The sequence below is a fragment of the Medicago sativa genome, chromosome 4 (genome assembly GCF_051527215.1).
Source record: "Medicago sativa cultivar Bolivia chromosome 4, Bolivia_mono, whole genome shotgun sequence".
Classification (NCBI taxonomy): Eukaryota; Viridiplantae; Streptophyta; class Magnoliopsida; order Fabales; family Fabaceae; genus Medicago; species Medicago sativa.
Window position 1 is genome coordinate 50,167,510 of NC_140752.1, and position 69,621 is coordinate 50,237,130.

Sequence of the window (69,621 nt, forward strand, 5' to 3'; positions counted from 1 at the left end):
AAAGCACCTAGTCAGACTGATGAAGATGTGAATAATGGAAAACCTTGGTATTATAACATCAAACAGTTCTTGCAGAATCATGAATATCCACCTGGTGCTCCCAATAGGGATAAAAAGACCATGAGGAGATGGGCTAGTAGATTCCTTCTGGATGGAGAAATCCTATACATGAGGAACTACGATATGGTCTTGTTGAGATGTGTCGATGAACAAGAAGCTGAGAAATTGATGCATGATGTACATGACAGTACTTTTGGGACCCATGCTACGGGTCACACTATGTCAAGAAAACTGTTAAGAGCCGGCTATTACTGGTTGACTATGGAGCGTGACTGCTACAAACATGCCAAGAGATGCCACAAATGTCAAATCTATGCTGACAAGATTAATGTGCCTCCACATGCCCTCAATGTTATCTCTTCCCCATGGCCTTTCTCTATGTGGGGCATCGACATGATCGGAAGAATTGAACCAAAAGCTTCCAATGGTCATCGCTTCATTTTAGTGGTAATTGACTACTTCACCAAATGGGTTGAAGCTGCTTCCTATGCTAATGTGACCAAGCAAGTGGTAGTGAAGTTTATCAAGAATAACATCATCTGCCAATACGGTGTTCCCAGCAAGATTATCACTGACAATGGTTCCAATCTGAACAATATTATGATGCAAGCCTTATGTGAAGAATTCAAGATTGAACATCACAACTCTTCTCCTTATAGACCTCAGATGAATGGTGCAGTTGAGGCCGCTAACAAGAACATCAAGAAGATTGTTCAGAAGATGGTCACTACTTACAAAGACTGGCATGAGATGCTACCTTTTGCATTGCATGGTTACCGTACTACAGTGCGCAGTTCAACCGGGGCAACTCCTTTTTCTCTTGTATATGGTATGGAAGCAGTTCTCCCTCTGGAAGTGAAGATTCCGTCTCTTCGAGTGATCATGGAAGCAAAATTAACTGAGGATGAATGGTGTCAAAGTCGGTATGATCAGTTGAATTTGATTGAAGAGAAACGCATGGATGCTATGGCTCATGGACAGTTGTATCAAGTGCGAATGAAGAATGCTTTTGACAAGAAAGTCCGGCCTTATGAATTCAAGGAAGGCGAACTTGTATTGAAAAGAAGGATAAGTCAGCAACCCGACCCAAGGGGCAAGTGGACACCTAATTATGAAGGTCCTTATGTTGTCAAGAAGGCTTTCTCTGGTGGTGCTTTGATCCTTACACACATGGATGGTGTTGAACTTCCGAATCCTGTAAATGCCGATATAGTCAAGAAATACTTTGTCTAAAAATATGAAAAGAACAGCGTGGTAGGTCGAAAACCTGAAAGGGCGGCCTAGGCAAAAATGCGCTTCCCGGTGGTTCGAAAACCCGAAAGGGCGATCCAGGCAAAAGTTAGGGACAAAAAAAACGAATATGAAAAAGCTCGCTGAGATTGTACGCAACTAAGGCAAAAATGAGCGTCTCGATGAGCCGAAAACCCGAAAGGGCGGTTCATGCAAAAATGAGATTGATATGAAAGACAAGTAACTATATCTGGCAAATCACCACCACCCCTTGGGGCATCTGCAACTGTCAATGATCGTCTTCATCAGAAGCTTCTATACTTGTGAATTCAAAATTTCTATGAAATGTAGTGGTCATCGTGTTCAATGTAACACCAACCAATAAAATTACCATTTTCCAAGCTTTGTAAATCCGTGGAGTTATGCCTTTGGCTGACTCTCACTCTTCTACGTCAATTTGAGCCTGTGCTTTTGTTTGAAACTCTATTTTCTTTCTATTTTCAACGCTATATACAAGATATTTTCTTTCTATTTGATAATGTCAATGTCTGAAACAAACATATTTGAAAATTGAAAAGTCCTTTTTCTGTCTATTTTGAAAACAAACCTGAGCAATAGGGTACATTCTATTGAAACATGCATGAATAAATGTGTATCAATGACCATTTCAATACATGTTACAAGCAGGTTGTTCCCCAGGATGATCTGTGGTCAATGGCAAGAATGAAAAAACAGAATGGAAATGAAAAAATTGAAAAATGCAAATGAAAAGCTCGCTAAGTTGAAAACCTGAAAGGGCGGCTTAGGCAAAAATGAGCACCCCGCTGATTGACAACCTATGAAGGCAATTCAGGCAAAAATGGGGGCAATGAAAAGAATTTATTCCCGGTGAATCGAAAACCCGAAAGGGCGGTTCAGGCAAAAATGGGATTGAAAAATGAAAGAATGAAAAATAAAAGAATGAAAAGCATTGACCACAAATGCGAACATCCAATGTTTACCCAGCACTTACACGCCTAGCAATGGCGACCTGTATCAAGGAATCTTCCAAGGTTCCCTCTTCTGCAAGTTTTGTATATGTAATGTGATATATTGCCCTCAGTCATGGTTCCGATACGTCTCTCAACGACGGTCTCTCCAAAGAGGATTCCTGTATGTATATGTTATAGCACGAGCCACCACGTGCCCAATCTTCCAATGTTTTGTCTGTTTCTGTGAAACTTTCCTGCCAAACTGTAAACCAGTCATGCATTTCAAGCATTCATACATGCATAATCATGCATTCTACGTGCTTATGCATTTGTAAGATTGTTATGCCGTACATACATGTTGCATTTTCTATCTCAACTTTCAATTCAATTCAATGCCTATGTCTCTTTCAATCTCAATTTTCAACTCAATGTCTCTGATAATGCCTCTGTTAATGCCTCTGTTAATGTCTCTGTTAAAGTCTCTGTTTATGTCTGTGAAAACTCCTGTGAAATTTCTGTGAGCCAACGTTACTTGGCCATGTTTCTATCTGCAAATTTGATGTCTGTGTTAAAATCCCTGTGAAAGTTCCTTCTAGGCCAACGATAATGGTCATCTCAATCTTCAAATCAAGTCAATGTCAGTTTACTCTCAATTTGTATCTTGCTAAATCAAGCTCCCCATGTATCTTGCTATATGCTTCGTTATTGGTCAAGTGGCTAGTTCGATCCAAAGAGCAGCTTGTACCTGCTTATATGCATGTGTTTCCGGTCAAACGACAAGTTCGATCCAAAGAACAGTTTGTACCCTGCTTATGTTTTGTTATCGGTCAAACAACAAGTTCGATCCAAAGAACAGTTTGTACCTGCCTGCATGTTATGATATTGATCAAGTAGCAAGTTCGATCCAAAGAACATCTTGTATCTGCCTATATGTCTATGTTTCCGGTCAAGTAGCAAGTTCGATCTGAAGAACAGCTTGTACCTGTCTTGTGCTTCTATCCCCAGTCAAGTAGCAAGTTGGATCCGAAGAACAGCTTGTACCCATCTTTTGTTTGTATTACTTGGACAAGTGGCTAGTTCGCTCCAAAGAACAACTTGTACCTACCTTTTGTCCCCTGGTTTGTCTACCTTGTTAATGTCTACCTAGATCCCCAGTGACATGACATGCTCTGCAGACACCAGTTGTTTGTCTTGCATTCATAATCAAAATGTTGCATGGCATTCATGTTTTTGAAAATGTGAGAGCGTATTTTTATGTCCAAAAACATTGCAAATGTTAATATTTAAGTATCTTCGTCCCGTCAAATCAAAGACTTCGTCTCTTGACCCTCCGGACAAAGAAACTTAAATAGGGGCAGCTGTCATACCCTAATTTTAGACCTAAAAATACTTGCTCAAAATGTTTTCCATCTCTGATATGTGTCTATTACTATTGAGAGATTGCTAATTTGCTATTGTTTTGCCCTGATATTTTACCATGCTTTATATGCATATTCTACTGTCTTTGTTTTGAAAATATTTTCAACTGTGTATTTGTCTGTGTTTTCTTGCATTTAAGGCCATCCAAAAGGGTTTTCTTGCACTCCAAGTCATTTGAAGTTGTCTCTGATCAATTGCATATTTCTCTGCATTTTATTTCAATGTTATTTGCAAAAATTCATGAAAAAGGGTATTTTAGTAATTTCCTGCATTCAAACTCATTTTAATCCCTGAAAATTGTCTCTGAGTCATTTCAATTTGTTTGTATAAATCCTTGTTTCAATTCCATGTTAAAATCCATTTCAAAAATTGCATTTGAGTCATTTTGAGTCAGTTTAGTCCCAGGGGCATTTTGGTCATTTCACATGAAATTTTGACAGAGAGAGGTTACTTTAAAGTACCTCATTTTGTAGTTGGTTCATTTTAGTCCTTTTTGTGTTTTTTAATTGTTTCACTTTACGTTTTTTCCATTTAACCAATTTTTATTCCAATTTTATTATTATTTTCATTTTAGTCCTTCAAAATTTTAAAAATTGCATTTTAGTCCTTCAAAATTTTAAAGTTACATTTTAGTCCAGTTTGTCAAATTGCAGTCCAGTCCTTTGTTGTTTTAAAAGTTTGTTTTTGAGTCCTTTTACTGAATTGCAGATTAGTCCCTTTAGTTTCAATAATTGCAGAAAGGTCCCAAGTCAGAATTTTAAGCCAAGGCCGAGTCATTTAGTCCAAGTACAGGTGTCAAGTTTTTACAGGTCCAGAAGCTACACATGTCAGCTATAAATAAATGCACAGTACCAGATACCATTCACTTCACGCCACATCACACAAACACTATTCCACATTCTCTCTCCAGGATCAGAGATCAAACCCAGAAAAACCTCAAGAACATGATGAAGTTCGTGAAGAACTTCATCACCAAACCATAAACCCTAACTCTCCAGAATCCAATTCCACGCCAATTCATCACAAATTCACACCAGTTACATCACAAATAAGCTCAATTCAACAACTATTTCACTAAACCAGTTCGGATTCGTAGAGATTCTCAGAGATTCTATGAAGAATCTTCATCATTGAATCGATCACCTTCGCAATTCCAGCGTAGATCCATCACAAATTATGACGAATCCAACACGATCACGAAGGATTTGGTGAGGCAGAGAAGAAGGGGGATTGAATTCGAATTGAACCAGAGAAAAAAGAGGAACGTGTTCACCGATTTATTTTCGGTTTGAAACAACAACGAAGCATTCACCAGAAGATCAAAAAAGGATTCAAGAAGTTTCTTTCGTCTTCTCTTTCAAATCTCCAAATTAAACCACAGGTAAACACGTAAACCTTCTCAGTTTCTCTTCAAAAACATCAACGAAGATAGATCGAAGTAGATCGGTGGTTTCTGGAAAACATATGTGAAAAAGACTCAAAACCTAAAAGTTCTTGAAAAAACCGTAAGTTTAAACCCCGATCTACTCCGTTTTAATCACAATTTCACAAAAGTAACCTCAAAACCATAAAGAGGAGAAGAAGACAAGAAGAATCGTGTAAATTTTTTGAAAAAAAGAGTTCAGAAAGACTCCGGCATGGTGGCGCCACCGGCGAACCACCGTACCGGAGCCTCTTCCGGTCATCTTCTTTGACCTTCTCCGACGGTGAGTTTTAGAGAGAGGTGAGAGCACATCTCACTAGATTTGTGATAGAGAGGGAAAGAAGAAGTGGAAATGAACTGGACCGGCGCCTATAGGCTTATATAGGCGCCTGAACCGGTCCAGTTCACTCCTGGTTCAACTCTCCTCCATCCTAGGCCATCAGATCTAGGGTTGATCCATCTGGATCAATCCTGTGGCTCTGGTTCAACGCGTTTTGGGCCTGGACTTTGTCTGTTTCTCTTTCCTTCATTTCTTTGCTATGCACACCACTGGATCCTGTTTTTTACACCCTCTGCATGTCAAAATTTTGTGCAAAAATTCCTAATAAATTTCTATGAATTCTTGATAATTTTCTTGATGTTTTGTGATATTTTTGCATGATGAAATTTGATAAAAAATAATATATGTGATGTCTCTTGTGATTTGTTTGATTTCTTTGTTAAATTCTTGTGAATTCTCTCTAGGTTTTGCTATGATATTTTGTCAACTTGATATTGGTACTTGATATACAATTTTGTGATGTGTTTTATCCCTGATTGGATGCTATTTTTAGTGTTTGTGATTGCATTTTTGTTAGTGTCTTGTGTTACAAGTTATGTAAATATTGTTTATGAAAATAAGTGCAAGATATGCTTCAAAATGTGTCATAATTCTTGGCTTGATACTTTCTCCTAATTCTCATGATTATGATTGAAATAAAACCTTTGAAAAAATTATCATGATGTAAGGACTAGAAGGCATGTATTGGCTTTGCTTTTGTGGTCAAATTTTAGGTATATTTTACCTTTATTTTTGGTGTATTTTGAACTTTTTTGTGATGTTTACTTTCTTATATGTTTCACCATATTACACTTTGTGCTACTAACCTTCTACTTCTTGTTTCATACATTCCATAAGCATCTCATCCTCCATCTTATATTCTTAGCTTTTATTTCTTGCACTTTAAATTTTGCCAAGACTTAGCATGTATAACCTAGGTTTTTTTACTTTATTTTATGCAATTTAAATTCTTGCAAGACCATAGCATGTAAACTAGGGCCTATGTAATGGACAATGGACTCTAATGATGTACACCGACACAAGCACCGACACATGCACACACATCACATGGATACTTTAGATGTATGCTTAGGGAATATATGCTTTAGATGTATGCTTAGGGATCACGATACTTAGAAAATTCTCTTTTCCAAAAAATGTGAACAACTTCACTCAAATAATTTTCCAAAGAAACCTTGGGATCAAAATCCCATTGAATTTTCCCTTTATTTTCTTAAACAAAAACCTTAATGAATTTTAATCATACTTAGACGTTTTTTTGCAAAATAACTAATTCCACCTCACATTTTCCAAATCTTATGCCCTTGACGCCTCTCTCACTTATTCTTCAAAATTCCGTTTTCAAAATTAAAATCAACCAACAAAAACAAAACATTTTTTGGAAGAGAACTACATGGAGTTTGATCCCTTAAAAGGGTATGTAGGAAAGAAGTCAAAACTTCTCCAAGTCCAATAAAACAAAAATTCAAACACTTTCTTCTCCCTCCAATTCTTAACCTAGCAAACCCTTAGGTGTAAATAACACTTTCAAATAGCATTTAAAAAATAAAGCGCGTGCGTAGAAAGTAAAGACGGTTCCGATAGGATACTATAGTCGTTATGGGTGCCTAACACCTTCCCATGACGAAAACAACTCCCGAACCTCAATTCTCAAGGGTTTTTCTTATTTTTCCCTTCCCAAGAAAAAATGAGATATCAAATGTTAAAAAGGTTCAAACTTAATCAATGTTTGACACCCGAAAAACCAAGATAAAACATGTGTGTATTTTGGTTGGGAATTGTAGAATTCGGTGTTAGAAGGGTATTTTAGTCATTTTGGACTTAGGGGCATTTTGGTCATTTTTGAGAGTATGGGTAATTTTGTAATTTGGTTGAGGATTAGTTTGGTGTTTAGTGAGAGTTGTTATTTTATTAAGTGCTAGGGAGTTGTAGTAATTTATTTTATTTACCGGTAGGTGACCGTTAGTATTAATTTTTAGCGTTAAGTGAGTAGTAACATTTTGGAGTTGGAATAGAAATGGGTTAGGCCCATTAAGGTGTTGTGGATTAAGCCCAATTACATAGGACCTATATATACTCTTGTTAGTAGAGAAAATAGGTTTTCACCAACATTTACAATTGATAGAGATAGAGATAGAGAGGAGAAAAGGGTTTGAAGAGAAAGAACAAGAGAAAGGGGTTGGAGGCTAGAGCTAGAAGATGAATTCATCATCTAGGAGCTAAATTGAAGCTTCGGTTAGAGATTCTTGGTGCTAGAGGTAAGAGGGTAAGGCTTCACTCATAATTTCATAATTTTTCCTTTTTACCCATTTTGTGAAATTGATGAATTGAACCTAAATGTTGTAAATTCGTTCATGTTTGTTGTTGCTATGTTTGAGAACATGATTTGTATGATAATTGTATGTTAGTATGTGAATTAACATGATGAAATGAATGAATATGGGTATATTGTGTTCGTGAGCAAATTTGATGAGAAATGGAGTCATGATGTTGAATTGTGCATGAATTTGTGTTCATTAATTGTTGTTGATGATTATTGAGCTATTGGGATCAAATTGGTGTAACTGGACTGGTTGCTTGTGAATTTGTGAGGAGATTTGTGGTTGTGTTGGTGTTTTGAGAAAATTTCATGATTTTGGTGAAATGAGTTGAATTGTTGGTTCTAATGCTTGATTCATGTTTTCTTAAGTGTATTGAACCTACTAGAACCTATAAACACTTTCTGGAATTTGTTTTGGTGAATTGGGGATTTGAAATGGGGATTTTGGGGTGAAAATGGTGTGAAACCCGTAAATTGCTGAAGAAACTCGACAGGAACTCGCTAATAGCGAAGTTGTCTGGAGTTTTTTCGCTGATAGCGAAAATCTCGCTAATAGTGAAAATGCTCAGAGACAGCTTTTTCTGTTTCGCGTTCTTGTGTCTTTTTCCCTCGTTTTTGTTTTGATCTAGCTTTTGGTGTAAACATGTAAGTTGTAGATATTTGAGTTGGTTTTCCAATGCCGTTGGTTTGACATGAAAATGATTTTTGGTTTTTGAGTTATGAGGAAAATACTCTTAAGAGGTCTTAGTGAATTTTTACGGATATCCGCATAACTATTTCTAAGTCGACCCAAACCTCATGAATTGTTTCTTAACTTTAAATTTATGTTCTATGAGTTCAATTAAGGTGTTTAAACTATGATATGATGGATTTAACTTGTCTTGCTTTCAAAATGGTATTCATTTGGAAAAGTGATAAAGAGAGACGAACTTTGTGATTTTCATGAATCCGTCATATTTGGCCAATGAAATGCTATGTAACCTCTACTGCACGTATATGTGACTTGTGAGAATACATGGCATAGGCAATTAAGCTTGTTTACTTGGCTTTGACTTAAATGCTCAATTATTTTCAATGTTGTGATTTTTGGAGACGAACTTGGTAGAAAATGACTTTTGAGAGCCAATTGATTATGAACCCTTTATGAATAGATTAATGTGATTATGAAATGATGTATGAACGGTTGTTGAGTGATGAATATGATGTTTGTGATCATATGTGATATTTGTTCCTTCATTTGGATTGTAAGGAATTATGTGGAAATGTGACAACTATATGTTGCTTGAATTGTGGATGTCGTTGGTGATTATATATATGTTAAGTGGTGGTGAATTGTTGTTGATTGCATATATACAAGTATTGGTGTTGTTGAGGTGATTAGTTTGTGTGAACATATGCATTGTAGTTGAGTCACATGTTCATGCATTCATGACTGATGGTGGTGGATTTTATATCCAATTGAGGTGATTACGATGTTTTTGTTGCATCGAAGGTGACGACCTTGAGGTGATATGGTACCGCATGCATCTAGATGTGTCTAGTGCCATTGCATACATTGTTGGTGGATTGAAATGCATTTGAGTTGTGCATGATGATTGAATTTGTTAATTGTTAATTAATATGGTTGGAATTGTGATACGTGTATGACACAGTTGTTGATATGAACTTGGAATGATGATATTGAATGATATGAGTATTGCGAATACTTGTGAATATATGTATGAATTGTCCTTGAATATATCTTCTATTTCCAATGTTCTTGATTTAATCTTATATGGATTATGATGATGTAATGCTAACCCTTAGTGGTTTACCACCTGCCTTTCCATATGGACAGGTAGATGGAGTGCAGGGTGCTTAGATTGTGTGCTTGATGTTGCCGAGGAGCGGAGTTCCTCCTTTTTATGTGCAATTGTCTAGATTAGGGCTCTGATCTAGGGTAGTACGTGCATGTTGGATTTTGTTTTGATTATGTAGTTAGAGTTGAGACATTGATTGTATATGAGATATGTATTTATTGTCATGAGATTTGGAGATGTTATTCACATGATTATATATGTTCCGTTGCAATGTTTTTGAGACTTGACAATTTAAACATGTATGTCTTGCTTTTGTTTGATGACGTAGCATCTATTTCTAGAATATATTTGTATATTCGCGTGTTTTATTGCTTATTAGAAGTAGGGTGTTACAAGTTGGTGTCAGAGCCGTGGTGAATCCATGTCCGAACTAGTATTGTTGATTTTTCCTGTTAGTATGCGAATGGTAATGAGTTATCTTCGGTACTTGTTTGTTGTGCTGTTGTTCTTATCTGTCAGTTGGTTTTGTGTAGTCTTGAGATGGCTGGTGGTAGAGACGATGCAGCGATTGCGCAGGCTTTGGCTTCGATGGCCCAGGTGTTGGCTCAGGCTAACGAGCAGGCGGCGGTTGGTCATCGTGATCCTGGTGAGGCTGAAGAGCGGAGGCTTGATCGTTTCTTGAGAGACAGACCGCCGACGTTCAAGGGTAGGTATGACCCGGATGGAGCTCAGACATGGATGCAGGCCATGGAGAGGATCTTTCATGCTATGGTGACTAGTGAGGATCAGAAGGTCAGGATGGCTACTCATATGCTTGTTGAGGAGGCTGAGTATTGGTGGACCAATGCTAAGGGAAGGCTTGAGGCTGGTGGAACTGTGACTTGGGCTAGGTTCAAGACTGAGTTTTTGAGGAAGTACTTTCCTGAGGATTTGAGGACTAAGAAGGAAGTGGAATTCTTGAACTTGAAGCAAGAGAGCCGTTCGGTGGCTGAGTATGCTGCAAAGTTTGAAGAGCTTTCGAGGTTTTGTCCGTACATCAATGCGGAGGATGCTATGGTTTCCAAGTGTGTGAAGTTTGAGAGCAGTTTGAGGCCCGACATCTATCAGTACATGTGTGTTCTGGAGATCCGTGACTTTGACACTTTGGTGCATAAGTGTCGTATGTTTGATGACGCCGGAAGGGCTAAAGCTAATCACTACAAGGCTCAGAATGAGAAGAAGGGAAAGGGTCATGGATTTGGGAAGCCGTATATCAAGGATAAAGGAAAGAAGAAAGAATCTGGTGGAGGCTCTAAGTCTAATGTTGCAGAGGTGAGGTGCTACAAGTGTGGAACTTTGGGTCATTACTCTAAAGATTGCAAGAAAGGAGAGAGTTGCTACAAGTGCGGGGAAGCAGGTCACAAGACTTTTGAGTGCAAGAAGGAGATTACTTGCTACAATTGTGGTGAGAAGGGGCATATCAGTACTAAGTGTACCAAGTCGAAGAAGGCGGCGGGGAAGGTGTTTGCATTGAATGTGGAAAAGGTTGAGCATCCGGATAGTCTCATCCGAGGTATGTGTTTTATCAATAGTACTCCTTTGATTGCAATTATTGATAATGGTGCTACTCATTCTTTTATCGTGGTTAGTTGTGTTGAGCGTTTGGGTTTGGTTGTGACTCCGTTGTCTCGAGGGATGGTTATCGACACCCCAGATAGTGGTTCGGTGACTACTTCCTTAGTGTGTGCTAAGTGTCCTGTTAGTGTTGGTAACGTTGATTTTGAGTTGGATCTTGTGTGTCTTCCGTTGAAGCATATGGACGTTATTTTTGGTATGGATTGGATGTTGACTTTTGGTGTTAAGATCAATTGTTTGACCAAGAGTGTAACGTTTTCTAAGCCGGTAGCTGAGGAAGGTGGGAAGTTCTTGACCGTGGAGCAAGTGAAGAAGTCTTTGGATGGTGAAGCTAGTGTGTTCATGATGTTTCCTTCTTTGAAGGAAAGTGGAGAGAAAGGAGTTGGTGATTTGCCGGTAGTGCAAGAGTTTCCAGAAGTTTTTCCGGACGACATTACCGAATTACCGCCGGAGAGAGAAGTTGAGTTTGCAATTGATTTGGTACCAGGAACGAATCCTATTTCGATTGCGCCGTATCGAATGTCTGCATCAGAGTTGGGTGAGTTGAAGAGTCAGTTTGAAGAGTTGCTCGAGAAGTAGTTTATCAGACCGAATGTTTCTCCGTGGGGAGCTCCAATGTTGTTAGTTAAGAAGAAAGACGGAAGCATGAGGTTGTGTGTGGATTATCGGCAGTTGAATAAGGTGACGATTAAGAATCGGTATCCGCTTCCGAGGATTGATGATTTGATGGATCAGTTAGTTGGTGCAGAACTGTTCAGCAAGATTGATTTGAGATTAGGATATCATCAGATTAGAGTCAAGGCAGAAGATATATCCAAAACTGCGTTCCAAACGAGGTATGGACACTATGAGTATTCTGTGATGCCATTTGGAGTATCTAATGCGCCAGGTGTTTTCATGGAATATATGAATAGAATATTTCATCCTTTTCTGGACTATTTTGTGGTGGTGTTTATAAATGATATTTTGGTGTATTCGAAGTCGGAAGAAGAGCATGCCGAGCACTTGAGGATTGTGTTGGGAGTCTTGAAGGAGAAGAAGTTGTTTGCTAAGTTGTCGAAGTGTGAGATTTGGTTGCGAGAAGTGAGTTTCCTTGGTCATATGATTTCTAAAGGTGGTATTGTTGTGGATCCATCGAAGGTTGATTCTGTGTTGCAGTGGCAATCACCTAAGTCTGTTTTTGAGGTTAGAAGCTTTCTTGGTTTGGCAGGATATTATCGGAGGTTCATTGAGGGATTCTCTAAGTTGGCGTTGTCATTGACGCAGTTGACTCGGAAAGGACAAGCTTATGTTTGGGATGCTAAGTGTGAGAATGGTTTCCAAGAGTTGAAGAAGAGGTTGACTTCAGCTCCAGTGTTGATTTTTCCGAATCTGAAGGAATCGTTTGTTGTGTATTGTGATGCTTCTAAGATGGGTCTTGGTGGCGTGCTTATGCAGAATCGTCAGGTTGTGGCTTATGCATCGAGGCAGTAGAAAATGCATGAGAAGAATTATCCGACTCATGATCTGGAATTGGCGGTCGTTGTGTATGTGTTGAAAATTTGGAGGCATTATTTGTATGGTTCTAAGTTTGAAGTGTTCAGTGATCACAAGAGTTTGAAGTATCTGTTTGACCAGAAGGAGTTGAATATGAGGCAAAGAAGATGGTTGTAATATCTTAAGGATTTTGATTTTCAGTTGAGTTATCACCCTGGGAAGGCGAATGTTGTTGCTGATGCCTTGAGTAGGAAGTTGTTGCATATGTCTGCTTTGATGGTTAAAGAGTTGGAGTTGATTGATCAGTTCCGAGATTTGAGTTTGGTTAGCGAATTGATGCCGGATGGTGTGAGGTTGGGAATGTTGAAGTTGACAAGTAATATTTTGGAAGAGATTAAGAATGGTCAGAAGGAAGATTTGGAACTTGTAGATCGAGTGGTGTTGGTTAATCAAGGTAAGGGTGGAGACTTCAGGTTGGGTGAGAACGGTGTTTTGATGTTTCGTGATCGTGTTTGTGTACCAGATGTTCATGAGCTTAAGAGAAGGATTTTGGAAGAAGGTCACAGAAGTAGTTTGAGTATTCATCCAGGAGCGACTAAGATGTATCAGGATTTGAGGAGGTTGTTTAGGTGGCCTGGAATGAAGAAAGAGATCGCAGAGTTTGTGTATGCTTGTTTGGTTTGTTAGAAGTCTAAGATTGAACATCAGAAATCGTCCGGTTTGATGCAACCGTTGTTTGTGCCAGAGTGGAAGTGGGATAGTATCTCTATGGATTTTATCGGAGTGTTGCCAAAGATTGTAAAGGGTTTTGATTCGATTTGGGTAATTGTTGATCGGTTGACGAAGTCGGCACATTTTGTTCCTATCAAGACTGGTATGTCTGTGGCGAAGTTGGCTGAGATCTACATTGAGCAGATTGTTAGATTGCATGGTATTCCTTCTAGTATTGTGTCGGATCGGGATCCGAGGTTTACTTCTAAGTTTTGGGAGAGTTTGCAGGTTGCTTTGGGAACTAAGTTGATGTTGAGTTCTGCTTATCATCCCCAGCCCGATGGTCAGACGTGGAGAACTATTCAGAGTTTGGAAGATTTGTTGAGAGCTTGTGTGTTGGAGCAAGGTGTCAGTTGGGTCGAATGTTTACCGTTGATTGAGTTTACTTATAACAACAGTTTTCATTCTAGTATTGGAATGGCACCGTTTGAGGCTTTGTATGGTCGGAGTGTTTTATCTTGGTTTTCGGGTGTCAAACATTGATTACATTTGAACCTTTTTAACCGTTGATATCTCATTTTTTCTTGGGAAGGGAAAAAGTAAGCAAAACCCTTGAGAATCGAGGTCCGGGAGTTGTTTTCGCTACGGGAAGGTGTTAGGCACCCATAACGACTATAGTATCCTATAGGAACCGTCTTTAATTCCTACGCGCGCGCTTTACTTTTAAGTGCTATTTTGAAATGATATTTACACCTAAAGTTTGCTAAGTGAAGAATTGGAGGGAGAAGAATGTTTGAATTTTTATTTTATTTGAATTGAAGGAATTTTGTTCCTTGCCTACGTACCCGTTTAAGGGATCAAATCCGTCGTAGTTCTCTTCCAAAAATGTTTTTGTTTTTGTTGGTTGATTTTAAGTTTGAAAATTGGATTTTGAAGAATAAGAGAGAGGCCTCAAGGGCATGAGGTTTAGAAATGGTGAGGTGGAATTAGTTATTTTGGAAAAAAGTCAAGTATGATTACAATTCATTGAAATTTGATTAAGAAAATGAAAAAGGAAAATACAATGGGATTTTGATCCCAAGGTTTATTTTGAAAATGGTTTGAGTGAAGCTTGTTCATATTTTTTTGGAAAATGATTTTTCTAAGTATAGGGCCTAAACATTCATCTAAATATACAATCCTAAACATACATCTAAACATGCACATTCTAGCTATATACCTAAAGTGAAGTGTGTGTATGTGTCGGTGCTTGTGTCGGTGTACATCATTAGAGTCCATTGTCCTTATTACATCATTGGCCTAGATACATTCTATGGTCTTGCAAGAAATTTGAAATGGCATGAAAGTAAAGTACAAAAAGTCCTAAGTATTACATTCTAATTCTTTGCATGAAAATTTAAATGGTAAGGAAAATAAAGCTAAAACACAAGATGGAAATAAAGGGGTTAGTAAAAAAAAAATGCATGAAATGATGGGAATATGGCATAAAAGAAATGGTAGAAAAAAGCATAGGAACATAGAGTTTTTTGGAGAGTTTTTTGGAGAGTTTTTATAATCACATAGAGTTTTTTGGAGAGTTTTTATAAGCACTTGAAATGGTAAAAAGCATAGGAACATAGAACATACAAGAGGCAAATTCACATAGAAATATAGAAGAAGAAAAATTGCATCAAGCACATATTTGGAGTATTTTTGAAGGCAAGAAAATTAATACACAAAAGATCAAGAAGCATTAAACACATAAAGTTTCATATATACCTAAAATCCATTAGAACACTAAAACAAGAGAGGGAAGAAACGAAAACCGAGTGCAAGAAACGACCCATATCTTTTGAAAGGAACTTAACAAGCACATTCATTCCAAAAGTTGAGCCTCAAGTACCCAAAATTAGCTAAGAAAAAGTTCACAAGAAAACTTAGAAGTCTTAACAAAATTTGCACAAGAATTAAACCACATTGAATCACCAAAACACAAAGTATTTCTCACACAATTTTATCAAGATTAATATGCAAAAAATACATCAACATTCATCAAGAAAACAAGAAGATAAGTGCACGAATTTTTTGGGATTTTATTATGAATTTTGAGTCAAACAGGGGGTATGGTAAGCATGCAGATGGGGTGTATTCAGCAAAACTGCAAAGAAACAACAGAAAAAGAAGAACATATGGGCCTGGAGCGGGTATGATTGGTGAAAACGGGTTGGATCAGGGTAAAAAACAATGGATCGGTCAGATCCATGGGTTGGGGTTAGTTAAAGAACAAACACGTACTCCTTCTTCATCCCTTTTGAACAATACCTCTTCTTCATCCTAACACAGCAACATGCTTCTTTCCCTTTCAGCAAATACCACCGCCCCCAGCCTTCCTCCGACGCGGTGGCAGGTGAGCCACAAGGGTGGTGCCGCCGCATCGGAGTGTCACACATCTCCATTTCAAAAGGTTTTCGTTGTTTCATTCATCCATCTTCATACTGAATTCGATAACAGCCTCTCGGATCTCAAAGAAAATTAACGCAGGAAAGGGAGTCTGAAACTAAAGACAACAAGAAACGAAAAACAAGCAATTACCTATTGAGCACGCGTTCAGCCTCGAGTTCCTTCTTCTTTGTTTCGTCGCCGTCCGAATCTGGTTCAAAACGCTGCCATGTCGTTGTTGTTCCCATGTTCAAGCTTCTGTCACCGTTATTCTCCATCAAACTCGTCAGACTCTCATCAGATTCGAAGGCTTTCTGCAATCCCTTGTTATTATCATTGGTGTTATTGCTGTTCCAATCAGCGCCATTTTCTTTTTCTTTCCTTGCTGCGATTTGATTGTTGAAAAGAAACGAAACGAATCCGCTTCAGAATCATTTGGCTTCGGATCAGTGACCTTGAGTGTTGAAGATATGAAACGTTGAATATTGTTGTGAATTTGAAGGATATTGACAGTTTTAATGTTGATTTACGATTGCGTTGTTGATCGGAGACGGTGACGGCGCAAGCACCAGCTTGTTCGGTGATTCTGGCTTGGTGGAGGTTGGTGATGAATGCGATGATTCGGAGTGTGAGATCGTAATGGTTGGTTTGGTGAAGATTGGTGGAAGATTTGAGGGGTTTTGCAATGATTGGAGTTCTTTGTGTGGTGGTTATGGTGGTTGAAGTGAGGTTGAAGATGAAGATGGAGGTGGTTAGAGTTTGTTAGGGTGATGATGGAGGTGGTTAGAGTTTGTTGTGGTGGAGGAAGTGGTGGTGGAAAGTTAGTTAGAAGGGAGGGAAAAATGAGAGAAAATAAATATGAATTTTGATGATTTTTGTGGAGTTTTTGTGAAAATGATTAATTGTGAAATTTTGACTATGGGTTTGACTTATATAGGTGATGTGGTAAGCTTTGGGCCAATTGGAATGAGACATGTGGCACTAGACTTGTAACAAACTCTTAAGGACCAATAGCATTTGGACACATGGCATTCGGACTCTAACAAACTTAAAAGGGATTAAAACGTAAATAACAGAAGTGCGAGGACTAAAATGAAAATTAAAACTAAAATTGAATTGAAAAAGTAAATTGAAAATTAACGTAAAACGAGACGATTAAAAACAACAAAGCAGATTAAAACGAATCAGAAATATTATGTGAAATGACCAAAACGCCCCTAGGGACTAAAATGACTCGAAACGACTCAAATGCCATTTTAAAATGATTTTTTTTTAACAAGAGATTAAAGCAAGAGTTTATACAAGCGAATTAAAAGACTCAGAGACAATTTTTAGAATTTAAACAGGGTTTTAACACATGAAAAGACTAAAATGCCCCTAGGGGCAAAACTGACTCAAAATGACTTCAAACGCAATTTTTAAAATGGATTTTGACATGGAATTGCAATAGAAACTTATCCAGACTTTTTGAAAGGACTCAAACAAATTTTCAAAGATTGAAAGAAATTTTAACATGGGAAATGACTAAAATGCCCTTTTTCATGAATTTTGCAAATAACATTGAAATAAAATGCAGAGAAAGATGTAATTGATCAGAGATAGTTCAAATGGCTTGAAATGCAAAGAAAGGAAGAGTTGAATAAGTATTTTTAGGTCGAAAATTAGGGTATAACACGGAGGTGTAGGACGTCGTTGTGTTTGTATGAGTCAGGTGAAAGTGCTTTGTTAGGACCAGAAGTTGTGCAAGAGACGACCGAAAAGGTTAAGATGATCCAAGAGGAGATGAAATCGTCTCAAAGTAGGCAAAAAAGTTATCATGACAAGAGGAGGAAGGACATTGAGTTTCAGGTTGGTGATCATGTGTTTTTGAGAGTAAATCCTGTAACTGGTGTTGGTCGTGCTTTGAAGTGTCGGAAGTTAACTCCTCATTTTGTTGGACCGTTTGAGATCATTGAGAACGTTGGGGTTGTAGCGTATCGGATTGCGTTACCACCATCTTTGTCGAATCTTCATGATGTGTTTCATGTGTCTCAGTTGCGGAAGTATGTGTATGATGCATCTCATGTGATACAAGTGGATGATTTGGAAGTAAGAGATAATCTGACCGTTGAGACTTGGCCAGTAAGGATTGAGGATCGCGAAGTGAAGCATCTGCATGGCAAGGAGATCGTTTTGGTTAAAGTGATTTGGGTAGGACCAACTGGAGAGAGTGCCATTTGGGAATCGAAGAGTAGGATGAAGGTTGCATATCCAGAGTTGTTTCCTTCAGGTAATTTTCGAGGGCGAAAATTCTTTTTAGTGGGGGAGAGTTGTAACAGCCTGATTTTCGCTAGATTTATTTTATTATTTATTTTGTGTGTGTTATGTGTGCTCTTATGTGATTATTTGCCTCTGTGTGTATTTTGGTTGGGAATTGTAGAATTCGGTGTTAGAAGGGTATTTTAGTCATTTTGAACTTAGGGGCATTTTGGTCATTTTTGAGAGTAGGGGTAATTTTGTAATTTGGTTGAGGATTAGTTTGGTGCTTAGTAAGAGTTGTAACTTTACTAAGTGCTAGGGAGTTGTAGTAATTTATTTTATTTACCGGTAGGTGACTGTTAGTCTTACTTTTTACCGTTAAGTGAGTAGTAACATTTTGGGGTTGGAATAGAAATGGGTTAGGCCCATTAAGGTGTTGTGGGTTAAGCCCAATTACATAGGACTTATATATACTCATGTTAGTAGAGAAAATAGGTTTTCACCAACATTTGCAATTGATAGAGATAGAGATAAGGAGGAGAAAAGGGTTTGAAGAGAAAGAACAAGAGAAAGGGGTTGGAGGCTAGAGCTAGAAGAGGAATTCATCATCTAGGAGCTAAATTGAAGCTTGGGTTTGAGATTCTTGGTGCTAGAGGTAAGAGGGTTAGGCTTCGCTCATAAATTCATAATTTTTCCTTTTTACCCATTTTGTGAAATTGATGAATTGAACCTATATGTTGTAAATTCGTGCATGTTTGTTGTTGCTATGTTTGAGAACATGATTTGTATGATAATCGTATGTTAGTATGTGAATTAACATGATAAAATGAATGAATATGGGTATATTGTGTTCTTGAGCAAATTTGATGAGAAATGGAGTTATGATGTTGAATTGTGCATGAATTTGTGTTCATTAATTGTTGTTGATGATTATTGAGCTATTGGGATCGAATTGGTGTAACTGGACTTGTTGCTTGTGAATTTATGAGGAGATTTGTGATTGTGTTGGTGTTTTGAGAAAATTTCATGATTTTGGTGAAATGAGTTGAATTGTTGGTTCTAATGCTTGATTCATGTTTGCTTAAGAGTATTAAACCTATTAGAACCTATAAACACTTTCTGGAATTTGTTTTGGTGAATTGGGGATTTGAAATGGGGATTTTGGGGTGAAAATGGTGTGAAACCCGTAAATTGCAGAAGAAACTCGCCAGGAACTCTAATAGCGAAGTTGTCTGGAGTTTTTTCGCTGATAGCGAAAATCTCGCTAATTACGAAAATTCTCAGAGACAGCTTTTTCTGTTTCGCATTCTTGTGTCTTTTTCCCTCGTTTCTGTTTTAATCTGGCATTTGGTGTAAACATGTAAGTCGTAGATATTTGCGTTGGCTTTCCAATGCCGTTGGTTTGACATGAAAATGATTTTTGGTTTTTGAGTTATGAGGAAAATACTCTTAAGAGGTCTTAGTGAATTTTTACGAAAATCCGCATAACTATTTCTAAGTCGACCAAAACCTCATGAATTGTTTCTTAAGTTTAAATTTATGTTTTATGAGTTCAATTAAGGTTTTTAAACTATGATGTGATAGATTTAACTTGTCATGCTTTCAAAATGGTATTCATTTGGAAAAGTGATAAAGAGAGATGGACTTTGTGATTTTCATGAATCCGTCATATTTGGCCAATGAAATGCTTATGTAACCTCTACTGCACGTATATGTGACTTATGAGAATACATGGCATAGGCAATTAAGTTTGTTTACTTGGCTTTGACTTAAATGCTCAATTATTTTCAATGTTGTGATTTTTGGAGACGAACTTGGTAGAAAATAACTTTTGAGAGCCAATTGATTATGAACCCTTTATGAATAGATTAATGTGATTACGAAATGATGTATGAACGGTTGTTGAGTGATGAATATGATGTTTGTGATCATATGTGATATTTGTTCCTTCATTTGGATTGTAAGGAATTATGTGGAAATGTGACAACTATATGTTGATTTATGTGGAGATGATTGGTGGTGTATATATGTGACAACTATATGTTGCTTGAATTGTGGATGTCGTTGGTGATTATATATATGTTAAGTGGTGGTGAATTGTTGTTGATTGCATATATACAAGTATTGGTGTTGTTGAGGTGATTAGTTTGTGTGAACATATGCATTGTAGTTGAGTCATATGTTCATGCATTCATGACTGATGGTGGTGGATTTTATATCCAATTGAGGTGATTACGATGTTTTTGTTGCATCGAAGGTGACGACCTTGAGGTGATATGGTACCGCATGCATTTAGATGAGTCTAGTGCCATTGCATACATTGTTGGTGGATTGAAAGGTGACGACCTTGTTGATATGAACTTGGAATGATGATATTGAATGATATGAGTATTGCGAATACTTGTGAATATATGTATGAATTGTCCTTGAATATATCTTTTATTTCCAATGTTCTTGATTTAATCTTATATGGATTATGAAGATGTAATTCTAACCCTCAGTGGTTTACCATCTGCCTTTCCGTATGGACGGGTAGATGGAGTGCAGGGTTCTTAGATTGTGTGCTTGATGTTGCCGAGGAGCGGAGTTCCTCCTTTTTATGTGCAAGTTTCTAGATTAGGGCTCTGATCTAGGGTAGTACTTGCATGTTGGATTTTGTTTTGATTATCTAGTTGGAGTTGAGACATTGATTGTATCTGAGAGATGTATTTATTGTCATGAGATTTGGAGATGTTATTCACATGATTATATATGTTCCGCTGCAATGTTTTTGAGACTTGACAATTTATACATGTATGTCTTGCTTTTGTTTGATGATGTAACATCTATTTCTAGAATATATTTGTATATTCGCGCGTTTTACCGCTTATTAGAAGTAGGGTGTTACAGTACGTCCAGCTGGTACTAGAGAAAATGAACGAATTCGAAACTGTCGAGGTGACTCATGTTCACCGCGAACAGAACACCAGGGCAGATATTCTTTCAAAACTCGCCAGCACACGGACTGCCAGCAGAAATAAAACGGTCATACAAGAAGTTCTCGATGAACCAAGCGTCCAGAGGTGGGACGCTCAACTCCTCGAAGTCAACACGATTATTGGGATGGAGGATTGTAGGGGACCCATTTCTCGTTACATAAAGAACGGGGAACTTCCGTCCGATCCACATGAGAGGACAAGGCTGAAACGAAGGGCCTGCTCATTCACTTTAGTGGAGGGAACCTTGTACAAAAGGGGTTTCATCACACCACTTATCAAGTGTTTGGGACCTAATGAGACCCAAGAGGTCCTCGCTGACGTCTACGATGGCATCTGCGGACAACACCTTGGTACTAAAGATCTTGCAAAAAAGATTTTACGAGCAGGATATTATTGGCCTTTCATGCTGAAAGACGCTCAAGATTACGTAAACATGTGTGACAAATGCCAGCGACACGGGGACATGCACCTCGCACCCCCTCTGAGTTAACGTCACTGGTTTCCCCTCGGCCCTTCTCATGGTTGGACATTGACCTTCTGGTACCATTCTCTAAAGCCATTGGACAACTCAAATATCTCGTCGTGGCCATCGTCTACTCGGCAAAGTGGATCGAGCCTGAACCATCAGCAAAGATCACAGCCAAAAAAGTACTTCGTTTCTTCAAAAGAAACATCCTAGCAAGATTCGGAGTACCGACCCTTATGATATTCGACAATGGGACTCAGTTTACAGACGAAAGGTTCTGGGACTACTTAAGGAAGATTGGGATCAAACAAAGTTTTACCTCAGTCGAGCACCCTCAAGCTAACGGCCTCGCCGAAGCAGCAAACAGGGTCATACTACGAGGAATACAAAGGATACTGGACATGGCCAAAACTAAGTGGGCTGAAGAGTTGCATACAGTCTACAGAACTACTCCCTACTCCACTACTGGTGAGTCGACCTTTCGACTCACGTATGGGACAGAGGCAGTTATACCCATTGAGCTAACTGAACTCACATGGCGAACTGACGCTAACACTGACTTCCCATCCAACACGGAAAATCTACGTGATGAAAAAAGGTGGTAAAGGTGGAAAAAAAAATAGCCGCTGCCACAACAAAAAGGTGGTAAAGAGAGAATTCGAAGAAGACGACCTCGTCCTCCGGCGAAACCATAAGGACTCTCAAGAAGGGAAGCTCGCCGCCAACTGGGAGGGACCTTTAAGAGTCTGAATGAAAACTGGAACAGGGGCTTACGGACTCGAAGATCTCCACAGAGGCACAATTTCAAGAACCTGGAACGCCGAAAAACTCAAAAAGTATTCACTTAGATGGCAAACAACGCCAAACTACTCTAAGGTACATACTCAGTTCAACACAATGAACTTCTCACTCTCCAAACGAGCAATTAAATGGAAGAGGAAAGTCGTGCCACTCCGAATCCAAAAAATTAAAGGATAAGAAGGATCTGCACAACAGGTTCTCTTACTCCTCAGTATGTACGCTTACCGCTACGACATCACTGCTCGGCATGTTAGGTAGAATCCCAGCTCGCGATGGGGATTCACGCCTAAGTGCGTTGAACTTAGATTGATTTCTTCGTTCATCCGCTGTTCTACGTCCCAAAACACAACTTTGGACACACATTCAAATAAACGATCTCTTGGATGTGAAATGCTTCTGACAAATACTCTGCGTAACAGTCAGAACCCTCGTGCCCGAACTCTACCTTGCAAAACAACTCAAAGGGTAAAATGTTCCAAACAGAGCAACTAATGCCTGGGAAGAGAAAGGCAAAACTTGATTCAAAACTACGAGTCAAACTAACAAGGTCGCTGGCGGGCATGCAAATCTCTCCAGTCATTAAGTCACTCCGTCGAAACAATTACTGTCGGGGGTAGGTCATCCCATCTCAGCGGACTTATATCACTTCTAGCCTCGTTTCCCAAAAAGCAAGCAATAAGAGCATACGAATTGTTACATTTTGTAAAACATGTAAGACGAACAATTCACACTCATCAAATACTTCAAATAGTATAAATAAGCCTCACACAACGAGCATTCAGATTCAAAACATTATACTTGAAAATAAATCATACATTTTCAGACAAGTGTAACTGAGAATAAACTAATTATATTGCAAAGGTGCTAAAACCACGAAGGGCGCACAATGTCATTACAAGCATGGTTGTTGAAGAAGATATTAATTACAAAGCCTCATTGGCCTAGGTGTCATCAATATGCCCTTCATCTTCCTCCAATTCTGGGGGAGGCTCAATCACTCCATCTCTTACATCACTAAGATGGTGTGTTCCCTCGACAATTAGGTCGACGTCAGGATTCACCACCTTCAGATGAGCCAATGCACGATCAAAGCCAAGCTTGACGGCGTCCAACAAGCTTCCTTCAAGCTCCCCAATCCTGTCCAAAAGACCAGCACGCCTCAAGGCAGTCGTATCTTCCGCCTCATCCTCTCCAGGAAGGTCCGCCTTCTAGAGAGCTTCCTCCAAAGACACATTCTCCTCGGTTAGCCTCCAGGACGAGTCGGCCGCTTGCTCAAGGGTAGTCCGAGCTTCAGCCAATTGCTTCTCCATAACATCAAATTGGCGATCACGCTCCTCAGCAACTGACCTCTTGCTCCTTGCCTCCTCTTCAAGAGCAGCAACCTTAGCAGTCAGAGCACCCCTCTCCTGCGCCAATGCGTCGACCCGGATTTCATTTTCCAGCGAAGCATTATTCAGGGCCGTAGCGACCTCCAAAACCTTCATAGTAACAATAACCCCATCAGTTATCGCTCTACTCCGGCCAGCTGGACCTAAGTCCTAAATAATCTTCAGCTCGGGCTCGTCCAATAAAAGGGTCGACTGAGGGCCGCACAGATCCGGTTCAGACCATACTTTCGGAAGCTGAAGGAAGTCTCCCTTCTCATAGTGAATGGGAACTGCCCTGGGAGGCTTGACCGGCTCCTTGGAAGACGTTCCCACCTTCTTCCTCTTCGCAGACTCCCGGACCAGCTCTTCAGGAAGATCCTCACCTTCTAAGTCCACCACAGAACTAGAGGTTGAACCGGTACCAGAACCAGCTATGAGGTGCTCCAAGGATTTGACGTTCTTGTGCCGCTTCTTAGCAGAGATCTTCTTGTTCACTGCGTTCACAAGGGATCCTAGGTCTTTCATTTTACCTGCAAAACATAGAAAAGAAAGAAAAACTTGTTGGACATGGAGAACAAGACACAAAAACAAGTTGATTAAGAGTGAAAAGAAGCTACAAACTACCAAGACAGCCCTCAAAATCCTCTGACGTCAACAACTCGTGGGTGATGAGGCAGGGATTTATTACCGGTATCCCATCCGCGTTCATCAATGGGTTCCCCTGTTTGTCAGTTTTGACCCTCCGTGGGAGAGACTGAACAAACACCCAAAGTTGTTGGCGCACATCTATCTCCTCCTCCTTGAGACTTGCAAGGGTTCGACTGAAATCCCTCGGCTCATAGCCAAAGTGGTCTTGGGACCAACACAGATGAGAAAGAGGGCAGCGTTCCTGAACACCTTCCTTCACTGCCTCCAAAAGGGTATCCAAAGCCGCCTCACTCCTCGGTCTTACCAAGAAGGAGAGCTCTTTGAAACTCCGCACTTTTCATGCAAAAATCTCAAACAACTTCTGGGTCTGACGGAAGGATACCCAGTCCACACCCCGTTGTACGGTAAAAAAGGAAAAGAAGACGTTCATGGAGGCAGGGATTTTGAGATAATCACACGCCAATTCGAATGCCCTCATAAAGGCGTAAGAATTTGGGTGGATCTGGGAAGGCGACAGTTTGGTCCAGCGGAGCATCTCCCGTTGGAAATTTGAGAAAGGGACCCGGAAACCCATGTCTTTGAAAACCACTTCATACATGGGAAAAGTATAATTTTCATATTCAGAGCACACTCAGTTCGACGTGCTCGGAAGTACTAACTCCCAGTCTTCCACTTCACCAATGGAGCCAAAGGGGATCTCTCCCACTCCGTTTGTAGCAAATGCTGACTCTGTTTCTAATGGCTCCTCCCCCAACCAAGAAAAGGCAGGCGCGGAAGCTTCCTCGTTTGCCATAGAAGACCTGAAAAAGCAAAGGAAAAAGTGGATCCAACATTCAGATCCACCTTCCTTCACCCATCAGGTCAACCACGGCGAGGAAGGGGTCAAACACCACCGCTAAAAGTCAGGAGATAAAATAAAATGACAGATCTACTCCACCCACCAGGGAATCTGTTATGAGGCGAACAGGGCTGAAACTTATTGATTAAACTAAAGCCTGCCGGCAATGTTTTTCTAATGAATACAGAAAACTGATAGCAAATCCTAAGAACTCCTCACACACGATGGAAACCATCGTAACAAACGGCGGAAACCACCAAGTCAGAGTAATTTCTACGCTAAACATGCATTTCTATGGTTTCTAAAACAGGAACCAAGAAAATCAAAGCACAGAAACGAAGGAAAAAAAAAGGAATCGTATGAGCATTACCTGTTACGATGGATAAACTGGACTTGAAGTGGGAAGTTGAAGGTTCGAAAATGCTTCGCCTTTGAAGGAACACTTGGAAAAAACTTTATAAGTTTCTGAGAAATGGAAACGCAGTGATGTTCCAAACAACGTTTAAACTATAAATACTCGTTTCATAAAACCTCTCAAAGGTTGCGAGGTCCCAATCCGGTGCAGTCCTTCACATACAACTCTCCACTCAAGTAACATGCCTACGGTCTTGATCAAACCAAATCATCCATCCAAGGGCTCTGATCACTCGCAGCAGTTTTTTAAACGTCGGGATTGAATCAATGGTACTGATGACATCTTGGAAACACAAACCAAGAACACTATGCAAACTATAGGTACTCAAGTACTACAATAGTCTTTACATGTGTCACTCAGAAACCAAAGGTCATGTCTTCTCAGTTTCTTCCTCGAGACTTGGGCATTAAATGCAGAATGACATTCGACCAAACTTCCTGGCGAGGGAACCTTTTCCTTCTGATCTTGCTCGGCCGAGCACTCTGATAGACGTTTGGCAAGTGTACCAAAAACTATCGAAGTAGTAAAAATATCGATCCCACGAGGACTGTTTTTAATCTCAATAATTTAATTATGTTGGAATTTAAGATGTATAAAAGTTATTTTTAGTTGCCACTAGGCAGTAGTTTTGGTTTGATTGCATAAAAGTAACGACATAAAATTAAATTGGTTTTAAAGAATGGAGAGAGATGAGTTTAGGTTTTTCGAATCATCTATGTTCCCCTAATTGTTATGCTGCACCTATTCTTATGAATGATTTTCTAGTCCCACGATAGTTAACAAAATAGTCCTCGTCAATCCCTTGAGTTAGGACCCTCTTCTCAAACTACAGCCCCTAATTCCTTAGGTGGTCTAATAATCTTTGAAGGTTTAAGCACGTTAACCTAATATCACTAACAAACGATTATCTATTCCTAGACTAACCATGTTTATTAGAACAATTCAATAGGTCTAAGTCAAAAGCTATGGTCAGTAGTCATTCGTTATCACAAAATCATGTTTATATTTGATCAGGATATAAAAAGCATTAAGAACAATTGAATAAAGACTAAATAATCATTCACAATAAATAGAGTTTCACGGTATCATGTATCAATTAGGGTTACAAAGAATCATCTCAGACCTAACCTCTAATGCATTTAGCTACTCATAATGGTGTTTACAAATAACATAATCATTAGAGGAATTAAAACATACACAAAGTGATGGAAGGATGAAGAAATCGTCCTCCTTAGTCGTCTAGTAGTCTCAAAATCGCACTTTGCTCTCTTCAATTCGTAACCCTTGTTTTTGGAATAGACTTCAGCTTAAATAGGCACAGAATATCGCCCAAATCGTGTCATGTTTTAAGTAAATCGTGACATGTTTTCACCTTATAGAGCAAGAAACTGAATTAGGGTTTCTCCAAATCGTGTCACGTTTTTCCAATCGTGACACGTTTCCTGAATGTCGAACCCATGTTTCTGGTCTTCACCAAATCGTGTCACGTTTTTACCAAATCGTGACACGTTTTCCTTTTTGCATTTTCTTCAGTTTTTCTGCTATTTTTGCTGCATAAGTCTCCTTGTGAACTCCATTTTATGATCAAAATACATAAAAAAAATTACGTAATGACAAGATGTCATCACACTCCAAGGCCAAACATAACTCATCTCACTCTCGAACAAGAGAGTGCATAGAAGCGAACCTCCTTCCTATGACCAACCACGAGCAATCAAAACACCCGCACTTAAGTCATCACACTTTATCAAGAGCAACGACTTGGAGGGCTACTGTTTTGGACCGGCCAAAAGGACCTTTGGCCCATTTACTTAGGCCCAATACAATCCTAAGCCCAAGCACCACGTTTGGCAACGTTACTTGAGACACACCTCTTCCCCACGAGGGGGGTGCACGGAGCAAGCGAGACCGGTTCAAGCAAGCCACAACGTCTCTTTGCACGTTCCCGCAATAAACTCTTCGGCTGTTACACTTCCCACAATTTCGTAACCGCTAGAGCTAGGTGTGCTACTACAACGGCTCTGCAGACCTCCACTTCTATAAATAGGGGACTCACTGCAGTCCCCAAGGTAGAATCTATCTCTTTCTCTAAACCCTCACTCTCTGATCTCTACTAACTTGAGCGTCAGAGTGCCTGCAGGCACACACCCCCCATCTGCTCCAGGAAGCATTCTAACGTATTCCACCACTGTCTAAACCACTGCATTCAAAGCACCGGCAGTCACCTTCTGATCAGGTACGATCACCTTATTTTTCTCTGACAGTATTTTGTACACTTATTTAATACGTTTAAAATGCATCACACCAATTTCATTCCTATCCGGTTGCCTTTTTTTCTCTGACAGTATTTTGTACACTTATTTAATATGTTTACAAACAGAATACCCTAATTTCCATGCAAACTCGGCTACCCTAATTTCCATGCAAACTTGACAATATCATTATCCTGATCCTTATTTATTAATTTTATTAGGTCTGCAGCAACTTAACCTAATAATTTCCCTATAAAATGTTGCATTAGGTTAGCAGCAATTTAACCTAACAAATTCCATCTAAAATGCAGCGCACCAATTTAACCTAACAAATTCCCTCTAAAATGCAGCAATCCCTAATATTTCTTGTCACTGATGAGCTTTTCATTCCTATTCTGTTGTGTCATCGTTTGTATATATCTATTGTTTCTGTAGATTTTTTTTTTTTTGCAAGTTCTTGTACACTTATTTAATATGTTTACAAACAGAATATCCTAGTTTCCATGCAAACTCGGCTACCCTAATTTTCATGCAAACTTTGCTATATATATCAAACCCTAAATCGTGTTTCTCTAAAAAAAAACCCTAAACCATTGTAAATTACACATACAGCAGAAGAATCATATATTTTGATATTTTGATTTTTGCAAATGGAAGGACGTGACCTTACAACCTTCCTCTCATACCATTGCTTTACTGGGATTCTAATTTAACATGCATTTTATCGATATGCATATTTTTTTTGAGAAATGGAATATCCTTTTTGCGTTTTTTGTGTTTAGTTTGAGATGTTTACACCAATTTTGGCAGTCTTCCTTTTACAACAAAATAACAATGCCCATTATTTAAGAGACTCAACAACAAAATTGGAATGAAGGTAGTCAATGGATTCTATATTATGTATCTTTTTTGTTAATTTTTTTGTTGAAAAATTTAATCGCATTCTAATTGATAACTAAATAAAACTAATTCCCTTAAATGCTAACTCTTGGAGCAGAAAGGATGAGCAGGAAAGAAACAATAATTGCAATGAAGTAGTAATTTGTGTTAATTTTTCTTTTAGATTTTTCTATTCTATTTTATTTTTGAACCATGTATTTGTTTTTTGTTTTGCTAATTTTTTTTCTTTGTTTTAATTAATTTTCTTGCATTCTTTTTGTAGACAGTGCACTTTTGAAAGATGCTCACATTGGGTAACATCCATGATTAGGGAAATATGCAAGGTTAAGCTTTATATTGGATTGGAAAGACATGATTTACTGATATAAGAGATACCATTAAAGACATGATGTTTGTGTAGTGATGTTATCAAAGAGCCCAAAAGATAGTCAATTTGATACTTATATATGACACTCTAAAAATACAATCAATTTAATACTTATATATGACACTTTTAAAAAAAAATCGTGCATCGCACGGGTCGAATTCTAGTAGAGAAAGAACAAGTGATCTGATAGAGAGGAAAAGTGTCAAATTTTTTGTGTATGCAGCAACTCTACACTTCTGTTCTTTATTCCTAGACTTCAATCATAGCCCGAACAACATTGTGATGAGTAACGTTAATAAGATTAGTTACTTGCATAGCACGTAACTACGGCAATACTAACTAACTAACAACCTTGTGCTAATTTAAAGTATCTACATCAACATCATAACACCTATATACTCTGTTACTGAACTAGCACATCCTCTGGACCTCCAGAATCTCTGGATTTGAATTACAGTTCAATACTCCCTCTGAATTCAAATTCATCCATACTTAAAGACATTGAGTAACTTTCTCGTCTGTTTGAACTTCTCAATCTTCAATGGCTTAGTTGGTATATCTGCTTCTTGATCATCAGTCCGCTCATTTTTACTTGATAAAAAGGAAAGTGATATTTGTTCTCTATGTGCATGCTCATTCCATGAGCTATGAGATTTCTTACAAGGTTGATAGCAGATTTGTTGTCCACCAAAATCTCAATTTGTTCTTCAACACCTATCTTCATTATAAGTAGCAATGATTGTAAAAACAATCCTTGACATGCTCCATTGCAAGATGATATGTGTTCAACTTCACAAGTTAACAATGCTAGAATTTATCTGTTTCTTTGAACTTCAAAAGATTGGAGAGTTGAAAATTCAGAAAAATATATACAAATTACATAATACAAATTCTCTCTGTTTGTTGCTGTAGCATTTCCACACGGTTTTATGTGTCTACCGGATTAAAACCGTTGATTTGAGATTGGACGTTCACATTTCTCACTCATTTTCATGCATCTCATCAGCCGATTTAATATTTGACTGCTTAGATCTGTTACAGTGTCCTGTTGCATGTTGTAACTGCAGGAAATCCAATTCGAAGGAAAGGCAAAGAAGATAGATGTGAAACTGTTTCTCCCAACCTTATAACATACCCTAAAATAACTTGTTCCTTCACTGTCATCTGTGGCCCATAAAGCATTGTTCGGGAAGTCCAAAATAATGCTCGTTATGGTACTTCACTTTCTATACCGACCCTTTACATCCATGTACTTTGGACCATATAGCAACATCTTTTGGCAGCTATAGTTTGAGTTGCAAAGAGAGAAAAGGAAGCTGCAAATTGAAGTAAAAAAAATTCCAAATAGTTTCCCAAAACACACCGTAAATACTAAGCTTATGAGAACCAAACATATTGCATAAAACTCAAACTTCTTTTGCTTCTCTAATATTGCGCTTCCTCGGCTGGTTTCTTTCTCATGTTTTCCTTTGGTGGACATGTTCTTTGATTGTGATATCTTTGAACTATCTGAAGATAAACTTGTCAAAGACGATTGAGTGGCGTTGGTTACTTTCTTATAAGTCGAATAATTATGCTTTGACACACCAAAACAATCAAAGCCGTAACAAGTTTTATAACGAGCTCTTCTATTCTGCAAGAATAACATAATAAAAGTTAATGATCAAAAACTTTGTGCTATAAAAAGGAAATGGATTTAAATCATATATACACTGCAGAAAAAGAGAAAGAGAGAGGGAGAGACTTACCAATATAGTTTCCAACACCATAGCTTTGATCACTTTTAAAACTGTACGTTTGTTCTTTGAGTGGTGAGCAACAACTTTGGATTCAAGTATGTCATCTAGATCAACAACAGGACGAAAACATTGAGAGAATTTGCTCTTTGAAAAGCTCCTCATGATGTACTGGTTGTGTAACTCAAGAAAAAGAAATTCTTCAAGAGTTTGGAGATGATATTTTTGTGTATAACTTCAAGCTAGCAAGGGAAACACCAGATATAGAAAATAGGGTAACTCTTTTTTATATGAAAGTTTGGTTTTGGTATTAAGATGCAACAATGTTTGGTTTGTGGGTTATTATATATTGTTGTTATGGCTCTTTATTTATGTGAAGTGACTGCTCAATGGTTTTTCTTTACTACTTTGTTTTTTCTTTTTCTTTAGTGAAAGAGTTCAAAGTTGGGGGAAATAAAGAGAGAAGGCCACTTAGGCCACTTATGTGACTTTTATATATTTTTTCTTTCTAGAAAGAGGGATTAGGAAAAAAGAATGGGCTTTTCTATAGATTTATATTTTCAATATCATAAAGGTGATGGAGAGAACGAGCCACGAAGGACATTATGTGTTTTAAGTTATGTGGCAATGAATTTATAGTGTGTGTTTTAAGTTATGTCGTGGTTAATTTTAAGTTATGTCGTGTTCAGTAAAATTAACAAGATTTTTATTTTCAATATCATAAAGGTGATGGAGAGAACGAGCCACGAACGACATTAAGTATTTTAAGTTATGTATTTTAGTAACATCATAACATAAATGTGTGTTGTCTAAAAGAAACATCATAAATAAATGACATGTTATGTAAAATAAACATTGCTATGATTGCGATAAGCGATAAAAGAATATCTTTAAAAATTACATTTTTCGTAAAGTCTGCATCTTCTCCTCCTATTTTCTCTTCTTTCGTGAGAACTTTTGTTGAATTTTGAGAAACTTCTCTTGATAAAGCTACATGTCGTGGAAGATAGATTCCGACATTGGGAATGGTCTTCACTTGTGACTTATTTATGGTAATAGCAAAACTTAGTCTAACAGGAAACTGTTTTCTACTAAACACAAAGGAAAATCATGAAGTCACATTTGTTTTTAATTTAATTCTGGGCAAGAATGCTCTTTTGCCAGCATTGCTTCCTGTTAGGATTTCCACATCCAACATATTCTTAAATAAACCACGACATAACAATCGTGTTTCATTACACATGCGATATCTAGGGTCTATGTTTCGCAACAACATCAAAAGTGCACCTTTTTTTACCTTTAAAATATGTGGTGGGAAACTTCCTTGAGCAGTTGAGTTTAGGAATTCATGTTGATATAAGTTATGAGTATCCCATTCAACCTCGTTAAATGACAACAAATTATGTTATTCTCCTGGAAACTAATTGATAATTATGACATTCAATTTTTGAACATCATCATTTGTAGGTGTAATTATGGCTCTTTCAACCATATATGAATTATGATATTACTCATCGCCTATGAATTACATACATTCCTCATATTAGATGTGTCTGAACACGAGTTGCATCCGCATCCACAAATATATTTACCCTAAATTATGTGATTTTCTCAAATTATCAACGTTATTGGCGTGTTAGTATGCGTGTTGAATCTGGTGTCAATGTTCATATCCATACTTCTTAGCGGTCCTCTCTTTTTATGGCCTCTCAGATGCTGGTTTGAATGTAACCAAAAACAAAAAATGGTGGTTTGAAGCTTTCTAGTGTTTCTGTTTTTAGTTGTTGGTAACATGAGTGTGATTATCGTTTAACAATTTTAAATTGTTTAAATGGTTTTAGCACTTTGATTTCACTATATTTTGTTGGATATTGGATGGGGGTAATGAGAGCAGATTATCAATTGTATACATGCAGAACGTTTGGAATCACAAAGAAAAAAGCAATGTTTTTATTCTTTTAAACAGTAGTGGAAGGAGCATAACGGTAGGGGATGTTATTGCTTATTTCCCCTTTATTTAATAATTAAAAAAAATCACGGTTCTCTTTATATAAAAAAAAAGTCACGCTATCGTGGTTTGTATAAGCAATTATTAACCAGCAAAGTCAAATAATTCTTAAAATTAATCGTAAACAATTTGAATCATAATCACTTATAAACCAGCAAAGTCAAATATATAATCCATAAAATTAATCAACTTTGATTAGTTGTAACATGAAAGAAAGAGAAAAAAACTAAATAGGTTAATTCTGAATTCTGAATTCTGATGTAGAGGGTTGAGAGTGGTTGAAAAACATTAAACAATGCGGGAACAAACTATTAACTGTGAGAACCCTACTTATTAATATTTAATATAGTGCTAACAAAACTTTTTCTAAAATATTTTGAGTCCTAATCTTATTTTAGAGGATTCAAAGTCCAATCTTTAACATTTCTTTTTTGCTCACGTTTACTAATCTTATTTTTAGAGGATTTAAAGTCCAATCTTTAACATTATATTTTGCTCACGTTTGTTACTAATCTTTTTATCAGAAGATTTAAAGTGCAATCTTTAACATTATTTTTTGCTCACGTTTGTCACTAATATTTTTTTTAGAGTACTTAAAGTCCAATCTTTAACATAATTATTTTTTTCTCACGTTTGTTACTAATTTTTTTTTAGATGATTTAAAGTCCAATCTTTAACAATATTTTTTGCTCACGTTTGTTACTAATATTTTTCTAGAGGATTTAAAGTCAATCTTTAACATTATTTTTTGTTCACATTTGTTACTAATATTTTTGTAGAGTATTTAAAGTCCAATTTTTAACATTATTTTTTGTTCACGTATGTTACTAATATTTTTTTAGAGGATTTAAAGGTCAATCTTTACCATTATTTTTTCCTCACTTTTGTTACAATTGATCAAAGGCTAATGAAGAGTAACTTATATTAATAAAATAATAAAACAATATGCAAATACTGTTTTTTGTGGAGGTAATAAAATAATATGGAAATATTGTTTTTTGTGGAAGGGATATGAAAACATTTGGCAATCTTTGTCGGTTGTATTGAGGGGAACAACACAGATGTACAACATAAAATCGGCTGATTAAAAAGTAACATAAGTTTTTGTTTTGTTCTAGTTTTTTGTGAGTTTGATCTGTGGTTAACGGATGTAAAAGTGGGTTAACGAGGATGATTAGCGACATGGATTAGTAATCCACGTGTTATTTTATAATTAGCTAACAGTAAGAACAATTCATAAGGAATTGTGCGTAAGTTTTCTCCTTAAATTAAATTTATTCTTATCTATTTGTTACAAGTGTTATTTATATTTAAAATTAAAATTAAAAATTAAGGGTATTTTTGGAAAGAAAAGTCCAACCCAAAAGTGTGCTGAAAAGGATAATTTTCTTTATATATAGTATATATTATTGTATATATTGTTCTTTATTTTATTTTTATTAACCTTAAAATAATGATAATCTAGAACTAATATATAATATTCTCTGGGATTGGAATAAATATAAACAATATCACTAACAATTTAAATAGGTGTTAAGGCAAAGACATCGATCCAAATACATAGAAAATCATCACATCATAGCAATTAGAAATTTGGGGAATATAACACTATTAATAATAATAGTTTATCTCAATATCACTAATTAGTGAAAAATAATAATTAGAAATTTGGGGCGTTACACCTTCAAATTGTATTGGACCTTCTTCTTGTCATCATCGCTCCAATCAGCTTTAGGCTTATCTTGTGATACACCGTTGGCAAGAACTTGCGGTTGAAACCGCTTGTTGGCCACAGCGTCCCACACATCCATATCCACCGATTGGATGTGAACGCTCATGCATTCCTTCCAACAGTCGTAATTTTCTCCATCGAAAATAGGTGCCCTATTGTACGCCCCCTTGGGCTCCTTACTAGCCATATGGATCAACTCTTCTGGTAGTTAGCCGTAAGAAGAGACCAAGCTCTGATACCACTTGTTGGTCTATATGGCTAGATAGTCACCAAGCTAGAGGGGGGTGAATAGCTTTTTAAAAGATTTTCTGGAGTTTCGATAAAAAAAGTTTTAACGAAATTGACTATTGGATTCGTGCTCGAACAATCACAGTTAATGAATCAAACAGACAACAATATGTGAAATAAGATTTAATCTTAGAATTGAGAGATTCACGATTCAAATCTTATTATACAATTAAATGTTAATAATGGAAGTCTTTATGGATGATTTTTCTGTGCATGGTGTCTAGTTTTGATAATTGTTTGACTAACCTGGAAAAAGTTTTGGAAAGATGTGAACAGGTAAACTTAGTGTTGAATTGGGAGAAATGTCACTTCATGGTAAGAGAAGGAATTGTCCTAGGACACTTAATCTCTGAGCGAGGTATAGAGGTAGATAAAGCAAAAATTGAAATTATTGAAAAAATGTCTCCTCCTACCTCGGTCAAAGAAGTTAGAAGCTTCCTAGGACATGCGGGATTCTACCGCCGTTTCATTAAAGATTTTTCTTCAATCACTAAGCCACTAACAAGCTTGCTCCTTAAGGATGCAGATTTTGTGTTTGATAATGCATGCCTAAAGGCTTTTGACAGGTTAAAAGAAGCTTTGGTCACTGCCCCTATCATACAGCCACCGGATTGGAACTTGCCTTTTGAAATAATGTGTGATGCGAGTGACTATGCAGTAGGGGCTGTGTTGGGACAAAGAAAAGACAAGAAGATGCATGCCATTTATTATGCAAGTAAGACCCTTGATGGGGCACAGGTAAACTATGCCACAACAGAAAAAGAATTGTTAGCGGTAGTTTATGCCATTGACAAATTTCGGCCATACTTGGTAGGATCAAAAATCATCATTTACACAGATCACTCGGCAATAAAATATTTGTTAAACAAAAAAGATGCCAAGCCGAGGTTGATCCGATGGATTTTGCTCCTTCAAGAATTTGACCTTGAAATAAGAGATAAAAAGGGTACCGAAAATGTTGTAGCTGATCACTTGTCCCGCCTTAGGGAGACCAATGAGAATGAGCTACCCCTGGATGATTCCTTTCCGGATGATCAACTTTTCTTATTGGCACAAACTAACGCACCTTGGTATGCAGACTTTGTTAACTTTCTTGCAGCTGGAGTACTACCACCTGGATTGAGCTACCAACAAAAGAAGAAGTTCTTCCATGACCTCAAACATTATTATTGGGATGAACCCTACCTTTTCAAAAGAGGCTCAGACGGGATCTTCAGAAGATGCATTCCCGAAAACGAGGTAAGTAGTATTCTAACCCACTGTCACTCCTCTTCTTATGGTGGCCACGCCAGTACTCAAAAGACCTCTTTCAAAATTCTTCAATCTGGTTTCTGGTGGCCATCGCTTTTCAAAGATGTGCATAAATTCGTTTCTAAATGTGACAAATGTCAACGCACCGGTAACATTACTAAGAGGAATGAAATGCCCTTAAACAACATTCTTGAAGTCGAAATTTTCGATGTATGGGGTGTTGATTTCATGGGACCTTTCCCCTCTTCTTTTGGAAATCAATACATATTGGTGGCAGTTGACTATGTGTCCAAATGGGTTGAGGCTGTTGCCTCACCCACTAATGATGCACATGTTGTTATAAAATTTTTCAAAAAGATCATCTTTCCAAGGTTTGGAGTGCCTAGGGTTGTAATAAGCGATGGAGGGTCTCACTTTATATCTAAACTTTTCGAAAAACTTTTACAAAAGTATGGAGTGAAACACAAAATTGCTACACCCTATCACCCACAAACTAGTGGACAAGTTGAGGTCTCCAATAGACAAATAAAAGCCATTCTTGAAAAAACAGTTTCAAACTCTAGGAAGGATTGGTCAAGTAAGCTCGACGATGCTCTTTGGGCCTATAGAACGGCTTACAAAACTCCAATTGGAATGACACCTTTTAAGCTAATCTATGGAAAGTCTTGTCACCTTCCGGTTGAACTTGAGCATAAAGCCTATTGGGCCATAAGAAACCTCAACTTAGATCCCAATCTAGCTGGTCAAAAGAGAAAACTTCAGTTAAGTGAGTTAGAAGAACTTAGAATTGATGCCTATGAAAATGCCCGTATTTACAAAGAACGAACTAAAAAATGGCACGACAAGCATATCCTCAAAAGGAACTTCAAGAGCGGTGACCTTGTACTGCTCTTTAACTCTAGGCTAAGGCTTTTTCCAGGTAAGTTAAGATCAAGATGGTCTGGTCCATTCACTGTTCGTACTGTTTACCCCTATGGGGCAATTGAAATTTTTTCTGAAAAGACTGGACCTTTCAAAGTTAATGGCCAAAGACTAAAGATTTACAATGCAGGTGAAGCTGTTGAAGAAGAAACAATACTAGCCCTCTTAGATCCTCCATGAGGAACCACTCTTGCATCTTTCGTCAAGCTAGTGACGGTAAAAGAGCGCTTCGTGGGAGGCAACCCACGCATTTAACTGCTTTCGTTTTGTTTTAAGTTGTTTTGTAGGTAATTGTCCGAATACGATTCAAGAAAATGAAAAAAAATTGAAGTCCCTGGAACCAGAAGGTTGGCACGTCCCGTGCTAAGGTTGGCACGGTCGTGCCATGTTTTTCAAAGAAAAATCAGGAGCCAGCCACAGAATGTTGGCACGGCCCGTGCTGAGGTTGGCACGGCCGTGCCAGCTTACAGAGTCCAAAAATTCATTTTTTTTGCTATCTATAACACCCTGTGAGCTTTCTGCACCCCTTCTTTCTTCTTCTTCTTCTTCTTCTTTTAATTTCTTTTTCTTTTGAATCATTGAGGACAATGCTTCCCCTAAGTGTGGGGGGGGGCCTAATAAAGTGTCTAGAGTCGTAGTGTCCAAACTCCCTTGAACTTTATTCTTTTGTTTTGTTTTTATAGCAAGAGGCATGACTAAGTAGCTTGTTTTTAATATAAATATGGCATGAAAATTTTTGTTTTGTCTCTTCTTTAGGTTGCTTCTTGTACATGAAAATAGTTTCTTGTGTTTCTTATGTTCTTGCTATACCCATATCATGTTTTATTGCGAAAATTCTCCAATGAGAAAAGCACCCGGTTGCAATCCTTGAGTAAATGTATGAATAGGTATTTTAAGGAACACGTTCTATCTTTAGTGTTAACTTAGACCCTTTAAAGTCTTAAGAGTAAAAGTAGTATAAGTTTGTGTGGGAAAATTAATCAAATTGTTCTTAATTGTTATATTCTTATTAATTTGTTAATGTTAAATGGGGCGGGAGAATGGCACCAACATGTGGGGGAAAGGACAATCCCTAACTTCCTAATTGTGGTGGTGACTCCTTAATTTGAACCTAAAGTGAAACAAATTCATCAATGCTAGGGGGAAAGGACAATTACATCCAAAAAGACTTCCTACGCGGAGATGAAACAAACAATAATTTTGCAGCACTACTTAGGGTGATTTTGAATCTAGGGGGAAAGGACAATTACATCCGAGAAGACTCCCTACGAGGATAGATAGCCCCTAAGCATCTGCAGCCCCTTGTGCTTAATTGTTATATCTAATTTAATGTTTAACTCAAATTCCCATCACTCTTATATGAAATGAAGAAAAGACTTTTCTCGGTTACTTTAGCACTAAGGATAGAACCTATTCCTCATAATATCTGTCTTATACAGGAGCAAGAAAAGGGTTGGACTGCACACACACACTCACTTGAGACTTGATGTTGGGTAGAATAGGTTCATGAGAAGTATTTGAAATTGTAATTAGTGTACTTGAGGCAAGGCCTTTCTTTTGAGACATTTGTTCTTAATATTGCCATAATCAAATCTTTTGTTGCTACTATGTTTGCTGCCTTTTGCTTGAGGACAAGCAAAGATTCAAGTGTGGGGGAGTTTGATGAGTCATAGATAGTATTAATTATTGCCTTATTTAGTTTAGTTTTATTTTAGATTTGATTTTATTTTATTGCATTTTATTTTAGTTTAGAATATTTTACTTCAAATTGTGTTTTATTTTATTTTAGGAATAAATATATGGTGGAAGGTGTCTTGGAGCAAAAGAAAGAGGACTGGAACAAATACAGCGCAAGAATACGAAGATACGGGACAAAAATATGTTCCCACCAAGTCAGAAGCTTGGCACGGCCAGTGCCAACATGTGGCACGGCCGTGCCACCTCCCAGAGCCTCTTTTGCTGCTTTTTCTTCGGGCCCAAGTTACCCTGTTGCAGCTTTACTGTTTTACCCTTTTAGTTGCTTAGTTTCTAAGTCGATTGTAAAGCTATAAATAGAGTAGCTCTCCACCATAAACAATCACGTTTTACTTTGTTTATTTCAATTGCTATTTCAATAAAGTCTTTATTTCCTTTTACTTCCTTTGCAATTTACTTTTATCGCATTCTCTCTTCTTCCCCCATGTCTACGATGAACATGAGTGAGTAGACTTCTTTGTCTTGGGATCGTTGGATAAGTCTAATGACGTAATCCGGATCAAGCCAAGTCTTAAACCTTAATTAATTGTTACCCTAATTCCTAATCTAAATTCACCGTTTTAACATGAATTAATTATTATCAAACTGTGGAAGCGAACGCGGAGGGTTTGATAATGGTTAATTCATCATCACAGATATCAATTCATAAAGCGAACGCGGAGCTTTGATATCCGATCAAGTGAATTTAGACAAGGTTTGCGAAACATGAGAATAGTCTAGCAAACCTTGGGACACATAAAGTTTCGATCTTCAAGGGTCCCAAAGGCAATCACCCATGAGAATAGGTGTGGTTGTTGGAGGGATACACTCACTGACTTCGAGAGGAGCTGTGATATGCTAAAGAGAAACTTGTCCTTAGTAATTAGGATTAACGTTTAATTATAAGTTTAAGGCTTGCTTGTGAAAAGATTCGTTATTATGATGAACCAATGATCCCAAGGCTTTTTATTATCATTGTTATTTACTTTCAAAAACTGCACTCTCCAACTTCTTAATTCTTTCTCCTCTAATCAATATCTAAAAGTTAATTAGATTGACCAACTCCCTAGCGGAACGATACTCTTACTTACTACTATTACTTCGATAGGCCGTGCACTTGCGGTTTGGCCCTATCACTAAGCTATCAAATTAAAACACAATACAAGTCAAATTGAATAATTGAATAGATGTTGCAATCAATTGATCTAAGCAAAGTGTTTAAACCTAATTCAACGAATTAGACAGTTTTCAATTAAAACTACTTAGATCAACACTAGCAAATTATCCTAACAATTATTCAATTAATCACACGCAATAGCTAAAATTAAAGAGGATAGGAAAAGAGAGATAACACCGATATTTTTATAGTAGTTCGCACTTTCTCGTCCTCGCTAAAGCTACATCTACTCTTCTTGATGAAGTACGCCTTCACCAAGGTCATCCACTAATTAACAAATGTTGATTACAATGTGTTTACAAGAGTTCCTTGAAATTAAACCTAATTCTTCAACCCATATGCAAACACTTCGCCAAACTCCAAGTAACCCTTGAATTTGGTGCTTCTTGAATCTTCGGATCCTTGAATACCCGTGCACTCCTTCGAACTCTTCACTTGAGTCTTCAATGCTACGTCCGGTAAATGAACCCCCTTCGACTTCAAGAACGGTTAGAAAGACCCCCAAGTCCTTTGGAGATGGAATGAGATTATTCACTTCCTTTAAAGCATTGATTAAGCCCAATCAATCTTCTTGAGAGAACCAACTTACAATCCCTACTAGCACCCTAGAGAATCTATACACTCAAAGAACAAAGTGATTCGAAGAAAAAGTGTTTAATCTTTAAGAATGTATGAACAATGAGTTTTTGTGACCTAGGGAGAATAGATGCAAATTATTCAATAAATCTAAAGTTGTGAAGAAAAGTGTATATATAGTAAAGGGTGAAAAGACTAAACTTTTGCACAAAATCAATAGATTAAGTCGATTCATTTAACTAGTGAATCCATTCAGACATCAAGAAAGCCAAGTCTGGTCAAAGGAGAGAATATGAAGATCGATACAAGTCAAGAGATATGTGAAACGATTCAAGATGCCCAGATGAATGTTTGAATCGCTTCAGGATATGTTTGAATCGATTCAGACAGAGTCAGAGATATTGGTGATACGCTCAAGGAAGAATGATATGATTCAAACATGAATCGATTCATACTCATAGTGAATCGATTCATACTAAGTCACGACATAACACAACATAACATAATGATACATAATGTTTCACGTTTGTTACTAATCTTCTTTTACTTGTTAATTTTACTGAACACGGAAGGCTAGTTGCTTTTCATTGCTTCGGTGAGTTGCTTGAGGATAGCTTTCATGCTACCTTGTTTATCGCTTTTGGTGTCTTAGACTTTAGGGCTCTGATTAGGGGCCGATGTTTATTGTTATCTTTGTTATGTTGTTGGAAATTTTTGAGACTATGTATTGGTGATGACTGAAGGTGAGAAAAACACAAGAAGGGGGGTTGAATTGTGTTTTGGAAAATTCTTCGTTTCTCCTAAAACTGAACACACTTGATCAGAAGCTAAGTGAGACAGCTTCTGAAGTGATTATCAGAATCTAAATGCAGCAGAATAAAATATAGAGAGAGAGAGAGAGAGAGAGAGAGAGAGAGAGAAGAAGAACGACACAAAGCAATTATACTGGTTCCTTCCACAATCCGGAAGTAGTCCAGTCCCCCTTGCACTTCCAAGGAGATTTGACTAAGAGTAATATCTGATTACAATTGCTCAAGCACACAAGCAAGAGACTTCCTTTGCTCAAGCACACAAGCAAGAGACTTCCTTTGCTCAAGAACATAATCAAGAGACTTCCTGCTCAACCACAACTGCAAGAGACTTCTAACTAAACAAAATTACACAGAAAATTGTTTAAGGTTGAACACTTGATATACAATCAGAGGTGCTCACAATACAAATCAGATATAGACTCAATGACTTAAGAATTTCTAAGATATGATTTTGAGACACAGAAATTCTAAGTGAATGCAGAACAATTTCAGCAGAGGTTTGGCACTTGTATGAGAGTCTTTCGTTTAGCGTTCTTGCATTACCAATTCTCTAAGTTTTCACTCCTTTATATAGAGGTGTGAAAGAGACGTTGTGAAATTGCCAGCATATCAAAGAGTCGTTGTTGAAGCTTGATCTTTCACCAATGATCTTTTGCCTGATTTGGTTGTTGTCCTATGAAGAACCAATTTGAAATCCATTCCTTATCCAAAGGAACATCTATGCAGGCGAAGCCGTATTCTGGAGCTGTTTTCTTGTCTTGTAGCGTGGACACAAAACAGAGTAGTGGAGAAGGTGGTTGTACAGTTCGTACAATAGTACAATGTCAACGCTTTCATCCAAATTGCAAGCACATGCCTTCAAACATCTTTGAAATGACCGTTGCAAAATTCCACTAATCTTTTGTTGTGTTTTCGAATCCAATAGACAGATTTTGCAGTGATGATTCTTCAATCCTTGAATCTTTTGCAAATCCAGTTGATCTTCAGCTTCTGGTGAAATGACTTCTGATGAGGCAGCTTCTGATAACATAGCTTCTGATGATGCAACTTCTGAATGATACAGCTTCTGATAACGCAGCTTCTGATGATGTGGCTTCTGGACGTCTTGTCTTCAGGAGCACTATTCTTCAGGAGCACTATTCTGACTTCAGGAGCGGCTATACTTCAGGAGCGCTTTTCTCTTCAGGAGCGAGTTGCCTTCAGAAGCACTATGCTTCAATTATTGTTGATTCCTTTAGCTCTTCATTTGCTCATTCAGAACCAATTAATGATGTAACTTTTTAATTAAGGTCCTGTACACTTGAACAAATATTAGCTAGTCCAATTTACAATTTTTAATACCTTGTTATCATCAAAACTCTTTAAGGTTTATTGTTAAACACATTTTGTTCCAACAATCTCCCCCTTTTTGATGATGACAAACAATAGTATTTAAAATTGATCAATTGTTGTTAATCCAATTAACAAGTTGACTTTGGGGTTCTGAGGTTTGTAAGCTCAGAATCTGAGGTTTGTAAGCTCAAACTCCCCCTGAGTCTGATAGTCTTTAAGGTGAGGTTTGTAAGCTCCCCCTAAGTTCTATCCAAGTTAATTAAATTCATTTTTAGCGCAATAAAAATCTTAGAGCTTTAAAATGAAATAAGTTATAGATGAGAAGAGTGGTTCAATTAATTTTATTTGAAATTTGATACTCCCCCTTTTTGATACACCTTTCTTTAGGTAAGACAAAAAGTTATAAGTTTTTCAAAATTTTCAAATATCATTAATGGGGCTCAGAGCCTTTAAATACTATCACATATACTCCCCCTTTTGTCATTATCAAAAAAAATAATAAAAAATCAAGACAAAAAGATTTGAGAAAAATTCAAACAATATGAGAGTATAATAAAGTATCAGAACCTATAATCTATCTATAAAAAATAGCCAAGCAATGAGTATATAGATGAACAAAACAAAGTATTCAGGCATTCAAGAATCAGAACCATGAAGGATTCAGAAGCAGTAAGAAACTTAAGATAAGAAGTGATCAGAAGCAGGAAATAGACAGGATTAAACAAACAACAAACAAAATATAAACACTAAGGTGTGCAACTAAGGTTTGATTTGAAGTAGTTTCCTCATCCTCTCCATTTCTTCAGCTTGTTGCTTCAACTGATCTTCAAGAAGTTGTTGCTTCTGGAGAAGCTCCAATTCCCTTTCCTTAGCTTCTTGTTGTTGCTTTGCCATCTTCTGCCTCAGAAGCTTGAACATCCTTGCGTCTCTGGTCAAATATTCCATTTCTGAGAAGAAAGGCATGTTTGCCAGAAGCAGTCTAGGACTTCTGACTCTGAGTCTTTGCTTCAGATTCTCCATTAACCTTCTTACAGAAGCTTCCTTGATTTTGACGCACTTGGCCTTAACAGCTTCTATTAACTCTGATGCTCTGTTCTGAAGAGATACCCATGCTTCTTCATATGCATTGGTGAGATCAATTGTCCTTCTTTGATCCACCAGACCATGCATTTCAGAAAGAATCTTGAGTAGCTCATTGTCAATACGTTCAGATTCCAGGATGTCCAGGGGTGGTTGTTCAAGGGTTTCCAGGTCAGAATCATTAAGAGTATTATCTTGAACAAGGATGGATTCTGGAATTGTGAGTTGTTCAGCTTGGGTTGAGGTTGATGGTTGATCAGGATCAATGTCCATGGGAGTGTGTTGGTGAGAGGATTCTTCTGATTGTTGGTTAAGTGGGGAGTTGGTTTCAGTTTCGGTTAGTGGTTGATGTGGTGAAGTTGATGTTTGGATGTTGAGTTGGGGGTCAATGTTAACAGTTGGTGATTGAGGTTGTGGAGGTGATGTAGGTTTGAGTGGTTCAGGTGGTTGTTGATGGGGGCTTTCTGAAACAACATTTTCAGAAGCAACTGCTTTTGGAGTTGCTTCAGAGGCTTTCTCTGAGTTGGGTTCAACATCTTCTGGAGGAATCATGTTGAGAGGTTGAATGTTAAGAGGTTGAGGGTTAAGGCGAAAGATAGTATCAATGACTCTATCTCTCTGCTCAGCCATTTCAGCCAACTTCTCATTGATTATATGACCAACTGGTTCATAAGTGGTTGACTGAGAGGGCTTTTTGTTGGTTTTGGTTGATGTTGACTGGCTTTTTACTGGTTTTTGAAAAAGTTGAGCTATGGGTATATCATCATCAGAATCTGATGATGATGAGGATGTGGAATCTGATGAAATATTGACTACCTCTTCTGGTTCAGGATCAGAATCCTTCTCAGCAGACTCACTAGCCATCAGCATCAGTTGCTTGGCTTCTGAAACTGCAGACTCTTGTAGCTCAGCTGCAATTTCCAAGACCTTTTCAGCTTCTGCCTTTTTCCCTTGTAAGTCCTTCAAATCCAAATCAGAAGCAGCTTTAGCTATCTTGGTGATATGAGGAAAATCCTTGGTCCTTCTCAAAGCTGGCTTCCTCTTCCTCTTTGGTATAGCAGGTTGTTCAGGAGCAATACCAATACTTAGGACCACATTAGAGTTGATGTCTTCAGCTATCTCTTCAATTGATGGCATTGCAGAACCACCAATTTTAAGCTTGTCAGAAGCAGGTTTTGCCTTCTTAGCAGATTTTTCAACCTCCATATACTCTTCTGCAGTCATTTTCCTCTTTGATCTTCTGCTTTTTGCCAGAGGCACCGCACCACCATACATTTCATCAGGTACCTCATCCAATATGATGACCTGGTTGGTTGCCTCATAGTGATCCTTTATGTAGTACATCTGTACAGCAATGGGATCCTTTTTGAAAATGGGTGGAAAATCCCTCATAAGATCAGACCTGACATGGGATTCACTTAGATCAGTTTGAAGTTTGGTGACTTCACTGATTAGCTCCATATTCAAGAGCGTATGAGCATTGATGAACTTCCCAGTATTAGTGTCAATCATCTTATCAGTGAAGGCTTGAACACTGCTTAGGCTGTCCAAGACACCTCCTTGATAGAATATCTCTGATAAAAGTCTTCCATAGGGAACCCAGGGTTTGTCCTGCAGCTGACTTTGTTTCAGACACTCTATCAGGTACTTGAACATGTACTTTGGCACGTTCACCTTTTCCTTCTTGATGAAGTGCTGGAGAAAGACTTTCTGAGCCAAATTGGGTTTTTCACATCCACCACAAGGTAGTAAGTTCTCATTCTGAATCTTCAGAAGCATCTTAGTTACCATGCCCAATTCAGCATATTTCTTCTCCCTCTTGGAATTGTATATGACCAAGTTAGCTTTTTCTTTCCAAATGCATTTTTCAGCAGCACTTGAAAGATCAATTCCAGAGTAATATCCAGACGCTTCAACCTTAAGAACAGCTTCTATCTGCCATTGTGTAATTCTTACTGGAATACCGCAGATGCTTGACCTGATTTCATCTTCAACAAAAGGCTCAAGTCCCATTTCTTCTCTTGCCTTTCCCTCTAGCTCTGGATACATCAAAACCATTTGATTCTCTTCAGCTTGGGATGCTGCTCTGTTATAAACTTTTGCTCTTACCTAGAAGTGCCTAACCAATGCTTCATATGTTGGTCCATTCAACATTGTGAAGTATTCCAGAAGTCCTTGCACTGCATAGTAGCTTCTGATCCAACACTTATGGAAAGCTAGTGATTCAAAATCCACTGGATTTTCTATCTGAACCTCTAAATCCCATTCTTCCAATTTCATGCTTCTTCGTCTGTAGTCATATTCAGGGACCATTCGTCCAGAAGATTCTGATGCGCCTTGCATGCTTGAAGTAGATTCTGAAACTTTTGAGCTTGATGATGCCATTTGATGATGATTGAAGAAGATGATGATTTTAGGGTTCTAGGGTTGAGAGAATGTGCTTACTTCGCAAAAGGTTTGAAAGCAAATGTGTTTGTTGTGAGTGAGTAGTGTGTGAATTGACAAAGTGTTAAAAGTAAAACGATTGCAATTCAAAAGAAACAAACAAACATAACATTAATGACAAAATTGGGGGCGCGTGAAAAGTACTTTCAAAGCTATTAAATCATCATTGCCCTTTTTAGTTATACACCAATACATACAGGCCACGTCAGAAGTTCACAGAGTAACTACCAAGTTAGTGGGCCAGAAGTTGCCATAAAAAGTAACTCCCAACGTTTCCACTAACTCTATTATTCAGAAGCATAAAATCCAGCTTCTGGACTTCAGATGCTGACGTCATCATCAGAAGCGAGTTTTCCTCAGAACCTCAATAAAGAGCTTCTGATGGACTACTGCTTCTGAACTAACTTCAGAACCTAAAATCCTATTCAGGAGCAAGCAATCATTTAATCAGACACAAAGTGCATGTTCAAATTTTTCTTTATAAAATCAAATCTTTCAACAGTTAAAGGCTTAGTAAATATATCAGCCCATTGATTTTCAGTATCAACGAATTGTATATCTAAAATTCCTTTTTGAACATAGTCTTTGATAAAATGGTGTTTGATTTCAATGTGCTTAGCTCTTGAATGCAAAATTGGATTTTTAGACAAACAAATAGCAGCAATATTATCACAATAAATGGGAATATTGTTAGCAGTTATCTGATAGTCTTCCAACTGATGTTTCATCCAAAGTAGTTGTGTACAACAACTTGCAGCTGAAATGTATTCTGCTTCTGCTGTAGACATAGCAATAGTTGTTTGTCTTTTGCTAGCCCAGGATATAAGATTATCACCCAGAAATTGACAATTGCCACTGGTTGACTTTCTTTCAATCCTATCACCAGCATAATCAGCATCACAGAATCCAATTAGGTTATAATCTAAGGATTTCCTATAAAGGAGTCCAAGATTAGTTGTTCCTTTCAAATACCTGAAGATTCTCTTGACAGCAGTCATATGAGATTCTCTAGGATCTGATTGGAATCTTGCACACAAGCATACACTAAATAAAATATCTGGCCTAGATGCAGTAAGGTATAACAAAGAACCAATCATACCTCTATACAGCTTCTGATCAACTTTAGCTCCTTCATCTTCTTTGCTCAAGGTGCACGTAGGGTGAATTGGAGTGTTCATCACTTTACAATCTTCAAGCTTGAACTTCCTCAGAAGCTCCTTTGTATACTTAGATTGATGAACATAGACTCCATCTTTGCATTGATTAATTTGAATGCCCAGGAAGAACTTCAGCTCTCCCATCATGCTCATTTCAAATTCATCCTGCATTAACTTAGAAAATTCCTTGCAAAGAGATGCATTAGTAGAACCAAATATTATCTCATCAATATATATTTGCACAACAAGAATATCTTTCCCAAGGGTCCTTCTGAAGAGTGTTGTATCAACCTGTCCTCTTTTAAAATCATTTTTGATTAAGAAATTACTTAGTCTATCATACCAAGCTCTGGGAGCTTGTTTCAAGCCATATAGTGATTTCTTCAGTTTAAAAACATGGTTAGGATATTTAATATCTTCAAATCCAGGAGGTTGCTTGACATACACTTCTTCTTCTATGACGCCATTAGGAAATGCACTCTTGACATCCATTTGATATAATATTATGCCATGATTAACTGCATAGCAAAAGAAGTAACCTGATTGCTTCCAATCTTGCAACTGGAGCAAATGTTTCAGTGTAATCAATGCCTTCTTGTTGACTATACCCTTGTGTAACAAGTCTGGCTTTGTTTCTTGTTACTTCTCCTTGCTCATTCAGCTTGTTTCTGAATACCCATTTTGTTAAAATAATGTTCTTGTGCTGAGGTTTGGGTACCAGATCCCACACATCATTTCTTTGAAATTGATTCAAATCTTCTTGCATAGCTAAGATCCATCCATCATCTGAAAGTGCTTCTTCAACTTTTGTAGGTTCAATCATTGAGATCAGTCCAATCATTGATTCTTCTTGTCTGAAGTATGATCTTGTTCTCCTTGGACTATCTTTGTTTCCAATGATTAGTTCCTCAGGATGTGAAGATTTGTGCTTGAAAGTGTTTCTGGGAGGATCTTCTTGATGTGAGCCATCTTGTGCTTCATCAGAAGCAGTTTCATCTTGTGCTTCTGATGTGGGTTCAGCTTCTGGACTTTCTTCAGATTCAGCTATCTAATCAGGTTCTGGAGTAGCTTCAGGAACCTGTATCTCTGCAACACTTTCATCTTGCTTTGAAGTTTTATCTTCAAGCTCTTTGTCATCAAATTTAACGTGCATAGATTCTTCAACACAGAGTGTCTCTGAATTATACACTTTGTATGCCTTTGACCTTTCAGAGTAACCTAAGATGATTCCTCTTTGGGCCTTGGCATCAAATTTCTTTAGGTAGAGCTTTTTGTTCAGAATGTAACATGTACATCCAAATTGATGAAAGTAAGAGATATTGGGTTTTCTTCCTTTAAAAAGTTCATATGCTGTTTTCTCCAAAATAGGTCTAATATAGATCCTGTTTTGAACATAACATGTTGTATTCACTGCTTCTGCCCAAAAATGTTTAGCCAAATTGTTTTCATGGATCATGGTTCTGGCCATTTCTTGTAAATTTCTATTCTTTCTCTCTACAACCCCATTTTTTTGTGGAGTTCTAGGAGAAGAGAATTCATAGATAATTCCATGTTTTTCACAAAAAGCTTCAAATGGCTCATTTTCAAATTCTCCACCATGATCACTTCTGATTTTCAAAATCTTTGACTCTTTTTCAGTTTGAATTTGTGTGCAGAAGTTACTGAATACATCATATGCATTATCTTTACTTTTCAGGAATTTCACCCAAGTCCATCTGCTGTAATCATCAAAAATGACTAATCCATATCTACTTTCATATAAGGATGCAGTACTCACTGGTCCAAATAAATCAATATGAAGTAGTTCTAAGGGTCTGGAGGTTGAAACAATGTCTTTGGTTTTAAAAGATGATTTCACAATTTTCCCACTCTGACATGCACCACAGAGTGCATCTGAATGATAGTCAATGTCTGGTAGCCCTTTGACAAGTTGTAACTTACTAAGCTTAGAGATTAACCTCCAGTTAGCATGTCCCAACCTTCTGTGCCACATCCATTTCTTATCATTCACTGATAGAAGGCAAATCACCTTCTGATCAGCCAGTGCAGAAAAATTGATTTTATAGACATTATCAACTCTCTTTTCCCTTGAACACAATGGATTTGTCTTCCTTGTTGATTACAGTACAGTTGGTTTTCTCAAAAAGCACATCATAACCATTATCACAAAATTGACTAATGCTCAAAAGGTTATGTTCAAGACCATCTACCAACCATACATTATTAATTGAGGTAGAGGAATTACCAATAGTTCATGTACCTATGATCTTGCCTGACTGGTTGCCTCCAAATTTCACATTTCCTCCCTCTTTCATTGTTAGGCTGAGGAAACTGGACTTCTCTCCTGTCATGTGTCTTGAGCAACCGCTGTCTAGGTACCATGATCTTTGCTTTGGTGCTGCTCTTAGACATACCTGCATCATTGACATTTTTAGATTTAGGTACCCATTGTCCTATGGGTCCTGGAAGGTTAGTACTTAAGGCTTTACTTTTCGCTCCTTGTACCTTGTGTTGTGAGTTGGGTTGCTTCTGATTAACCATTACCTTTGGTTTTGGTACTTCAGAAGCAGTAACTGTCTTCTTCTGAAACTTAGACTTCAGAACCTCAGATTTTGGTTTCACCAGACTCTGAGGTACAGGTTCTGATCTTTTCAAGATCCTGATCTTTGAAGTCTTGGAATCAGATTTGATCATAGCCTTTGGCTTAGAGTTCTTTGGCTTTGAAGTAATCTTAGCCTTAAAGCTAGAAGCTTCAGGTTCTGATTGAACAACAGTTTCCAACTCAGCACCTTCAGGTACAAAGAAGGTTTTCAGACCTTCCTTGATGCATTCACAACAAGATTTTAGATTGGTTTTCTCAAGTTTCACTTCTGGAAAACCAATTCCTCTGCCATTGTTCTTGTAAATGCTATAAATCATAGAAGCCACTCTGCTTCTATCAATGCCAGATATAATAAAATCTTCAAGAGCAATTTCATGGTTACTTAAAGGTTTTTCTTTACACTTTTCTTGTAGCTTCTGACATAAGAACCTGAGCTGATCTTCATACGTTTTGCACATGAAGTCAAAGCCCCTAAGTCCTTGTTCAGAAGCTTTCAGATCCAATAGAGTTGATTTTTTCTGTTTCACCAAATCAGCATATTTTTCTTTTAAATCCTTCAACTCATTGGTTCTTACTTCAAAATGTGTAAGAAGTTCTTTAAGTGACTCAACAAGTTCATCTCTGGGAATTTTGGAATATACCTCGTTTTCATCTTCTGAGTCTGAATCTGATCCAGCTTCTGAAGTTGTTGTTTCTACCAGCCCAACAGCCACCTTTGCATCTTCATCAGCTTCCTCTTTGTCAGATCCAGATTCACTTCCCAAATCATCCCAGGTTGCCATTAAACTCTGCTTGATCTGCTTCTTGAATTTGCTTGGTTTGAATGTAGACCTCTTTGACTTGTCCTTTGACTTTTCTCTTTGAAGATCAGGACATTCAACAATGAAATGTCCAGGCTTCTTACACTTGAAGCATCCCTTCTGATCTTCTTTCCTTGAGCTTCTGGAGTTACTCCTCTTGGTTAAAAACTTTCTGTTCTTCTTGGCCAGATATTGAAGTCTGTTTGAGAGCATGGCCATTTCACCAGCATCTGGTTCAGAATCTGAACTTGATTGATCTTCCTCTTCAGATTCAACCACTTTGAGAGCTTTTGATGACTTGCCTTTGGATGGAAGCGCTATTGATTTACTCTTCTTAGTAGACTCATGTTCATTAAGACTTAACTCATGAACTTTGAGAGAACTAACAAGATCTTCGACATTTAAAGTGTTTAAATCTTTAGCTTCCTCAATGGCAGTCACTTTTGGTCTCCACCTTTGGTTGCTGCCTTCGTAGTTTGAACAGAGTGAAGCAAACATAGCTTTAGCAGTGGATTTGTCACTCATCTTCATGTACTCTGCTTTGGGTATAGCAGTGACAAGAGCTCCTCTGATAATATGATGCTTCTTGTAGAGTTTCTTCAACTCAGGAGTATGTTTCTTTCTATCCACAGCAGCTCCTTCTTCATCAAGGACTAAATCACCAACACCATCTTCCAGAATATCCCATAATTCTTCATCTAGGCTCATGATATAACTGTAAAAGTTGGTCTTCCACCAAGAAAATTCTTCAGCATCTCCATTGAATTTTGGAATCTTTCCAACACTGGATTTCTTACTATCACTATAATCATGTGAGACATGTTTATAGCTAGTATCATCAGAACCAGTAGGAGGAGGAGTAGACATGTTTTTCTCAGATCTTTGACTGTTGCACGGTTAAGTGTTACACAACAGACCAAGGCTCTAGATACCAATTGAAGGTGAGAAAAACACAAGAAGGGGGTTGAATTGTGTTTTGGAAAATTCTTCGTTTCTCCTAAAACTGAACACACTTGATCAGAAGCTAAGTGAGACAGCTTCTGAAGTGATTATCAGAATCTAAATGCGGCGGAATAAAACAGAGAGAGAGAAGAAGAACGACACAAAGCAATTATACTGGTTCCTTCCACAATCTGGAAGTAGTCCAGTCCCCCTTGCACTTCCAAGGAGATTTCACTAAGAGAAATATCTGATTACAATTGCTCGAGCACACAAGCAAGAGACTTCCTTTGCTCAAGCACACAAGCAAGAGACTTCCTTTGCTCAAGAACACAATCAAGAGACTTCTTGCTCAAGCACAACTGCAAGAGACTTCTAACTAAACAAAATTACATAGAAAATTGTTTAAGGTTGAACACTTGATATACAATAAGAGGTGCTCACAATACAAATCAGATACAGACTCAATGACTTAAGAATTTCTAAGATATGACTTTGAGACACAAAAATTCTAAGTGAATGCAGAACAATTTCAGCAGAGGTTTGGCACTTGTATGAAAGTCTTTCGTTTAGCGTTCTTGCATTACCAATTCTCTAAGTCTTCACTCCTTTATATAGAGGTGTGAAAGAGACGTTGTGAAATTGCCAGCACATCAAAGAGTCGTTGTTGAAGCTTGATCTTTCACCAATGATCTTTTGCCTGATTTGGTTGTTGTCCTATGAAGAACCAATTTGAAATCCATTCCTTATCCAAAGGAACATCTATGCAGGCGAAGCCGTATTCTGGAGCTGTTTTCTTGTCTTGTAGCGTGGACACAAAACAGAGTAGTGGAGAAGGTGGTTGTACAGTTCGTACAATAGTACAATGTCAACACTTTCATCCAAATTGCAAGCACATGCCTTCAAACATCTTTGAAATGACCGTTGCAAAATTCCACTAATCTTTTGTTGTGTTTTCGAATCCAAAAGACAGCTTTTGCAGTGATGATTCTTCAATTCTTGAATCTTTTGCAAATCTAGTTGATCTTCAGCTTCTGGTGAAATGACTTCTGATGAGGCAGCTTCTGATAACATAGCTTCTGATGATGCAGCTTCTGAATGATACAGCTTCTGATAGCGCAGCTTCTGATGATATGGCTTCTGGACCTCTTGTCTTCAGGAGCACTATTCTGACTTCAGGAGCGGCTATACTTCAGGAGCGCTTTTCTCTTCAGGAGCGAGTTTCCTTCAGAAGCACTAAGCTTCAATTATTGTTGATTCCTTTAGCTCTTCATTTGCTCATTCAGAACCAATTAATGATGTAACTTTTTAATTAAGGTCCTGTACACTTGAACAAATATTAGCTAGTCCAATTTACAATTTTTAATACCTTGTTATCATTAAAACTCTTTAAGGTTTATTGTTAAACACATTTTGTTCCAACAATGACTTGAGTTGTATGATGACATGGCTACTTGGTGACTTATTTTATAATGGATGACTGTTGAGATACTTTTATTAAATGTTGATGTGCTGACGTTTTATTCAGCTCCAATGTTTTAAGAAAATTTTAAATCATGTTTGGTGAATTATTGGCAACGTAACACCTAAATTCTTTATGTGATTGTAACATTAGCGTAATTTATCGCTTTTAGAGTTTAGGGTGTTACAATGTGATATCAAAGCCATGTCGGTCTTGTCCGGACCAGAACCGGGTGAATTTCCTCTTTGTATGTGAATGGTATTGAGTTACCTTCGATACTTGTTCTGTTGTTGTTGTTCTTACCTGTTGGTTTTGGTTTTGGTTTTGGTGTAGAAGTGAGATGGCTGGCGGTAGAGATTGTTGGAACAAAAAGTGTTTAACATTATCACCTTTAAGTTTTGATGATAACAAAGTATTAAAAAATCAATTGGATATGCTAATATTTGTTCAAGTGTGCAAGACCATAGACAAAAATCTATAAATCTTAAATTCAAGTATTGGTTCTACAAGAACAAAAGAGAGCAATGGAATTTACAAAGGAAGCTTATGTTGCAAGACAGAGTCTGAAGACCAACAACGTCTGAAGATCATCAGAAGCTGACTGCCAGAAGCTCACGTCATCAAAGAGTCTGAAGATCATGAGAAGCTGAAGGTCATTAGAGTCTGAAGACTAGAAGCTGCAGTTAGTTAAAAGTTGTTATTCTGAATTCACATAATTGCAGAAGGAATAGAAGTCTGGAGCAATGGTTATTTCAAAGGAATTAGAGAGCATTGGATGCTTATCCATTGAAGAGCACAGGAAAAGGACATTGTACAATTGTCCAACCACTACTCCACTACTCCACTCTTCATGTATGCAATAGTACAAGATAACAGATATGTTTACACTAGTTATTCTCTATTCAAGGAATGAAATTGAAATTGTTTTCTCCTAGGACAATAACCAAATCAAGCAACATATCATTGGTGATTATCAAGCTTCAACAACGACTTTTTTGATATGCTAGCAATCCTCAGCGTATCTCTCACACCTCTATATAAAGGAGTGAAGACCTAAAAATTGGAAGAGACTTAAAAACAATTTACAAGTTTCGAAACTCTGCTGAATTTTTTTCACATCAAAGTTCACTTAGAATTTCTTAACAATTTTCATATCTTAGAAATTCTAGAGTCTTAAAGAGTCTGTATCTGATTTGTATTTGTGAACACCACTTATTGTATATCAAGTGTTCAACCTCAAACATTTTTCTCTGTAATTTTGTTTGTCTAGAATTCTCTTGCACTTGTGCTTCAGCATAGGAAGTCTCTTGCATTTGTGCTTGAGTAGTTTGAAGTCTCTTGCTAGTTTGAGCAGTGAGCAGTTGTAATCAGATATTGATTTTAATGAACTCTCCTTGGAAGTGCAAGGGGGACATGACTACTTCTGGATTGTGGAAGCAACCTGTATAATTGCTTCGTGTCCTTCTCTTCTCTCTCTCTCTCTCTCTCTCTCTCTCTCTCTCTCTCTCTCTCTCTTTTTACATTATCCGTTGCATAAGACTCTGAACTCTGTTCTAGACTCTGAACTTTATCAGACTCTAAACATTGGACTTAGATTTAAAAAGAAGAAAAAGCAAACACAATTCAACCCCCCCTTCTTTTGATTTTCTCACCTTCAGAGATGATGTTGTGATTGCACAGTACTTGACTGCGATGGCTCATGTTTTAGCGCAAACTCAGTAGAATGGTGTACATGGGCATCATGATCATGGAGAAGCGGAGGAGCGGATGCTTGATTATTTCATGAGAAACAATCCACCAGCGTTCAAGGGGAGGTTTAACCTGGATGGAGCTCAAAATTTGATACAGGCATTGGAGAGGATCTTATGTGGCATGGTGACTAGTGACGACCAGAAGGCTAGGTTGGCTACACACATGCTTGCTGAGGAGGCTGAGTACTGGTGGAAGAATGCGAAGGGGAGACTTGAGGCTAGTGGAGAAGCTAGGACTTGGGGGAAATTCAAGAGTTAGTTTCAGAGGAAGTATTTTTCGAACGACTTAAAGAACAAGAAAGAGGTGGAGTTCTTACGGTTAAAGCATGTGAACTTATCTATTACGGAGTATGCAACTAAGTTCAAGGAGCTATCAAGGTTTTGTCCATACATTAATACGGAGGATGCTATGGTATCGAAATGTGTGAAGTTTGAGAGTGGTCTGAGGCCCGAGATTTACCAGTACATATGTTTTCATGAGATCAGGGATTTTGATACTTTGGTGTACATGTGTCGCATGTTTGATAATGCCGAAAAGGCCAGGGTCAACCACTATAAGGAGGTGAATGATAAGAAAGGCTCATGGTTTTGGAAAATCATACAACAAGGACAAAGGGAAGAAGAAAGATGTTGGTGGAGGCTCTAAGCCGAATGTAGCTGATGTCAGATACTATAAGTGTGGGATTTTGGGTCATTACTCTAGTGACAGAAAGAAGGGAGATAGTTGTTTCAAGTGTTGGAAAGCAAATAACAGGGCATTTGAATGCAAAGGAAATGAGATTGTGTGCTACAATTGTAGGGAGGCAGGTCATATCAGTACAAGCGTACCAAACCTAAGAAGGCGGCGGGGAAGGTGTTTGTTTTAAACGCGTAGGAAGTGGAGCATCCGGATAATCTTATCCGAGGTATGTATTTTATCAATAGTAATCCTTTTATTGAAATTGTTGATACTGGTGCTACACATTCTTTCATCTCGCTTAGTTGTGTTGAACGTTTGAATTTGGTGTTAACTCTGTTGTCGCGAGGGTTGTCATCGATACCGCAGCCAATGGCTCGGTGACTACTTCCTTAGTGTGTGCGAAGTGTCCTATTAATTTAGGTAACGTTGATTTTGAGTTGGATCTTGTTTGTCTTCCGTTGAAGCATATCAATGTGATTTTCGGTATGGACTGGATGTTATCTTTTGGTGTTAACACTAACTGATTAACCAAGAGTATAACATTCTCTAAGCCAGTAGATGAGGTAAGTGGGAAGTTTTTGACCGCAGAGCAAGTGAAGAAGTCTTTGGATGGCGAAGCTAGTGTGTTTATGTTGTTTTCTTCGTTGAAGGAGAGTAGTGAGAAAGGAGTTAGCAATTTGCCGATACTGCAAGAGTTACCAGAAGTTTTTCCATACGATATTACCAACTTACTGCCGAAGAGAGAAGTACAGTTTGCAATTTATTTGCTGTAAGGAACAAGTCTTGTTTCGATTGCGCCGTATCAGATGTCCGCAGCGTAATTGAGTGAGTTGAAGAACTAGTTGGAAGAGTTGCTCGAGATGCAGTTTATCAAGCCGAGTGTTTTGGCTTGCAGTGCTCCAGTGTTGTTGGTTAAGAAGAAGGATGGTATTATAAGGTTATGTGTGGATTATTGACAGTTGAACAAGGTGACGATCAAGAATCGGTATCCGCTCCTGAGGATTGATGATCTGATGGATCAGTTTGTTGGTGCGGAAGTGTTTAGTAAGATTAATTTAAGATTGGGATATCACCAGATACGAATGAAGGCGGAGGATATATCCAAAACTGCGTTCCAAACAAGATATAGTCACTATGAATATTCTGTGATGCCATTTGGTGTGACTAATGCGCCGGGTGTCTTCATGGAATATATGAAATTGTGTGTATGATAAACTTCATAAAATTGTTGTGTTAAGAGCTTAAACTTCATAGTTGTTGTTGTTGTTGAGTTGCGTTGGTGATTTTTGATTATTTGAGTGTAAATCATGAATTGGTGTATGATTTATACAAATGTTTTGGATGGGAATCATGAACTTTAACTTGGTTTTGCTTTGAAGACTTGAACTCTTTGAAAAATGTCAAAACGATGCAAACTTTGTGAAATTTAGGAATTTTTCAGAATTAGCCTATGAAACGTTTATGTATACGCTACTGCACTCATATGTGACTTTTGTGTATACTTGGTTGAGGTATTTGAACTTGTTTACTTGAATTTTGGTGAAATGATCGGAAAATGCTAGTCTTTGCAAATATAGGCAAACCTTGTCAAATTAGGACTTTGTGGCCCGATAACTTACCACTTGTTTTATATTTGTAATGATATGCTAGAATAGGAATGAGTTGATGATGTTTGGATGTTTATTTGGATGAATGTTGTGATGTGGTCAATTGGCCGTATTTTGTGAAGAATGTGATTTTGGAACCATATGTTCTATAAGTTGATTGTTGTTGATTATTTATGATGATGATGATGAATTATGTTGATGAATTCTTACATGCAATTGGCGACGCGTTTGATGGAGTATGTGATAACAGGTCATCTTACGTTATTCTTAGCATGTTTTTCAGTTTATTTTAATAGGATTTAGCAGCAAAAAGGAGGAGTATTAGAACGATTGCCTACGATTTTGGTACTTTTGTAATGTTTTCTATATTTGAGTCTGTAATTCTAGTTTTCCCGAAACATAGAAATTTTAGGGGGGTTTTTGAAGTAATTCACGAAGAAATCAAGCAAATCTGCAAATCAGGAACAACCAAAGAATTGTGATGATTCAAGAAACAAAAATGAAGATCCAAGAGGCCTCAGAAGACTTACAAATGGGAGGAATTATGTTCCCAAAGTACCAAGGCAAGTTATTTGAAGACGAAGACCTAAAACCAACAGAAAATCGGGGAATGGGCCCGGAAGAAAGACACCATGTGCCTAGGGCATTTGAAAAATGCCTAGGGCATAATTTAGCAATACAAGCGTCTAGGGCATGCACCATGCGCCTAGGGCATGAAAATTGCTTCACTCTCATTCGCCTAGTGCTTTTTCTAAGCACCTCGTGCATGCAAAAAGTCGGGGCGCAACTGTCTTTTCCTGCTTCCGTTTTGGGTAAAGTCCGCACTTTTAGCCCAAACCCAGGTAGAAACTCTCACTATAAATACCAGCCTTCCTCATTCAGAATTTCTCGTTCAGAACTGTAGCAGTTCAAGATGAAGGTGACTTAAGCTTCGGGAGAGTTTCTATCTTCTCCTTGATTTTGTAGGGTATATTTTTATCTTTATTAATTTGTTTGTAGTTACCATGTGTAACTAAATAGTTTTAGGTTAGAGTTCAAACATGAATCTCTGTATATTTTTGTTGGATATTTATTTATTTTAATATGTCATTTATTATTTTATTGATTCTTTTGTTCGCTATTAAGTTTTATTAGTATGTAGTTTTATTTCAGTGAAAGGTGCAACCCTAGATTAGGTACTTAGGTTGTGACACGGCCTAATATTGCTATCACTAACCCGATGCTTATATCTTGATATTTATATCCCTTTACTGATAACTATCTGTCTAGGAAGTAAGTTATTATTAACTATCCAAAGATATCATAGGAATTGTTGACCCTAGACGTAGGTACCCAGTGGCTAGACACCGTTGGGTCGTGTGGTGCATTGCCAAACCTATGAATTAACTGGTTAGTAATTATGGAAGCAAGCACCTAGTTGTCCGACTTAGAACTACAGCCTAAAAGAATCATGCTCTTGAAACCCTTAGTAAGGTAGACGTAGATTAGGGCTGCTCGTTTGTAGAACTACTAAGAAAGCGTAGAGAAGGTGTGCTATGAGTGTCCTAAGATTCATAGATGGGAAGACCTAAGGGAACCTTGGACAGGACCCACACTAATATTCCTTATGAAGGTCGTGGAATCCTATAGGATTAATAACTTTATACCGTAGCGCGCGTATAACCTTAGTGTGACCATAATTGTCTTGTGAAACGCTGGAAAGCCGATATAAAGTTTATGTTTCAATTACCTTTGAATTAGCTAGACCCTGCACGTAAGGATCATCGTGCGATCAGCAGATGCAGTTAGCCATCGGAGGGAAAAGACTAAATAGGTACCCAGTGGCTAGAACCCGTTGGGTCAGGTGGTGCCTGTAACACCCTATTTCTATTTAAGCGATAAAACACGCGAATAATACGAATATTCAAGAAATAGACGTCACATCTTCAATAGTTCTCAAAACATGCATACAGAAATTCCACAAAAAAACGTCGCAGCAGATAAATAGCATACAACTCCAAATAGCCATGTCAGAAGCATCATAAATACATCATCATATAAGTCTCAACAACAGAGTCGACATCAAAATAAAATAAAGACCGACATCCTAAACCAAATCCCTAAACTAAGACTCCAAAGCAGATAAACGAGGTAGCATCCAACGTTAGCCTCCAGCAACTCACCAAGCAAAGATAAGCTAATCCCGCCGGCTACACCATATTTAAATATAGTGAGGCGGTCAACCAAACGACCACTGGGGTGTTAGTACACATTTCATAAACAAAATCAATTGAAAAGGTTTTCATCAATTTAAACTTCCAAATGATTTAAACAAAATAATAATTCAACTTTCACATCATTCATCAACACATATAAAGTCACATTACTACAAGTATACAATTTATCAATCACGGCAATCACCAAGCACATAAGCAATTACGACCCATGCCAAATCATGCAATGCGCCTGCACACGACTTCTATATGCATGTGGTATCATTCTCCAACAAGGTCGTTACCTCATGATGCAACAAAAACATCATAATCACCTTCATTTTGAATACAAAGTATTCGATCACCTTCATTGGATATAAATATCCTACGAATCATGATGCATGAACATACGACATACTATGCACATGTTCAACGACAAATTCACCTTCATTTTGCATACATGCATTCACCATCAATATCACCATCATTTACATGTAATAATTCAACAACATAATCCAATACATCCAATCATCAACATTTATCATGTATAAATTCAACACAAAAAACATCGACTCACCCTTACTTCATTATACTTTAATCATATACACATGATTACAAGACATTCCTAAAGTTATCATACTATTAGGGGTAAACAGTGCTTTTAGCCCCTGTAATATAGGTCACTTTTGGGTTTAGCCCCTGTAAAAAAAAAATTTTAGATTCCACCCTCATAAAATTTTTTTGTTTTGGTTTTGGCCCCTGACCCCCTTGAGTCAGCAGAATCTTTGACGTGGCGCTGATGTGGCATGCTGCGTCACCTTTTTTTATGACGTGTCACGCTGACTGTATAATTAATTTTATTTTATATTTTTTTTTTGGGGTACACGTGGCATTTTTTATTTTTTTTGAAAAAAAATTAAAAAATTGAAAAAAAAATCTGAAAATTAATAAAAAAATTCTTAAAATATTAAAAAATTCTGGAAAAATGAAAAATTAATAAAAAAATTGAAAAAAATATTAAAAAATTCTGGAAAATTGAAAAATTAATAAAAATGAAAAAAAATTTAAAAAATAAGGAAAAAAGTTTAAAAATTCTGGAAAAATTAATAAAAATAAAAAATGATTAAAATAAAATTTTAATGAAAAATGATTAAAAATAAGGAAAAAAGTTTAAAAATTCTGAAAAAATAAAATTTCGAAATTTTCTAAAAAAAATTAAAATTATGGAAAAATGAAATTTTCAAAATTTTAATGAAAAATCTTAATTAAAATTTTCGAAATTTTAATTAAAATTCTGAAAAAATTCTAATTAAAATTTTAATGAAAAAATTCTGGAAAATATTTAAAAAAATTTCGAAATTTTCTTGAAGATTAATCATTTTTAAAAAAATGAAATTTTTGAAATCTTCATTAGTATTTCTTGAAATTTCAAAATTTTCATTACTATATATGTCGAGCTTAGGTTTTTTCAGTGTATTTATTTCCAAAATTTTTTTTGGGAATTTTTGTGTATTTATAAACCGAGAATAAGGGAAAAAATATGTGTATTTATAAACCGAGCTTAGGTTTTTTGTGTATATTTCGAAATTTCGAAATTTTCATTAGTATTTTTTCCGGGAATTTTTGTGTATTCCGAGCTTAGGTTGAATGACAAGTACTTTCCGAAAAAAAAAATATGAATTTTTTTCCGTTATACGGTTGAATGACAAGTACTTTTCGAAAAAAAATATGAATTTCTTTCATTTTTCCGGTATTGAAAAAAATTTGGAAATATGAATTTTTCGAAATTTATTAATTTTTTCCAGAATTTTTCATTTTTTTAATTTTAAAATATTTTATTTTTTATTTTTAAAATTTTCCAGATTTTTGTTTTCATTTTTATTAGTTTTTCCAATTTTTTAAAAAAAATTCAGAATTTTTTTCATTTTCTAAGAATTTTTTTCGTTTTTTAAAAAAAATATTAAAAAAAAAAAATTTTAAAAAAATTTAAAAAAATATTTTTAAAATTTTTTTAATTAAAAAAATCAGAAATGCCACGTGGACATTCATTTACACACGTGGCACTCAAAAAAAATTGAAAAATAAAAAAAATGCCACGTCAGCGCCACGTCAAAGATTCTGCTGACTCAAGGGGTTCAGGGGCCAAAACCAAAACAAAAAAATTTTATGAGGGTGGAATCTAAAAAAAAAAAATTTACAGGGGCTAAACCCAAAAGTGGCCTATATTACAGGGGCTAAAAGCACTGTTTACACTACTATTAGGACACAATCCGATAAAGTCCGTCTATTGTTCACAACTTTAAAACAATTCTAGAAATTCAACCAAACTAAGAAAACATGTTCAATTGCCTCAACAAAGCATATGCACTACTCACACATGTTCATAGTAGCTTAGGCATATGATTATCCTAGGCTAATCTCAAGAAATCACAACATCACGACATATTCGTCTCATTACTTTCATTTTCCAAGTTATGCCACAAACCAATTCAAACAATTTTAAAAGCCTCGACTAAGCATACACACATGTCACATACGAATGCAGTAAGGTATTCATAAACACCTCATAAGCCAATTCACTTTAATCTCTAAGTTTCACAAAGTTCGTATCATTTTACCGTGCGTTTTTCAAGAAATTCAAGTTTTCAAAGCAAAACCAAGTTAAAGTCCAAGATTCCCATCCAAAACATTTTTACAAATCATAACAATACTAGACAACCCTAGTCCTACCCATTTTTCCTTGAGAAATCGAGTTTCGGAAAAATCGGCGTTCTTGGATATTTCCGAATAGTTTGATTCAATTTCATAAAATCAAGTTCAATCCAATTCATAAGATGTTCCAGTAGAATAAAGAGTAAAAACAACAACTAAACATATTTAAAGAAGCATTTTAGAAAGCTCGGATCGGCCCCCGACTTCCTGGAACGACACAAAACAAGGGTGTCTGTCCTGGGCATCTCGCCCAGCAAGCTCCAACTCGCCATGGCGAGTTGCTACACGCAGAACAGCCCAGTTTTTGGTTTTCCTTCAGGAAACCCACACATTTCCCCTCCAAAACCCCAATTTTGATTCCCCAACACCCAAATTCGTTCCCAAAGTTTGTCTATACGTTTATGTACTTAAAAAGGCAATCAAAACCATATCAAACTTGGAATCAAACACCATTCCAACACAATTCATCATTTCATCCATTTTTCACAAAAACTTTCAACAACAACTCAATTCACACCACAACTTCATAATTGTGAATATCCATTGCATAAATCAACAACAACAACATCATTTAACCATGAATTCATCAACAATTACAACCACAACATCACTTTACACCAATTTGAGCAAAAATCAACAAAGTTTCATATAACTTCAATTCAAACATGCAGATTCAACAACAACAATATTTTTAGCATTAATTTCACATACATAAACTTAGTATCAAAGTGGGTACATGAAATTCATCCTTTAAAAGTCACAAAAACACAATTTTACAAAATAAGCACTTATTGAATTAAGTTGAAAAAGTGATTAAAACATAAGTTGTGAATGTAAACTATCCCCCTTACCTCAATTGAGCACAATTTTTAGCATAGGCTTCACTTTTGCTCCACCCTCTTAAATCTCTACCCTTTTTCTTCTTCTCCCAAGTTTCTTCTCTCTAACCCTTGTTCTTGGTCTTTCTCTCTCTACCTCTCTCAAAAGTTGGTGAAATGTGTAAATTACTTAATTCCTCTAAAGACTATACTTTATATATGCTCTACATAAATGGGCTCAAGCGTCAATTGTCTTAATGGGCTAAAAGTTCACACTAACTGATTCACAAAGTTTCTACTCACTAAACGGATAAAAAAAATAATGAATAGTTACCGGCTCTTAATTATTTACCCCGCTTTACCAGTAACTTAGTAAAAATAATTTCTGCCACTAAAAACTACAAATAATTCTCATAGTGAAATTACTAATTTACCCTTGCTCACAAAATGACCAAAATACCCTTCTAACGTCAAAATCCACTAATCCTAACCAAAATACACACAGAGGCAATTAATCGCATACAAGAACATATAAACACACATAATAAACTGATAGAATAAATCTAGCGAAAATCAGACTGTTATAACTCTCCCCCTTAAAAAAGAATTTTCGCTCTAGAAGATTACCTGAAGGAAACAACTCGGGATACGAAACCTTCATCCTACTCTCCGATTCCCAGGTAGCACTCTCACCAGTTGGTCCAACTCAAATCATCTTCACTAAAATGATTTCTTTACCTCGCAAACGCTTCACCTCTCGATCCTCAATCCTAACTGGTCAAGTCTCAATGGTCAAATTATCCCTTACTTCCAAATCATCCACTTGAATCATGTGAGACACATCATACACATACTTCCTCAACAGAGACACATCAAACACATCATGAAGATTCAACAGCAATGGTGGCAACGCAATCCGATACGCTACAACTCCAACCTTCTCAACAATCTCAAACGGTCCAACAAAACGATGTCTCAACTTCCGACACTTCAAAGCACGAATACTTCTCAACTTCCATATTGGCAACGACCGGATATTTATATCCATATTGGCGACTAAGAATACTTTGTATTCATATTGGCGGCGACTATGATACAAATGTATCTAAGGTGACGACCTTGAGGTAACTGAAACCACATGCATATAGAGTCATGTTTAGGCGCATTTCATAACTTGACAGGTGTCATAATTGCTTATGTGCTCGGTGAATATTGATGACTTGTTGTGAAACATATGCATTGATTGAGTCATATGTTCATGCATTCATAATGTTGGTGTCGGATTGTATATCCATATTGGTGACGGACGGATATTTATATCCATATTGGCAACGACCGGATATTTATATCCATATTGGCGACTACGAATACTTTGTATTCATATTGGCGGCGACTATGATACAAATGTATCTAAGGTGACGACCTAGAGGTAACTGAAACCTCATGCATATAGAGTCATGTCTAGGCGCATTTCATAACTTGACAGGTATCATAATTGCTTATGTGCTCGGTGAATATTCGCATGGTTGATTTGTATACTTGTTGAATTGTATACTTGGTGAAATTTGGTGAACTTGTTAATATGTGAAAGTGTGTAGTGTATATCTGTATTCATATACTTGTTAAATATTAATGATGTTGAGTTGCCTAATCATTTGAAATTAATTATGTCATTTACTTTCATTTGATGATGTTTAATTGTGAATTATGAATTAATCCTCAGTGGTCGTTTGGTTGACCACCTACCTTATTCGTATGGATGGGTAGACGGCGTGCAGGACTAGTTGCTTTGCTTTGCTTTGGTGAGTTGCTTGAGGATATCTTGGATGCTACCTCGTTATCGCTTTTGGTGTCTTTGACTTTAGGGCTCTAATTAGGGGTGGGTCTATTGTTTTTTTTTTATTATGTTTGTTGGAGATTTTTGAGACTATGTATTGGTGATGACTTGAGTTGTATGATTACATGGCTACTTGGTGACTTTTTTTATTATGGATGACAGTTGAGAGAATTTTATTAAATGTTGATGTGCTTACGTTGTATTCCGCTGCGATGTTTTAAGAAAATTATAATGCATGTTTGGTGAATTATTGGCGACGTAACATCTAAATTCTTTATATGATTATACCATTAGCGTAATTTATTGCTTTAAGAGTTTAGGGTGTTACATTGGACCCCAATCAAACTCCTCATAACGAATGATAATCGGTAAATGATCTGAGACGTCTCTATGAAGACCACAAAGGTGACCAATTTCCCACTCGGCTTTCCAATTATGAGAATCCAACATATGATCCAAGAGACTCATACATTTTCCATTCAGTAAAACCAAAGTAATCCTTGATAAATATTTGGCAAGTGTACCAAAAACTATCGAAGTAATAAATTTTATAAGTATCCACAGATACTGTTTCAATTTCTACTCGGCAAAGGTGTTAAAATTAAGGATGTGTTAAAATGGGGGGTTACACATGGAAAATAGTTGGTATAACAATCATAAAATAAATAGCGAAAATGTAAATAAGTGGTGAAGAATTCAGGAGAAAAATGATAAAGTCTTTTGAATCATATGTTCCTAACTGATTAATAATTGCACCTATTCTCTAAAATTGTTCATTTAGTCTTACAATGAGTTAACAAATTAGTTTTGGTCAATCTCTTGAGCCAAAACACTTTCCTAAAATTAAAATCCCTTAATCTCTTAAGCGAGTCCGTAATCGTTGGAGGTTTTCCTTGTCCGTTAATTCTTATATCATAACTCAACAATTATTTATCTCTAGCTTCTTTCAAAAAAAAATTATTTATCTCTAGCTTAATGTGTTAAGTTAATCAAATTTCCTATGTTTGATTTATCATATATGGCTAGTAGTCAATTAAATTCCAAGATCAATTCATATAATTAAGAAGTTGAGGCTAGTAGTTATACATAATCATCTAAAAAGCATTAGACTCAAGTGAAACTGAATAAAACTAGGATTCCAGTTATATTGAATATAGTTTATACAATTTACATAGATCAAACAGCTTAAAACAAAATCATCTCAAACCTAATCACAAGGAAATTAGCTACATATGATCAAAGAAATAAACAACATAATAAAGAAATTAAACTAATAGAGTTCCGTCTTATCAGCATTGCTCCTCAATTTCCTTTCGATTGGTGTTGTTCTTGTTTTTCTGTTCACATGTGCCACTACTGTTCCTCTCTCCAATCCGTGATGCATCCTTCCCCAAAACATGATATATCCTTCTCCAAAACGTGATATATCTTCTTCCTGTGCGTGATCCCTTTTGAATATAAGCTTCTCTGAACTTCTTGATGGTTGCTTTTCTGACATCTAATATGTCCTAGAAACACAAGTAAATCACTAAAAAAACCCAACGGTAGTTAACTACCGCTGGTTTTCTAGTTATAAGCCAGCGGTAGTTAACTACTGCTGGGAGCATTTTAGTATTTTACTTGTGTTTTTAGAAAGCTTTTGATGTTAAAAAAACAATTTTCGAACTTCTTTGCATGTCTCTCGGTCAACCCATTGGATCAAAGGCGCACTTGTATTTTCTTAATTCTTTTATTCACACCTCCAAATGACCACTTAATCAAATGACTACTAATCATGATAATAATGCACTATTTGACTCAATAAGCTAAAACCAATAATTTATTCAAAATCACTCTAAAAATAGTGTATGACCGACTGTCATCAATCCTCCTTCCAAAAAGAGGTAAGCCGGTTATAAGCTCTAGCATTTGAATAAAAAGATTAAAAAGTTGCAACTTCACTACACCACTCAACCTTGACAAGACCGCCCCACACCTTTCTTTCACCAATCTAATTGCATTAAAATCAGCCAAGGAAAACGCCAAGGAAACCTTGACCTTCGAACGAAGAAATGAAATTGCCCTTATTTTTATCCCACATTGTCAACAAACAACCACTTATACAAACCGAAGAAACAAAAGCCCACTCCACTTCTGAATCCTCCCCAAAGCTTAACACAAAAGTTAGCATCACCAACTTTAGTTTTGTTTCTTGTAAAGTCAAAACCTCACCCTCTCCCTCCTAACAACCTCCAACACCTTCCGCCTCTTCACTCTACTCTCAAACCCTCTTATATTAAAAGAACACACTATCATCTATCCACATCAACATCCCCCATTGCGACATTCTCTGCCGCTTCTTGTTCCTCGAAATCGATGAGTCTATCAATCATCACAATTATCTCATCATCATTACTTGTTGCACCCAAATTTGCACCGATGTTAAAAATATGCTCCTCCTCAATACGATAATTCTCATCTTCCTCTAAAGAAAAAGATCCTCTTTTATGATAAAACCGCTCCCCAACAGTTTTCGGTCTTCCAACAATGGTCGCTACTAAAAAAATAAAAATTAGTGAGGGAAATTCAGTGAGGAAAAACATGATATCCCGTCACTAAATTCCAAGACCAAGAAATTTATGAGGGATTTGCAAGGAATTTTATTTTTTTTCCGTCACTAATTTCCCTCCTTAATTTTGCTTTTCCTAGTAGTGGGTTTTTATCCAACAATGTTATACCCCTGGTCCCTGGTTTCATGGCTCAAAATGAATGTTTGAAACTTCCGGATAGGTCCCACATATTGGTTTGGTAAAACCAAACTTCTTTTGTGATATATGGGGAAAACGTGAAACACTTGTTTTAACTAAACGAAAAAGTAAAAACACATGGACAATCAAAATTAAAGCGGGACTTGCAATCACTTAAATAATTTGTATTTTATGGAAAGGAAACAGTGGAAATCTTGTTTGCCTAGTGGAATATCCTTTTCTTTTTAGCATAACCACTTGATGAAGTTACTACTTCTAGTGGAGGCTCCAATACCTTAACTTGCCATAGTATTAATGTTAAAAACAACTGGTTTTTTTTTTTTTTAGAAAAAAAATTGTTCTTTTTTTATATAGATTCCTCCACTAAAGGTAATCTCATTTGAGGCGACACTAAATATGAATTTTTCCGATCGATATTTTAACATTTATTCGTTATATTATACGAGTTTAGCAACTTCTGCTAGACATATATCGTGTTAGAAGAAAAGATATTTGTATACCAGAACATGTTTGTTACAGCTTATTTTGTAAAAACAAATATAATAATTGTTGAAGTATTCATACATTTGTTACACGTTCTAAATAAACATTATCTAAAAACTACTTCAAATAATTTTCTATAACAAAAAAAAAATAGGATCCATTTGTCTCACATTAGTTCTTCTGTTTGGTTGTATCTCTTTATTGGTTTGGTTCTTCTCTATGAAGGTTCACCTTTTTAATTATTGATTGTTTCCTCTTTGGTTGTACGTCTCTATGTTTGTTTCTCTATGTGGCCTATCCTCTCTATGATGTTTACTTACTTTGGTTAGTCCTCTTAGTCGGTTATGCTATATGCAGGGCCGGATCTTGGGGTGTGCAAGGAGCTCAATGGAACTGGGCCTCCCCAAAGTATGGGCCTCAAAAAAAAATTATAGCCTAGTAGTAATACTAAGTACTACCCCATTTAAAAAAAAATCCTTATTCTCTTTCTCTCTTAGCGTTCCATCACTATCACTCCATCGGACTTTCCTTTTCTTCTTCCCTGATTTGATTTCCTTTTCCTTTTATGTTGTCTTGTTTTAGGCCTATTAGAATTGAGTCATCTTGCTTTTGGTGTTAGGTGGATGTTTTTCTGGGAGGGTGGTTTGAGGTTCCCCATATATACGGTAGTGATTTTCACCTTTGGGTGTATCGCATATATATATGACATCTTGTATTTATCTTTTAAAAAATTTAAATAAAACATTGTTCTTTTAAAAAAAATATGTTTTTATTATATTACGGGTCTCTTTTCACTTACAGAACCGAGCCTCTGGATTCGTAGGAACAACCATCACTATAAGTTAGTTTGGTTTATTTTCAGAGTTAACTTTGAAACAAATTTAAAGCTTGGTATACATTAGCTTGAGGGGTAGGGTTATGAGTTTATATTATTGAGTATTTATTTTTGTTTGACAAACTCATAAGTTTGAGGGGGATGTGTAAGATAATAAAATTATTGACTTTATGTTATAGGGCTTTTTATGTTTGTAGTCTTGTTCACTAGAAAATGTTATATATTCTCTTGTAATTTTTAGAAAAATTATGTTGCTATCATCTATCTACTTACTATATATTAAATATTAATCCCTATAATTTTACCAATTTGCCCCTAGAAGGGCCATTTTTGTAATTTCCAAATTAGTATAATTTGGTTTTGCCACCTCACCTTTTTTATGGGTGCATTTTACCATTTTGCCCCTCACCAATTTTTTATAATTATTTTATAATTTTTATATTTTTAATAACTTTTAACTATTTTCCAATTTTTATGTTTTTAACTATTTTTCAATTTTTTCTCCCAAATTTCGTTGCTTCTACATTGCCGTTGTGGGAAATTAAAGTATCGTTTGACCCGGCTTTTTTCCAACTTCTCTACATTTTTAAGGAGAAGTTAGGCCAAACACAGTATCAATTAAGTACTTAATAAAAAAAAGTAATTTTTTTGAATGCATAAAATTGAATGGAATGAGTTTTGGCCAAAAGTTGTTGAATGTTACTTTAAAAAACTAATTCTCGACAATTTATTTCACAAGCACCTCTTTTCAACTCACGCTGGGAACCTTTTCTTTTATTGTTTAATATTATTTTTGAATATTTTTTTTCTTCCATTTAACTTTATTTTATTTTATTTTTTTGAACCGTTCCATTTCA

The 69,621-nt window shown here is 36.9% G+C and overlaps 1 protein-coding gene and 1 pseudogene across 1 annotated transcript; one reads left to right on the forward strand and one right to left on the reverse strand.

Moving 5' to 3' along the window:
• Nucleotides 1-10,330: 10,330 nt before the first annotated feature.
• Nucleotides 10,331-16,504, forward strand: LOC146929607 (uncharacterized; annotated as a pseudogene).
• Nucleotides 16,505-28,999: 12,495 nt separating this feature from the next.
• Nucleotides 29,000-31,219, reverse strand: LOC146929608 (uncharacterized). Its single transcript, XM_085701434.1, has 2 exons — nucleotides 30,800-31,219; nucleotides 29,000-30,684 (listed from the first exon to the last, which is right to left on the reverse strand). Exons 1-2 carry the CDS (start codon nucleotides 30,950-30,952, stop codon nucleotides 30,271-30,273), a joined length of 567 nt encoding a protein of 188 aa, XP_085557560.1. The 5' UTR covers nucleotides 30,953-31,219; the 3' UTR covers nucleotides 29,000-30,270.
• Nucleotides 31,220-69,621: the final 38,402 nt, after the last annotated feature.

Excerpts from the sequence above, each read along its gene's own strand:
- LOC146929608 (XM_085701434.1), bottom strand. The coding sequence starts at position 30,952 with ATGAGGAGCTTTTCAAAGAGCAAATTCTCTCAATGTTTTCGTCCTGTT. Across the intron at positions 30,685-30,799 it reads TGGTGTTGGAAACTATATTG|AATAGAAGAGCTCGTTATAA; the intron begins GTAAGTCTCTCC and ends TTATTCTTGCAG.